Source organism: Zea mays, chromosome 4 (assembly GCF_902167145.1).
Source record: "Zea mays cultivar B73 chromosome 4, Zm-B73-REFERENCE-NAM-5.0, whole genome shotgun sequence".
NCBI lineage: Eukaryota > Viridiplantae > Streptophyta > Magnoliopsida > Poales > Poaceae > Zea > Zea mays.
Window position 1 is genome coordinate 161,125,305 of NC_050099.1, and position 69,859 is coordinate 161,195,163.

The 69,859-nt window shown below is 52.5% G+C and overlaps 3 protein-coding genes across 13 annotated transcripts; 1 reads left to right on the forward strand and 2 right to left on the reverse strand.

Annotated features, from left to right (window-relative positions):
• The first annotated feature begins 10,118 nt into the window (after positions 1 to 10,118).
• Positions 10,119 to 16,010, forward strand: LOC100192503 (uncharacterized). Its single transcript, NM_001137723.1, has 14 exons — positions 10,119 to 10,335; positions 11,220 to 11,367; positions 11,511 to 11,595; positions 11,672 to 11,767; positions 12,513 to 12,578; positions 12,758 to 12,856; positions 13,045 to 13,158; positions 13,483 to 13,593; positions 13,688 to 13,750; positions 13,855 to 13,947; positions 14,465 to 14,578; positions 15,174 to 15,245; positions 15,333 to 15,398; positions 15,693 to 16,010. The coding sequence occupies exons 1-14, from the start codon at positions 10,305 to 10,307 to the stop codon at positions 15,810 to 15,812; spliced, it is 1,278 nt and encodes a 425-aa protein (NP_001131195.1). The 5' UTR covers positions 10,119 to 10,304; the 3' UTR covers positions 15,813 to 16,010.
• Positions 16,011 to 16,938: 928 nt separating this feature from the next.
• LOC100284320 (2-C-methyl-D-erythritol 2,4-cyclodiphosphate synthase) lies at positions 16,939 to 19,001 on the reverse strand. Its single transcript, NM_001157215.2, has 3 exons — positions 18,513 to 19,001; positions 18,287 to 18,417; positions 16,939 to 17,330 (listed from the first exon to the last, which is right to left on the reverse strand). The coding sequence occupies exons 1-3, from the start codon at positions 18,826 to 18,828 to the stop codon at positions 17,097 to 17,099; spliced, it is 681 nt and encodes a 226-aa protein (NP_001150687.1). The 5' UTR covers positions 18,829 to 19,001; the 3' UTR covers positions 16,939 to 17,096.
• Positions 19,002 to 19,326: 325 nt separating this feature from the next.
• Positions 19,327 to 24,243, reverse strand: LOC100274468 (uncharacterized). 11 transcript variants are annotated; one of them, XR_004857547.1, is made up of 9 exons: positions 23,703 to 24,238; positions 22,683 to 22,740; positions 22,235 to 22,358; positions 21,978 to 22,100; positions 21,783 to 21,902; positions 21,295 to 21,404; positions 20,890 to 20,949; positions 20,085 to 20,155; positions 19,327 to 20,013 (listed from the first exon to the last, which is right to left on the reverse strand). XR_004857547.1 is itself a non-coding variant. In XM_008678662.3 (9 exons), exons 1-8 carry the CDS (start codon positions 23,864 to 23,866, stop codon positions 20,086 to 20,088), a joined length of 855 nt encoding a protein of 284 aa, XP_008676884.1. In that variant the 5' UTR covers positions 23,867 to 24,243; the 3' UTR covers positions 19,327 to 20,013; position 20,085. The 11 variants fall into 11 exon arrangements, 7 of the variants coding, with proteins under 7 accessions (XP_008676884.1, XP_008676883.1, XP_008676882.1 ...); XR_004857546.1 differs by having other exon boundaries at positions 20,090 to 20,155; positions 21,783 to 21,905; XR_004857545.1 differs by having other exon boundaries at positions 21,783 to 21,905.
• Positions 24,244 to 69,859: the final 45,616 nt, after the last annotated feature.

Sequence of the window (69,859 nt, forward strand, 5' to 3'; positions counted from 1 at the left end):
CAGGTGCCTTCTGCAAGGGACCGACGAGGTCTAGACCCCACACAGCAAACGACCAGGTGATGGGTATCGTCTGTAGGGCCTGAGCGGGCAGGCATGTTTGCCTCGCGTAGAATTGACACCCCCGGCAGGAGCGTACAATCCTAGTGGCGTCGGCCACCGCAGTTGGCCAGTAGAAACCTTGTCGGAAGGCATTCCCTACGAGGGCTCAAGGCGCTACATGGTGGCCGCAAGCCCCCGAGTGTATTTCTTGCAACAGCTCTCGTCCTTGGGCGATGGATATGCATCGTTGGAGGATGCCCGAGGGGCTGCGGTGATAGAGCTCCTTTTCATCACCCAGCAAGACGAACGACTTGGCGCGCCGAGCCAGTCGTCAAGCTTTGGTCTTGTCGAGGGAAAGCTCTCCTCGGAGGAGATATTCCAGGTACGGGGTCTACCAGTTCGGATCTGGCGCGACCCTATTCTGTTCCCCCTCGACGGGCAAGGCCTCCTCCTCGATGGCCGAGGGTACCTCGGGCTCGACCGAGGCCTCCTCAGGCTCGGGCGAGGGTACCTCGGGCTAGGCCGAGGCTTCCTCGGGCTCGGGCGTGTCGTCGATCTTGACGGATGGTTGATGTAGGTCTCTGGCGAAGACGTCTAGGGGAACCATCGTCTGCCCCGAGGCTATCTTCGCCAGCTCATCCGCAGTCTCGTTGTACCGTCGGGCGATGTGGTTGAGCTCCAGCCTGTAGAACTTGTCTTCCAGGCGCCGAACTTCGTCGCAGTAGGCTTCCATCCTTCGGCCGCGGCAGTGGGAGTTCTTCATGACTTGGTCGATGACAAGCCGCGAGTCACCACGAGCGTCGAGGTGCCGGACCCCTAGCTCGGCGGCGATGTGCAGCCTGTTAACCAGAGCCTCGTACTCGGCCATGTTGTTTGATGCCGGAAAATAGAGGCGTATGACGTAGCGAAGATGCTTTCTGAGGGGTGAAACGAAGAGCAAGCCAACACCTGCTCCTGTTTTCATGAGTGACCCATCGAAGTACATGGTCCAGAGCTCGGGTTGGATTGGAGTTGTTGGTAACTGGGTGTCAGTCCACTTAGCCACGAAGTCTGCCAAGACCTGGGATTTTATGGCCTTCCGAGGGGCGAATGATAACGTTTCACCCATGAGTTCCACCGCCCACTTTGCTATCCTACCCGAGGCCTCACGGCACTGGATGATCTCCCCCAGGGGGAAGGATGACACCACAGTCACCGGATGAGACTCGAAGTAGTGTCGCAACTTTCGTCGTGTCAGAACCACTGCGTAGAGCAGCTTTTGGATCTGCGGGTAGCAGACTTTGGTCTCGGAAAACACTTCACTGATGAAGTAGACTGGCCTTTGGACGAGCAGTGCATGCCCTTCTTCTCGTCTCTCGACTACGATCGCGGCGCTGACCACCTGAGTGGTTGCGGCTACGTAGATCAAGAAGGCTTCTCCTGCAGCGGGGAGCACCAGGATGGGTGTGTTTGTAAGGAGCGCCTTAAGGTTTCCGAGGGCTTCCTCGGCCTCGGGGGTCCAAGTGAAGCGCTTGGCCTTCCTTAAGAGGCGGTACAGAGGCAAGCCTTTCTCGCCAAGGCGTGAGATGAAGCGGCTCAGAGCAGCAAGGCATCCCATGACCCTCTGTACTCCTTTTAAATCTTTGATTGGTCCCATGTTGGTGAGGGCCGCGATTTTCTCCGGATTGGCCTCGATGCCCCGCTCGGAGACGATGAATCCAAGGAGCATGCCTCGGGGGACTCCGAAGACACACTTCTCGGGATTGAGTTTCACGCCTTTCGCTCTCAGACACTTGAATGTCGTTTCAAGGTCAGAGAGGAGGTTGGAGGCTTTCTTCGTCTTGACAACGATGTCATCGATGTAAGCCTCGACCGTTCTGCCGATGTGTTCTCCGAACACATGGTTCATGCACCTCTGGTAGGTGGCGCCTGCATTCCTCAAACCAAATGGCATTGTAATGTAACAGTACATGCCAAAAGGTGTGATGAAAGAAGTCGCGAGCTGGTCAGACTCTTTCATCTTAATTTGGTGATAGTCTGAGTAGGCATCGAGGAATGACAGGGTTTTGCACCCAGCAGTGGAGTCCACAATTTGATTGATGCGAGGTAGAGGGTAGGGAACTTTCGGACATGCCTTGTTTAGACCAGTGTAGTCTACACACATCCTCCATTTCCCATCCTTCTTCCTTACAAGAACAGGGTTAGCTAACCATTCGGGATGGAATACCTCTTTGATGAACTCTGTCGCGAGTAGCTTGTGGATCTCCTCGTCTATGGCCCTACGCTTTTCTTCGTCAAAACGACGCAGGGTTTGCTTCACGGGTCGGGCTCCAACTTTGATGTCCAGTGAGTGCTCGGCTACATCCCTCGGTATGCCTGGCATGTCCGAGGGACTCCACGCAAAGACTTCGGCGTTTGCGCGGAGAAAGTCGACGAGCACTGCTTCCTATTTGGGGTCGAGCTCGGAGCCGATCCGGACTTTCCTGCTGGCGTCATTGCTGGGGTCGAGAGAGACGGACTTGACCGCCTCGACTGGTTCGAAGTTGCCGGCGTGCCGCTTCGCGTCGGGCGCCTCCTTGGAGAGGCGTTCTAGGTCGGCGATGAGGGCCTCGGACTCGGCGAGGGCCTCAGCGTACTCCACGCACTCCACGTCGCATTCGTACACGTGGCGATACGTGGATCCGACGGTGATGATCCCGTTCGGGCCCGACATCTTGAGCTTGAGGTAGGTGTAGTTGGGGACGGCCATGAACTTGGCGTAGCACGGCCTTCCCAACACCGCATGGTAGGTTCCTCGGAACCCGACGACCTCGAAGGTGAGAGCTTCCTTTCGGAAGTTGGAGGAAGTCCCAAAGCAGACGGGTAAGTTGATCCGCCCGAGGGGGAGGATACGCTTTCCAGGTGCGATCCCGTGAAAGGGTGCCGCACCGGCCCGGACCTCGGACCGATCAACCCCCAAGAGTTCTAGGGTCTCAGCGTAGATGATGTTAAGGTTGCTGCCTCCGTCCATGAGGACTTTGGAGAGCCTAACGTTGTCGATGATCGGATCGACGACGAGCGGGTACCTTCCTGGGCTTGGCACGAAGTCGGGGTGGTCACCTTGGTCGAAGGTGATAGGCTTGTCGGACCAGTCTAGGTAGACTGGCGCTGCCACCTTCACCAAGCAGACCTCCCGGCGCTCCTACTTGCGGTGCCGAGCCGAGGTGTTCGCCGCCTGCCCGCCGTAGATCATGAAGCAGTTGTGGACCTACGAGAACTCCTCTTCCTTGCCGCCCTCCTTGTTGTTGTTGTCATGGCCCTTGCCATCTTCCGCCGGAGGCCCGGTCTTATGGAAGTAGCGCCGGAGCATGACACATTCTTCGAGGGTGTGCTTGACGGGCCCCTAGTGATAGAGGCACGGCTCCTTGAGCATCTTGTCGAATGCGCCGGCCCCTCTAGGAGGTTTCCGAGGGTTCCTGTGCTTGGCCTCAGCGACGAGATTCGCGTCGGCGGCGTCGCGTTTCGCTTGCGACTTGTTCTTGGCCTTCTTCTTCATGCCCCACTGGGCGGATGCCTCGGGGGCGTCTTTCTTCGGCTCTCCCTGAGGCTGCTTATCCTTTCGGAAGATGGCTTCGACCGCCTCCTGACCCGAGGCGAACTTGGTGGCGACGTCCATCAGTTCACTCGCACGGGTGGGAGTCTTGCGCCCCAGTTTGCTCACCAGGTCTCGGCAAGTGGTGCCGGCAAGGAAAGCCCTGATGACATCCGAGTCGGTAACGTTGGGCAGCTCGGTGCGCTGCTTTGAAAACCGTCGGATGTACTCTTGGAGGGACTCCCCTGGCTGCTGGCGGCAGCTTTGGAGATCCCACGAGTTCCTAGGGCGCACGTACGTGCCTTGGAAGTTCCCCGCGAAAGCCTTGACCAGATCGTCCCAGTCGGAGATCTGCGCGGGAGGCAGATGCTCCAGCCAGGCTCGGGCGGCGTCGGAGAGGAAAAGGGGTAGATTACGGATGATGAGGTTGTCATCATCCGCCCCTCCCAACTGGCATGCCAGTCAGTAGTCCGTGAGCCATAGCTCCGGCCTCGTCTCCCGTGAGTACTTGGTGATGGTAGTCGGGGCTCGGAAACGGGCAGGAACGACGCTCGTCGTATGGCCCGGCTGAAGACTCGTGGACCGGGTGGTTCGGGTGAGGGGCTGCGATCCTCCTCGTTGTCGCAGCGTCCCCCACGCCTGGGATGGTAGCCTCGGCGCACCTTCTCGTCGAGGCGGGTTTGACGGTCGAGATGGTGGTGCTCGTTGTCGAGGCGATCCCGGGTGGCAGGCGCCTCGTCCCGCGTGCGCTCGGGATGGACCGAGGCTTCCCGCATGCGTCGGGAGGACACTGCGTGATGCTCCGAGGGGTCGGCTCGCCTCCAGGAGGCAGAGCTCTCGGCTCGTCGAACTGCGGCGCCTTCCAGGAGATCCTTGAGTTCGCCCTGGATACACCGTCCCTCGGTGGTGGATGGCTCCAGCATGGCTCGAAGTAGCATCGCCGCTGCAGCTAGGTCCTGGCCGGACCCACTGACGGCGGGGGGCAGCGCTGTCCTAGCATTGTCGACGATGCGGCGCTGGACGTCTTGGGCCCGATGACAGGCTCCTCCGGCGAGTGTTCGGCCTGCCCACTCCTGCTCGATGTTCTGTCGAAGCTGCACAAGCCGGCCTGCTTCCCCGTCGACCTGGGCCTGCATCTCACGGATTTGCTCGAGCTGTATGTCCCGACCCCCCACAGGGACTGGGACCACAGCTAGCTCCCGCGGGATGTCAACGCGAGATGCGGGCCTAGGGGGATCGTCAACCTCCGGCATACCGAGGTGGTTGCCTTCGTTGTGATCTCCCTGATCGACGTGGAAACATTCGCGACTTGGGCCATAACCCTCGTCGTCAAGGTCATGGCCATCGTCGGAACAATCGGAGAGACAGTGGTCACATGCGGACATGAATCATTGAGGCTAGAGAATTCCCAATCGAAGTCGGGGTTGTCCTCTTCCTCGGAACCCGCCGGCCCGAAGATTGAGACGGCTGTCAGTTAGTCCTAGGTCGACCACATATGGTACCCCAGAAGGTTTGGATACGCCTTTACGAAGGCGCTCACCGTAGCGGGGTCGCTAGGTGGATCGAAGCTGAATCGAAAGGGTACGGGATGGAAAACGGACGGCACCTCTTGGTCGATGGACGGTGGTGAAGTCGCGTCGGGGCGGAGCACGCCGTCATCTCAGGTACGAGGGTAATGCCCAGCAGATCCTTTGCGAGGGTGCTGGCGTCATCAGTCCGCTTGGGGTTGACACGTTGCGGGGAAGTGACACCCGCCGTCGTCTCAGGTGCGAGGACAATGCCCGACATGTCCCCCGGGGGAGTGCCGGCGTCGTCGACTTGCTCTGGTGCGACAGCCGACAAGGTGCCGCCTCCTGCGTGGCCATGGTTGCCCCGTCTCCGCCTCCTTCGGCGAGGAGGGTGGCGAGGACGACCGGAGTGCTCCTCTTCCACCGCGGGGAGATGTTGTCGCCGAGTTCGCCGCCGCCGGGCGAGTCGGAGACCGTCGTTGTCGTCGCACCGCGAGGGGAGGAGTACCATGTCGTAGCTGCCGTCGAGGGACATGAACTCGAGACTCCCGAAGCGGAGCACCGTCCCGGGCTGAAGAGGTTGATGAAGACTCCCCATCTGGAACTCAACGGGAAGGTGTTCGTTAACACGCAGCAGGCCCCTACCTGGCACGCTAACTGTCGGCGTTTCGAACCCTGGGGATCCCTAGACCGACGAGTGAGATTGTCGCTGCGTGCCCCTGCCCAGATGGGTTGGCGCGGGATGGAACACAAGAGGCGGGACAAGCCTTGTATCATCCTGCACCAGAGGTGCCGCTCGTAGTAGGGGTTACAAGCACGTCACGAGAGGGAGAGAAAGAGAGAGAGGGAGCCTGTTCGTTCGCTCCTTCCCCCGCGCGAACCCCCCTCTAGGATGGCCCTGGACCTCCCTTTTATAGACGCAAGGAGAGGGTCCAGTCGTACAATGGGGGGTGTAGCTATGCGCTAACGTGTCCGGCAGAGAAATGCCTAAGCCCTGTGTACATGCCAACGTGGCTGTCGGGAGAGAGCCTGAGCCCTGTACACGTGATAGCGTGGCCGTCGGAGAAGCGCCTGAGCCCTGTAGGAGCACAGCTGGCAGTGCGGCAGGGATCCTGCTGACGTCTCCTTGCTGCCGTAAGGGGCTGAGAGCCACCGGCGTCATGGTTGCACGCGGGGCACCATCATTACCCGTCGCCGGGGTAAGCCAGATGGGACGCCGGTCTTGTTCCTTGTAGCCTGAGCTGGCTAGGGATAGGGTAATGATGTATCCCCTGTTGGCGCGGTCGGTCCGAGCCCAAGGTCGGGCGAGGCGGAGACTTCTCTTGAGGCCGAGGCCAAGGTCGGGCGAGGACGCGATTCCTCCCGAGACCGAGGTCGAGGCCGAGTCCGGGGGTCGGGCGAGGCGGAGACCTCCTCCCGAGGCCGGAGCCTGAGGTCGGGCGAGGCGGAGCTTCCTGTTGCGTCTGAGGCTGAACTCGGTGGTTGATCGTGACTTGTTGTCAGTCTTCGCCTGGGTGGTTGGCACGGCAGTCGGAGCGAGGCGGGCGGCGCTGTTTTCCCGTCATATCGGACAGTAAAAGAGAGGAGCGAAGTGACTGCGGTCACTTCGGCCTGGCCGACTGAGGCGCGTGTGTCAGGATACGGCGTCAGGCATCCCCTGCATTGAATGCGCCTGCGAAGCGGTCGGTTGGTGAGGCGGTCCGGCCAAGGTTGCTTCACAACGAAGCCTGCCCGAGCCGGGCTTCGGGAGAGCCGAGGAGGTGCCCGCTGCCTAAGGAGGCCCTCGGGCGAGGCGTGAACTCGTCTGGGACTACTGCTCCAGCCCGAGGCTGGGTTCGGGCGAGGTCGCGTCCCTTGGGTAGACGAAGCCTTGACTTGAACCGCGTCCGTCAGTTGGTCAGAGGGTGTTTACCAGCCGTGATTAAGAGCGTTGGGGGTACCCCTAATTATGGTACCCGACAATATATATATCATTTAGGTAACAATCGATAAAAATGTTATATGTATGTGTGGTGTTTTATGGCATATCACTTAAACTAATAATTGATGAACTGTGTTTATGTGTTAAATTGGTCTATGCGAATATAAGTACAAGTTAAACTGCTGAACATGTGTGTGAATAGTGAATTGATAAGTGATAAATTATGTTAATTTGATGTTATATTAATGTGGTATGTGAAACTATGAATATAATTACTATTTTTACTGTTAAATTAGTTTAAAATTAACTAGAATTTTATTATTATACACATATTTTTTCTGATCAAACTCACGAGCTAAATAAGCCAGCTCGTTTGTTATCTTAACGTGACAAGCTGAGCCAACTAACGAGTGACCTCTAACCAGCCGATCTAGCTAATTTCCAGGCCTACTTGCGACCACTTTTGATCTTTCCAATCGCGCTGCCCAGACTCCCAGAGCCAGAGCCCACTGCTCCAGCGCCCATTTGACCTGACCGTCAGACACCCCTGCTCCCAGAGCTCACTGCTCCAGCGCCCATTTGACCTGACCATCTGACACCCGACTATTAAGCCAGGGTCCAGGGCTGCCAGTCGCCACGGCTCGTCATGCTGCAAGGTACGTACAGCTGTGGTAGAGGTGCAAACTGACATCGACGCTCGATCAGAAGGCTCAAGATGCGTGATGCCACAGTCCTGTGTTTTGCCCATGATACATTCATGACGCGATCAATTGATTGTATACGTCTTCTTCCTACTACGGTACTATCTGGTTTACGCTTATAGACTACACTTTTCATAGAATGTGGATTAAATATAGAGATGAGAATGGGTAATAACCAGAGCTACTGTTTCAATTGGACCAAGGTGCCTTGACCTGACCTGCAAGCCAGTAACGCTGTAGTCTGCAGCCCTGTAAGCAATAATGCCGGCATCACGAGAAGATTACTGTCGACGTAACTGTAGCAACGTACTGCTCAGTGGTCGGCACAGAACGGCACTACATCACTACCTCGCCTGACGCCAAAGCATCGACTTCTTTTCGCTCAAATACATTCGAGTAGCTCAAGATCTTGCTCTCAAAAAAGTTCAGTCAACGAAGGAACACGCCCATTGAAAACACAGCGGTGAATAAGTTATCTTTAATTATTTCAATAAAAAAGGTTATATATGGACTTGAACTATGGGGGAAACATCAAAAGAAGTGCAGATACCATGAGTATATTGATGTTAGCCGGCAAACCGGCCCACCCTATCTATCTATCATCCGAATGCTTGGCAATCCATCTGCCACATGCCTATATATCCATCACCATAAATCTGCACAAAAACAAGTGTAAAAATCGAAACCATACAAACTACAGTAGCCCCTTCACCCACCGAACGCACTGCTGCATGCTTCACACATATCCAGTAAACAAAAGTTATTTTTATTAAAAGAAAATCAACACACCCACTGCCTAAAATAAACATATTTGACACTACCTCCATTCTTAAATATTAGACGTTGGATAGTTTATTTTTGAACTAAAAAATGTCAAGTAAAAAAAAACCCGGAGGGAATACCTATTTTCTGCAAGTATTAAACGATAGATATCATTCCTTGCAGTACAAGATGACTGAGAAAATTTACCATGTGCTTGATATCTTATGTAGCATTTAATTAGTTCGGGGGTTAGACATGGAAGAAGTAGTGTAACCCGCATGGAGTATGAAAAGCTCTTTCGCTTGGCTTACAAGCTAGTAGCATCATACCATTCTAGAGTACTAGTAGTAAGTCTAGATCACATCAGCAGAAGATATTACACTAAACGATCGGCACACAGCATTTTGAACAATTGCAAAGCTATCGAAAGAGCCTCCAAAGTAGCTTCAAACAGCCGGTTAAACTATATCATGCTACACAAGTTTCAGAATATACACTCACACTGATGCTTCAGCTCCAAATCAGATAGATCAGTAGTCACTGGACAGCAGGAGAACAGGAGTGCTAATTGGCTAGGTTCTCCTGCTGGCTGCTGCATCTTGATTTTGATCTTCTGTAGACTGTACCCAGGGCGAAAGATGGAGAGAATGCCGAATGTATATATATCATTCGGAAAAAAAAACTCAATGGCAATCACAATCTTATTTCTTGCCGCAAGCGTGTATAGTTTTCCTGCGTTCTCAAGAGCTCTCTTGAAAGGTCTTGATTTTCCAAAAACCTCTTGGAAAGTAGCCTCTATCCACCATATCCACCACCATCTTGCGGCCACCGTCATGTCATCTGCCCTCTTATGCACACACATTACACTTACTACAGTATTATATCTTGATTAGGCAAGCATTCCTCTCCTTTGCTCATTGTCTCGAACAAATCCAAGGCATTCTCGATCTATCCTTCCTCAAATGAATACCTTAAAGAACATTGTATGTCCGAACATTAGGCTCACAACCTTCCCTCTTCATCGTATCCTAGCATGGGGTGTAGGTAACCACATTTCGAATGTAACCCTTTCTGATCATATCATCAAACACCGCCACCGCTTCCTCCACATTGCCCTTCTTACAGGTTGCCTGAATTAACGTGTTACAAGTTGCAATCGATGGGGTTTATCCTTCTCTAGACATTTCATCAAACACTTTGCAGGCTTTATCCAGATGCCCGACAACACCCAACCCATGCAGTACGGTATCGAAGAAGAAGAAGTCCCATACACTGATGAACGCATCACGTCGTTATGCTCTTCAGTTCAGCTACTTTTGGAGCAAGGTGGTAATTTTGTGGTGTCTGCGCCCAACATGGCCCATTTATGCCACCGTTTCACTGTGGGCTGCTTCGTAGCCACGGCACAAATGGTCACGCAGGCCCAACCCGAATTCATCGATCTGGGCCACGGCCCAGCGCCATCAGGATTCGTGAATCACCGAATCAGGAGTTCAGGACAGGAATCGTGCTGCGGATGCTCCGTCCGTGCAGTGGAGGCCGCGGCATGTCAGTTTGGCTTCACTACCAAGCCTCTGGCCTCAAGCCTGCCTCGGCCTTCAGCCCAGCCGTGCCCAGCACCTTCGGACGCCAATTCACAACTTCGTTGTTCCTTCCGCAGCTCCGAGCTCCGGAATCGAGCAAAGCACCCGAGCCTGCGCCGCGTCAAGCCGTCAAAGCTCCCCCGCTTCATACCATTCCCTCCCCCGATCCCTCGCCTCAGCCCTCAGCTCCGCCCCTCGGTTTCCGAAGCGCCACCGCCGACGTGGCCTCCCTCGGCTCCAATGGCGTTGCCCTACCTGGAGGCCGTGCTTTGTGAGTCCCCCCCCCCCCCCCCCCCCCCCCCCCCCCCCTGCCGCTCTTTTGTGTAGTAGCAATCGCTAGCTGGTTGTCTTGGTTTGGGAGAAGATTCAGGATCGCGTTTAAACCCTAGGGTTTGGGAGGAGCCGGGTGGAGGATTTAGCGCAGGCGCAGTTGGATTTGACCATGCCGCAAAACCGATCGGGCGCCGCGGACGACGGCTTGTGCTTTGGTTGCCCTGTTGAAATCTAGCGAGCGTAATGTGCTGTGGGCCTGACGACTGCGATAAGCTTGGGAGACTGATGGTGCACCTAGCCAGTGGCGGTGTGTGACGTGAACTATGATCTGTAAAACGCTGAACTTGTCCAGTTGCAGTGCATAAAGGACTGGGTTGTTCGCACTGCAACTCTAAAAGAATTGATGCACACAGGATTATAATATTGAGTGATTCAATGTATCACGATGTTATCGAGTGATTCAGTGTTGCTAGAGTACACGATCTGAACTGAAGAGCCCCCATGATTTTTAATTAGTGGAGCGAGTGAAGGGACACCTGTGAGATGCTAACTTAGTCAGTTCACTCTGAGAACTTATGCTTGTGATGCAAAGCTCTGTTCTTCTATGCCAATATGCAAAGATCCTGCAGGTTTGCTGATGTCTAAATAGTAAAATGGTTCCTAGCAATATAATTATTATCAACTTCTTTTACCTTTCATACGGGGCTGTGTTAGTTTAGGGTCTGTCAGCAAGTATTACATTGCAATGAACTATGAAGTCAACAATTTAGATCTTATTATTCCTTGATTACATGATATGTCTAATTTCACCGTTATTTACTTGGTATGTTGTTGTTGTTTACTTGGTATGACTGATGCTTTTAACATGTATATGTGTTGCAGGCTTTATGATTTTCATGTACATATTTGAGACATATCTTGACATCCGTCAGCATAGAGCCCTCAAGCTGCCAACTTTGCCAAAACCCCTGCTGGGAGTAATTAGTGACGAAAAGTTTGAACGCTCTAGAGCTTATAGCCTCGACAAAAGGTTTGTGCAAGATACAACACTCATGTTCCTTGTTGCAACCTTCATTTTAAAATCATTTCTGATACGTGACGCCAAATCCATTAGTTGTCTTGCCTATCTAGATGATTGATATTGAAGCTTTTTTTTTTTGCTTCATCTTACAGCTATTTCCATTTTGTTCATGAGGCTGTGACTATTTTAATGGATACTACAATACTATACTATAGAGTTCTTCCCTGGTTTTGGAAGGTAAAACAAATCCCTTTCTTCTGTCAATCTCTTTATGCAAGTGTTTTGGTTGTGACTAGATCATATCATTCTGCAGAAATCTGGAGAGTTAGTTACCAGTGTTGGGCTGAGTGCTGAGAATGAGATAATACACACCCTTGCTTTCTTAGCTGGTTCCATGGTTTGGTCGCAGGTACTAATAATTCTCCTCATTACACCATAATATATGTTAAATTCTTTTATCCTTAGCCCATCTATAATATAACTGACTGGCTTCTGTAGCTTTTGACACTTAAACTGGAATATACACAACATTTACTTCGTTTTGTTGAACCGATTGCTCTATTGTGCTATAACATTAGTGCTGCATCATCTTTGAGTATGATGTAGTAGTTGTTGTGACTTATGAGTGAGGACCAGAGAGTGGAGTTGAGCATTGGGGCTTGTGATATCTATAAGCACCTTGATGCACACTATGCCCTGCTATGCTTTGGGTCCAAAAATGTTTGTGGCTCTACCACTAGTCGCTCTCTGTTTGGCCAATTTATTTTCATGATCTTTGGAATTTCTGTTTATAGCAAAAATGAAATGTGATTTATGTTCTACCGTATTATTACTACGCCATGTCTATTTAACATTTCATTACATGCTTAGATTTTGTTTAAAAAGCAGTTGCAAGGTGCATTTAATTTATTTCAAATTTGCATGGATGAATATTGAGTTCTTTTGGGTTGTAATCAGCCCTTTTTTCTTGTTTGCTTCAGTGACTAACCATGGCCTTCATTTTGAATCTGGATCTGTGCCCATTTCTGTGTCCACAATCAGCCCTACTAGAACTGTGCTGGAGAAACAACTTGTCATCTAGAGCACAAATGATTGTCATATACTCATATCTACTATTTGATGTGGAGCAGTAATGCATACTTCATGAAATGCAGATTACAGACTTGCCGTTCTCTCTCTATTCAACTTTTGTTATAGAGGCTCGACATGGTTTTAACAAGGTGTGTTCATATTTTTTTGTTTTTCCTTGTATTTGTTGCTAGCTAGGGGTAGGAATATACATTGAAATTTGGCAACTTGCAGTGTTTTATAACTACTGAAGTAACTGGGCTTATGAATTTCTTATCTTCATTTTCCTGATACTTTTATACTGAGATTTCTATTGCTTCATGCCTTGTAGCAAACTATATGGCTCTTCATTAGGGATATGATCAAAGGAATTTTACTATCCATGATATTGGGGCCACCAATCGTGGCTGCTATCATCTACATAGTACAGGTAAGTCCTCTTATTCTATTGTTTGAAAGTTACTTAATTAACAATTATGTTCACAACAAATTATTTTCCTTTGACCTGTTTTGTTAGTTCGGTTTCCAAGGTCCACAAATTCAAAATCACATGTAACTTATGGTAGCGTCACCTAAGTGCATCAACTGATTCTTTCAATTTTTTCTGTATTCTTTCAGATTGGAGGACCTTACCTGGCTATATATCTCTGGGGTTTTATGTTTGTATTAGCTCTACTGATGATGACAATATACCCCATTGTGATAGCTCCTCTGTTCAACAAGTTCACTCCTGTGAGTATCTTGTTCTAGTGAGTAGTGATAGCTCCAACTAGTGGTGGATCTAGAAATGATGCAGGAGGGGGCTACATAGTAGGAGGCTAGAAATCCTACAGTAGATCAGTGTCGGGTGGGGCTGATGTCTAGACTCTGAACTGTTTTGGGCTGGAGACTGAAGAGTCACTCTTGACTGTTTTGGGTCATGCCCCAGCCTGTAGTCCCCCAGCCTGGGGTGCAGATCTGCCCCTGGTCCCAACATGCTTCATCTGCTATTTCTTGTTTTTGCACTAAATTAGCATGAGTTAAGATTGAATTCTGTGATTGCACTGATGTCAACAGCTTCCTGAAGGAGTCCTCAGGGAAAAAATAGAGAAGCTGGCAGCTTCCCTCAAGTTTCCTTTGAAAAAGCTTTTCGTGGTAGATGGGTCTACCAGATCAAGCCACAGTAATGTATGTTAATTACTCTATGTTCTGAGTATAGTTTCATTACTGCCTAATAAACAACAATTTAATGCTGCTATTTGAACCGTTGATTCTCTTTCAGGCCTACATGTATGGTTTTTTCAAGAACAAGCGCATAGTACTCTATGACACATTGATTCAGCAGGTATCTTGAAACAATATTTTTTCTAACAACTTTTAAGTTATTTTGTTTCATAAAATATTGGCATGCATGCACAGAATTGACCTGTTTCATTTTGTTGATTTCAGTGTAGCAATGAGGATGAGATAGTTTCTGTTATAGCACATGAACTTGGACACTGGAAACTCAATCATACTGTCTATTCCTTTGTAGCTGTCCAGGTATTCTCTCGTTCGAATAACTAAGACTAACTATGACCTTTGCATGCCATTTATTTATCTAGTCGCATTTGAGTACTTGTTGGGTAAAGGGGTGTAGTTATCCAGTGATATTTTCTTTAAGATGCGAATTTGCTTCCAAAAGAAAACATGTGACATTGCTTTCCTTGAAAGGACTTGTTTAGGATCATATATCATCCAGCGCAGGGTATGCTGGAAAGTAAGGCTGGAACTAAGGTTGGGGGTAGTGATAATAATAGTGTAACCACAGATACAAGCTGTCACTGAGTTATATAGTTCTACTATTTATTAAATAAGTATCACCTATGGTTGTCCAATGAAAAGCAATAGTTCTAATGATGCTCCCACAAGATGCCATTTACAGCGGACTTGTTGTGATGGTGCCTGCTAGATTACTCCCTCCTTATAATTGATGGAAGAAAAAGGAGACTGTTACTTGGCCTTTTCTTGCTGTTGAATTTTTCCGTTTTCATTTCATTATTGTTTTTTTTCTGTGCAGCTGCTTATGTTTCTTCAATTTGGAGGATATACTCTAGTAAGGAGCTCCAAAGATCTATTTGGAAGTTTTGGCTTCAAGGACCAGCCAGTAATAATTGGATTGATCATTTTCCAGGTATGTTTGAAAATAGTCTGTAACGGGCATCATCATTCTGTTTTGTTCTTTCTCATGATTTCTGGTACTGACTACCAAGTTATTTCTAAGGCCCTGTTTGTTTCGTTGGAATTGAATTTCATTTTAATAATTATAATTTAGACAAAACTAATTAAGTTCATATATTTATATATGTAATATATTTGTATATTATCTTAAATCATATGAGAGAGAGAGTTATATACTACATTCATGTTATAACGAAGTAAGTAGAAGAGTGCTATAAGTTGTACATCGGAAAAATAACATGTAAATTTATAGAATCAATTTTCATCTCTCACCCCATGAATTTGAGATAGACTTATATGGTAACTTTGGAAAGTAGTGGAATGTCACATTCTAAAAAAAATAGCATATTCCAATAGTAAGATTCCAATTCCTCAAAATGAAAGGAAACAAACGGGGCCTAAGAGAAATCTGTTTGAGATGAATTCTAATTATAGGTGCTTATACTTTTTGGTTCAACATGCCTTGAAAATTTAGATGTGCTGTTCTATGAGTTTTTGGCATTATAGTCATTATTGCTCGATTGATGCATGTGTCACTTCGATTGCAGCACACCATAATACCCATCCAACACCTTCTGAGCTTTTGCCTGAACCTTGTCAGCAGAGCATTTGAATTTCAGGTCATTCTTCTATCTGGCTCCAAGTTTCCTGCTATTGACAGTTTTAAAGATTTCGTTTGCACTCACTTCAATTGATTCAATTTCTAGGCTGATGCCTTTGCCAAGAACCTTGGATATGCCCCTCAGCTCCGAGCAGCCCTTGTTAAACTACAGGTAACCATTTAAATGCCATTTTTAATTTAATCTGTTTTTCTTACAGTTAACAGTGGCATTACTGTTAATTTTTCTAAAGAATTTCTGAACTGCAAGGCGTGATGGTATATATACCAAGCTTTCACTCTTTCTGTAACCGAGCAACTCCATTTTCCACTGGCATCCCTTTTTGTACTTGTGCTCGTTTTCTTGTGCCTTCCTAACAAGATTGTTGTTTATCCCACATACCGTTATATACTTATATAGCCACAAGATTTGCATTCAGCACTCTAAAGCATGTACAAAAAATTTCAGGAGGAGAACTTGTCTGCGATGAACACCGATCCTTGGTATTCGGCATATCACTACTCCCACCCACCACTCGTCGAGAGGCTGCAAGCTCTTGAAGATTCAGACAGCAAAAAAGAAGATTAGTCGATCCTTGTATGAGGTTTACATATGGATTTTTCCCTGCCACATGCACACCGATTCAGTGCTTGGATGGTGAGGGTTTTGACATAGGAGTGTTGTCAAAGCTTTAGAGTGCATCTTTCGGTCAGGTGTAACAGCCTTTCGGTCATTGAGACATATAAGCGAATTAGCTATTAAAAAAAACAGAACTGTTGCATCTTTCTGAGTTGTGCAATTGTTCACGTGTCACGTCACGTTTCGAGCAGCAGAGAGACGCCTCTGAGCAGCACTCATCATTTCATGTGGAGCCTGTACGCAGCAGGCGCCTAATCCAGGCATGCGGGTTGTTGCTGCTCCAGCCTCCTCTGGCCTCTGCTCCATGTGCCCGTCAGGCCTCTGCTCCATGTGCCCGTCAGGCTGCGATGCTCTCACTCTTCACTCCCTCGTCGCCTCCCCTCCCACCCCCCTACCCGCGGCACCGTCACAGCCCTTCCCGGACTGGATTACTGGAACGAGCGGAGTTGGATTGAGAAAAGAGACTGGGTGGAGTTCTGGAGATGGAGTAGGGATGGCTGGGTAGTGCTTACATGTACCTGCGAGATAAAATTATATATAAAAAAACTCGTACCTCGTTCATAGGTATGAAATTGCTCGAGGCGGTCTTAGTGCAGTTTAGTTGATGCACGAGATGTTTAGATCTAGCTGCTGATGTGTTTTTGGTCAGGTCAGAGTTGATCCGTTGTTTTGAATGCTGAATATAGTTAACAACAAGTAAATAAACAGAATACAAATGGAACTTGAGAAAGTTGCAGCATCTTGCACTAGCGTTTGCTTCAGTCTTCTATCTGATGCTTCCTTTCATGTTCAAAGTTGAAGCTATGCTGTGTGCAATAGCAGATCGATTTTCGGCCTATATTTGGACCCTGCTATCACTGAGTGGTAATGGTCCTTTGTAATTGCACTGATGGTAAGGAGAACATTTTTATTGGTGCAAAATGAAGTTCATCGGATGTTCACACTAAGATGGCCAGACCTTTGTTTATGAATATGAAACTCATTCCTAAATGCCAATTGAAGACAACTCAACTTCGTGATACATTGTAGAAAAAGGGGAGGAGGGGGGGGGGGGGGGGGGGGGGGGGGATCCAAGTAAAATGCAGAAAATTTCTCATTGCAATCAGCTTTATTGTTTCTACCACATGAAGATTTTAGATTTCCATACTGGCTAGAGCATTTAACAAGGGCAAGTATAACTTAACGACCTTTTTCTTGTAGCACGATACAATTAGGTACTATTTGTTTTTTTTTCTACTTCCGCATCAGGAGAACTACGGTATGAGCAGCTATGCTCCTGTTTTCCCCTAGACTGTCAACTTTCTCGTGCGTTTTGGCCTTGAGATTGACCACAGATGGATCTGCCCCAAGTAGGTTGCACAGATTCAATCTGATTGTCTCCTTGAACGGGCTAATTTTTGGTTTTTGCAAGATCAGCGTAGCATCAAGGTTGCCCAGCTCGTAGCCTGCTTCATGCATCAATTTCACCTGAAATGACATGGCAATTGAAGGAGCTTAAAGTGTTGTATAATGGGACTACAAAGACTTCAATGGTAAAATGGAAGCAAGTGTTTTCAATAAGACGAGAAAAAGAGAACACCCGTGCTCAGATTAGATATAACACCCTGCATAAATAAGCGACATAAGACCAATTTCACTAGTCAACGGATTTATGCAGAAAGAGAGGCATGGGGAAGATTTCTGTCCAGCTCCTCCAGAAGTACCAATAGTAAATGTGCAGTCAGCATTCTATGCACGTGGACCATGCCTTGTACAAAATCTAAAACGTGGAATACTTTCTGCCCTTGAAGAGTCCAAAGGTCAAGAACACATTTTTCAGTCAGCAACTCGTGTGAGAACTGCCAAGACATCTTGTGACATAATGACGACTGAGCATCTAATGGTCCAGGAGCAATAGAATAGACCATTGAAACAGTACTAACGCGTTCTCAAGGATGTTCTCCACTCCACATACCACAAGGCACCTACATATTACATTTTGATATAAAGCTATGAGTCTATACTAACAAATATGAGCACGAAAAAACAAGTAAACAACATGGTATACTATAAGATGTATAGTTATTCATTTAAAAGAATGACTTGGAATTACGAATGGTTCACCAAATGTTAGGTAATCAATCTATAATATGCTCTGATAATTGATCCAGCAATAGAGAAACCGTCCAATTTACTTATGATATCAACATCCTGACATGGTACATATCAATCATTAATCTGTAGAGATTACCCAACCGTTTTCTGAGAACCCCAAAATTTCTCTACGAAACTCTACATTTTGTTGTGATAAATCATTCAAATAGGTCTTGAAACCACGTTACTTACACAAAACACTGCAGATACTAACATGGTTAGGGAAACAGGATGGAATTGATCGCATCAAATGAACTAGAGATAACGCACTGGAAAGAAGAGAAACTCACAGCTTCCCTCATGAACACCGAAGAATCGGCGCCCTTCCAACGGGGGTCGGAATCCGGGAAAATCTGCCCGATGTCCGGCAGCCCCAGCGCGCCGAGAATCGCGTCCACCACGCAGTGCAGCAGCACGTCTCCTGCACAGGGGGGGCCGAAACAAGCATTCCCAAATGCGAGGTCAGAAACAGAGTCACGCAGGAACCGTCAGAGTGAGCCTCGCAGGAGCGCGTACCGTCAGAGTGAGCCTCGCAGCCGCGGTCGTGGGGGATGTCGATGCCGCCGATGATGAGCGGGAGGTTGGGCTCCAGGCGGTGGAGGTCGAAGCCGTGGCCCACGCGGAACGGTAGCGCGGGCGGCTTCGGCGTCGCGGCCACCGCGGGCTGGTGCTCCGCCTGGACGGCGGCCGCGACGGCTGGTGACGGCCTAGGCCGGAGGCGCATGGAGAACGGCTGCGCGGAGGGAGGGAAGGACCCGGCGCTGGCTCGTGGCGCAGTTGAGATGGGGGAGGAAGCCAGGAAGAGGGAGGAGGCGTAGGGCGCGGTGGCCATGGCGCCGCTGCTGGTGGCTGGTGCTTGGTGGGCGAGATGGCGCAGTGGCCGAGCTTTTTTTCGGGATGCTCGGTGAAGTGGGGAGCGCGACTGCGCGAGGAGGAAGAGGAACCGAGAAATCCTTGCGTTTTTTTTTTGTGTGCCGGAATTATTTGCGCCAAGCCGAAGTGAGCATCTGCAACTGGAGATGCGATGGCTGCACTTGGAGGAGCAATTCTTAAGTACTTGAGCAAATTTGGATTACTGTGAAGCACCATTTCCAGAATCCAGTTGAATTTTGTCATGGTCGTTGTACATACCTTATTCTCTTAAAAAAGATTAGACCCCGTCTGGTAGGGTTCCTGGAAACTGCCTCTAATTCTCTCAAAAAAGTTTAATTGGAAATTGGTAACCCAGACTTTGCTGTTTCTCACTTCAAATTTATATGGGTAGCATTGCAAAAAAAAAAAACTAAATCATATTTTGAACTAATAAACCGAAAGCATTTGGAAAGGCCACTTCAAATAACATATCCACCCTTGCAATGAACTCGTCGCCAGGTTGCTTCGATACTGAATACAATTCAAATGGTAGTGTATCCTTTACATTGTGATTTTATTTCCCTTTTACACAATGGCAACGACGCCTGATGCAATATAGACGATTCACACAGGAACAAGGAATATTCGGAAGGTGCACTCGTTGCTCTACAAAACCACGATCGCCTCAAGCCCTCTCAACTCCTCAAGTGAAACTTGCCCACATAAACAGCGAGACGGCCACATGGCGCACAGGTCCCCGTATCAAGAGGGCAGCAAGAAACCAATCAGAGAACTGAACTCAACGAATGGGGAAGGGATCTTTCCTCTCGTCCCATTTCCAAGGACAGCCTTGATTATCTGAACTGAAGCAGCATCCAATGCCCTAGATGGCCGAGCTTTTGGGATAGGTGCAGGCGCCTCCTTCGTGGCAAAAATTTTATATACACATCAGGCCGCAGACCAATCTCACCTTTCATGACCGCAGACCAATCTCACCTTTCATGGCCGCACCCTTACACAATCAGCAGTCATGAAGCTAGCGAGAAGCGAAAAGGTGCAGGCGCCTCCTTCGTCACTCATCGGTGCTACGCCAGGGCACCATCCTGAGGTCTGTCCAACTGAAATTATATGCGGACAGACCTGGCCACACTATCCACCCTTAATCCTGGAATAGTTAGAAACTTGTCAGTAAATTGCGGAAACAAAAGAGGTGGCGGGACAACGAAGAGGGCGCACCTTACATGAAAGGTGCACTCGTTGCTAGAGCCGAACTCCTGGAGCTCCCTAGCTCAGGTCCATCAGAAGCGCTATATAAAGACAACAATTTCCTCTGCATCAAAATGCATAGAGTACAACTCAGCTCCTTTTTATGATTGGGAATAAGAGAAACTGCATCCTGATTAGATCATCGAACTATACTGCATGCCTAGTTTAATACACAAATGGTTTCCCAGTGCTGAGACGCTTGGCTAACCTGGCGTGCTTAGTATATACTAGTTTTTTTTTTACTGAAGACTAACTTTCTGAAGATTAATCCGCGCTAACCTGATATATGTAGCACTGATTAATCTTGTGTTTTCTCACTTAATGCAGTATGGGTGTCAGGAGATAAAAGTCTATGCTATAAGATAGTGGTTCAAACTTCAGGCCTGCTCTACCGAGTACTGGCAATCACCAATTGGTACGCCCTGCTTACAGGGACCAACTAAGATCATGAATGGTTCAAGAAGGCAAAACTACACAAATCATGTGTGCCTTCTTTACATGCTGACCGAATGGGATTTTACAAAGTGGCTATCTCCACTGTATACACACAGCAAAAATGGGATAACATAGTTATGGATAGTAATATTTTGAGGAAGGTAAAGGAAACCTCTATTAGAGGACAAACACCATAGAGAAATCGTGCAAACAGCAAAACACAGAAGCATGGACCAGACACCTATAGAAAACATTACTGGTGGGTCGAAATACACAACCGTCAATTAGTGGCAAACGATTTAGTAGAGGCATAATCTGAAGACATGTTTGAACTGCTTACTTGATCTTCAAAATCAGGACTGGTCAAATTGATGGAGAGATTCCTCATCAACAACAGCGCCTAATGGTAAACAGACACACATGTCAATAAGTAAACACAGGCAGAGACCCAAACCATAATTTTGAGGAAATGATGATTTCAGCGTGCCACCTATTGGTTTCAACAGAGAACAAAAAATGATGACTATTTAGTTTGCCACAATGCTTGAATGAGGAGAGCTTAACTACTACCAGGCATCGTACATAATAAAGACTAGCAGAAAAATTTATGTGGTGTTGTTGTAATTATGAATTTGACAAAAAAGCCATTATTTTGGAGGACAAATAGTGCAAATGTTACTGCAGACTACTTAGGACATGTTTATGATTATGAAAAGGAAATCAGGCATATCCATGACTGACATACCGTCTCAACATCAATTGGATTCATCTCCTTCAGTTTCTGCAGATGATCACTTGTGCTTGGATCGAAAACACTACCTAAGAAGCTGTACACTCCCGCAAAATCCGGCATAACTGTATCAAACATTGGAAAGACAGAATTGAAATGTCAACAATGTCAATATTAATAAGATAAGCTAGCAATTCATTCAAGACAAATATCCAATATTGGAAATAGTAAAATATTTGAAAATAAAACAGCACAAAGAAATGCATTGCACTTTTTGGTGTTACACCATTTCTCTGTATGTTAAGCATAAAAAAGAGATTATTGTAGGTTCGGTTCATTCTAAAGAAGGGACCAGCAGTTTTAAGATTGAAGCTTGCAATTTCACAAGAAAAGATGCACCACGAGGATGGTTAAAAAATAATTCTTAGAAACAGTAGAGGTGGACAGAATCTGAGATTATTTGCACTATAAGATTATTATCAGAAATATCATGAGGTACTGACGGCGGAGTGACGGAATTTGATTTATTGGACCATTTGTTTCACCAGGTTGCCAAGTTCTTGGAGGGCCTTCAGTACTGCTTGAGCAAAAATTGTTTGGACCTAGTGTTCCAGCACCTAAATCTTCTGGGTGAAATATAAGAATTATCAGAGGAATATTCCAACAAAACCTTTGACAGAAGAAGCACGAATACAAACCTTTCACCATCGATGAAGCAACAGCTTGCGGGATAGACCTATGAGGCCATGAAGAAACAGACACATTCATGCCAGAGTTCCTATGTATGGAAGATGAATCTGTCTTGAGACCATAGTTTGGTTCTGTAAGTCAGGGAGAGGACATTAGAGCAACTATTTGATATACAAACGGTGCTGGTGAATTAGGTGCCCCACAGCGCATGACATGGATAGATATGATTGTTATTTTTATGCCTTCTGAGGATATGAAGTCTCACCATTCTTGGAAGCTTTCTGAGGATATGGATGGGCAGCTTTTCGCTTTGGTCGTGGAGGTGGGACATGTTCACTGGTTCCATTTTTCTGAACCTTCAAAAAGTACTTTTGTGCGTGACTCCTAATCTACAACACCAAACCGAAGTAAGGAAATTGTTCGAAGATAGAATCAATTGATAATGAACAGATAAGAGCTTATGCAACGATGAAAAATGTAGGGCCAGGAGATGAGGATATCCAAATTGACTGTTATTTCTAATCTTGTAATGCAGAGAAAAGGAACATAACCATGGAAAATCCTTCAGTTCTTTGTTAATCAGCATTCACAAGTAACAAATCGAATATTTTATGCATTATTTCACTTGATTTGTTGGTGCATTTACTAAATAGTTTGATTGCCAGGGTTCTTATAAAGTTAAAAACCTATATTTCCATTTACAATAGGAATACCTGGATGACGGTCTTGGAGCCAACAAAAGCCTCTATCTTCTTCCAGTCACGGTCAAAGCTGAAAAGAAAAGAAAATAGTTTACACATGAATATTACATGCAAGATGTGGTCTTATATTTCAGTGACAATTTTTTGGGACAGTGTATGGATTCAAGAACAGCGAATGTCACAACCATATGCAAAAGGCTGGCATCGTACACACCGAAAAAGAAAGTTGTGCAGAGATAGTGCTAGTGTGGACACATGGGGCTATAGGAGTTTGGGACCAAGAGAATGGCATCATGCACAACAAATCATGATGGTCAAAGACATCAATGGATTCAGATGTACAATCAGGACCAAGTTAATGCTTACAATCAAAATACTACTAAGCAGAGAATCCTCTATAGTAAAAATTTAGCACATAAATATTATATAGATATATTTGCATAAAACCGAATTAGCATAATTGATATATGACTAAATTACTATTATTAGAATGGAATTCAATTCCAATGATCCAAACGGGGTGTTAAACTAATCAAGTCCTAGTTGAATCCCAACAAAAAAAGCCTAATGGTAGCACCAGTAAAGCAAAGAGCACAATTTCTTCATCATTTCAAATTCCAAATTCTGCAAATTGAATTCATCCTATTTTACCTGTACTCCATATTCAGCTTGTGAATCACAGTAGCTGAACTGCCTCAACACATAATTTGTTTCCCTATGTTGGACCTAAAAAGGACTAGGAAACCCTCGATTAATTGTAAAGTTCTAGATTGAAACCATAAACGAGAAGAAATCGAGTTACAACAAATGATAGCAAAATCCCAAATAAGTGAAGAAACAGCTGCACCGATTATTTATTACGACTGCTTCATACCTTTAGAAAAATTCTCAAGACATTAAAAAGTAAAAATCCACAACGACATAATTAACGCATCAAAAAGACAGAAAACACCACAAAGCCCGACGCTTTAGGCCTGTGAACCGCATCAATCAAAATAAATGGAACCCATGTCAGGGGTTGCTCCTGCTTACAGCTGCAGGGCCTCGAGGAACTTGTCGTGCTCCTGCTCCGTCCAGCTCTCCCGCGACTTGGTGATGGTGTACGGCTTCCGCACCTTCTTGCTGGCTTCCTCCCCCGACCCGGCCGCGTCGGACTGGGCCTGCGGCGGCGGCGGCGGCGCGCTGGCGGAGACCATCGAGAGGAGGAGCGGAGGGGATCTCAACGTGCGGCGATGGCCGCGTCGTGTCGTCCGCTCGCGTGGGGATGGAGGAGGCGTCTGTTGCCCTGTGTGTGTGAGCAGCTGCGGCGCGGCTGCGGTCCGCGTGGTGGCGTGGGCGGGCGGCGCTGGGTGGGTGGGGCTGGGCTACGACGGCAGGGCAGTGATGTGGGTGGTGGCGCCGCGCGTTCGTTCGTTCCGGCGCTTCCAGCGTCTGGCTGCGGGGGCGCCGGCGTTTTCTTCGCTTCGTTTCGCGTGGTGCGCGCGTCCGCAAGCGGGTGCTTGTGGCTGCGCAGGTGGCTGCCACTGCCGCCCACTTGCCCGCCGTCCCTCTCACGCTGTCGCGCTCTAGCCTCGCTCGCCAGCTACAGTATAAATTTTTAGTATGTGGCTGGTGTGCGTTCACAGTCGCCACTGTTGTACCGGACAAAATGGACAAGATTTGACTCTGTTGTATCACGACTTAGACATGTTTGTTTAACATCTAGATTATATAATTTAGCTTAAATAAATTAAGAGATAACAAACAACATATATTATTATTATTATGTAGATTATATAATCTAGATATTTATATTATGATAATTCATAAGTAAGTCAATAGAAAGTGACAAGCTCAGGATTTAAAATATGGGTATTCAAGATTGCTAAGGGTAACAAAATTGTTGGTACAATATAAGAAGTCTAACTATTTGGTATGTATAATACCGTAATATATTACATAGCAACTTTTTTATAGCATACATATGGTATATATCAAACAAAATCAAGTTTTATGACAAAAAAAATAAATTTATTTAACGCTAGTGATAAGAGTTTGCTTAAATTAATATAATCTCTCTGTAAAATATATAGAAAAGAAGTATCAAACTGAAAAATGCTTGTCATTTCCATTTTGCGCACTGACAATCCAAATTGAATGTGTGATTGTTTAAGGATGAATCAACAATTTTAATTACATATGATTAGGACGACAATGAGCTCTAAATTTTACACTATAAAATTTAAGTATCGGATCAGATTAGGATCAAACTCTATTTTTATTTATTTTTAACTAAATTATTTTAAGGTTATAAAAAATTGTGAAGAAATATTTGAATCGTGATCCATTATCATCTCTACATATGATACACCCATTTTAATAGTAAATATTGCATGTGATATGCTCTATATCGTAAATAAGTTGTGACTGAGTAGTGAATAGGGTACTTTTTATATTTTTTACGTATACATTTATTGCTGATTATATATTTATTTATTTATTTTACTAACGTTATTCTGTTCGCCAGGGCGCTAGCCTAGGCACGAGCACTGGACAGTCCAGTGCACTGCAGGCTCGTGCAAGTTTGGCTTACTTAGCCAAACTTTTTCAATCTGATTTCTCTCGATTTAAAAAGGTTCCTAACACTTAGTAGAATAATGTTAGTACCAAAAATAATTTACTAAAGCTGTAATCATACCCTGCTTTTCTATTTGCATCTCTTTGACACTTAGCTTATATCAAACAAAACAATATGTGTTGAGCATCTAATCACCAAAACATACCTTTCATAGAGAGAAACTTTCAGCTAGTATAATTTGAAATATTGGACACCTAAAAATATAGAACTATTGGAGAACACCAATTTTTTACTCCCTATTAATATTTAGCAACTTTCTACATCTGTTTTATAAGAGCAGCTTTTTAGAAAAAATGTTGAAGATGCTCTAATACATATATATTGTCGTTTAATTCCTATCTATGTCATTAGTTTTGTAAATATATTATATTTAATACTTTTAACTAATATAGTCGAAGAATTACGAATTGGAATTATGCAATTTTTTTGCGATGCTCCACGAAATCATTTTATGCAGTTACTCTCTGGGTTGATTCAAGCATCCCGTCACTTACACGACGAATTATGTATCGGCTGATCCTTCACTCTCTGTTTCTTCGTTCTACCGCACTGTCTTAATTCTTTGGATTTTTAAGATATATGTCATTATAAAAATTAATTATTTTATAGTTGTCATTGTAACTCGTGATATCCGATGGTTAACATTATTTGATTAAAAATTGGTTCGCGCCATTATCTACATTTGCGTGTACTAGACTCGTCTAAGAAGATGAAAATGTCCTTATTGACTTCCTTCTACCTTCCGTCCACATATGACTCATCTATTGGGTTGTGTGATATCCTGGCCCATGGGATAGTGATTTTCTGGCCCAAGATTTAATAGAATTAATAAAGTATCCATACCAATAAAGTGCATCTTTTTCGGAAGCCTATCTCGAAAGAACCTCCAAGTTAAGCGTGCTTGGCTTGGAGCAATTTGGAATGGGTGACCGACCAGGAAGTTTTCTTGGGTGCGCATGAGTGAGGACAAAGTGTGCATAAAAGACCTGTGTTGGTTTGTGGGGACAATATATGATCCTAGAGAGTTGCCAGGAGTAAGTACCGCCGGACAAGGGATTGGACGGGGTGTTACAAGTGGTATCAGAGCTGACCCTCGCGGTTTCACAGGTGTGTGTGGGTTAGGGGGTTCGGGTATATGGCGCATGGCACATGTGGGGCCCGGAGTGGTCACATGGCATGGCATATGACGACACTAGACACACAGACGTGGCTAAGAGGGGAGGTACCTGGATTAGGGTTGACCGACGAGGATGTCGGTCTTCTAAGGTGGTGGATTGTGATATCCTGCCCCTGTGATGATGATTTCCTGGCCTAATGTTTAATATAATTAATAGAGTATCCATACCAATAAGGTGCATCTTTTTTCCGGAAGCCTATCTCGAAAGAACCTCCAAGTTAAGCGTGCTTGGCTTGGAGCAATTTAGGATGTGTGACCGACAGGGAAGTTTTCTCGGGTGCGCACGAGTGAGGACAAAGTATGCACAAAAGACTCGTGTTGGTCTTGGGGACAATATATGATCCTAGAGAGCTGCCAGGAGTAAGTACCGTCGGTCTAAGGATTGGACGGGGTGTTACAGGTTGACATCGATGACGACCCCATTGCTGGAGGCCCGCCTCCCCGCGGCGCCAACACCTCGCGCACCGGCCTAGCCTCCAGCATGGCAAGGTCGACGTGGAACACACTCTACGCCCTCCCCTTCGTCGTCGTCCCGACCCCCACCCACACCACCGCTGCGGCCTCGGCCTTGAGCGCCAGCATAGAGTCCAGCGGCAGCGACGACACGATGGAGGGAGAACAGGGAGGGAGAAGAGCAGCGAGCAAAAAGAGTAAAAGGGACAATACTAATGTACAATTTATATACGAACATAGATAATGGTAAGGACCAAAATTTTTTAATCGAACGACGACAACACATGATATCACAAATTATTATCACATCTACTCAAATTTCATAATAACATATATCTAGAAAATCCTTCCTATAATTTTATGTAACATATATATAGTTTATGTATTAGGTGCCCTGCGCTTCCAATAATTAGAGAAAACCCTGATCTAATGGTACATCCTGGTCCAGTCGTACCTTAGTCCATTCCGACGAAAAACCATGTGAACTTTTATCTGATGGCCCATTTTACCCACACATTTCTTTACCATGTGTTGTTTGTTACCTCTTAATTTTACCCACGAATGGACTGAGGTACAACTGGACCAAGATGTACCATCATATCAGGATTTTCTCTAATTATTGGAAGCCCAGGGCTCCTAATACATAAACTATATATATGTGTTATGTAAAAATTGTCGGGTACCGTAATTAGGGGTACCCCCAACACTCCTAAACATGGCTGGTAACCACCATCAGTGCAAGCTGTAGAGACTGATGGGCACGATTTAGATCAAGGCTTCGTCTACTCAAGGGACACGATCTCGCCTCGCCCGAGCCCAGCCTCGGGCGGGAACAGTAGTCCCAGACGAATTCACGCCTCGCCCGAGGGCCTCCTCAAGCAACGGGCGCACCCTCGACTCGCCCGAAGCCCAGCTCGGGCAGGCTTCGTTGTGAAGCAACCTTGGCCAACTCGCCTCACCAACCGACCGTATCGCAGGCGCATTCAATGCGAGGATCGACTGACGCCTTATCTTGACACACGTGCCTCAGTCGGCAAGGTCGAAGTGACCGCAGTCACTTCGCCCTTCCACTGACCGACCTGACAAAAAAACAGCGCCGCTCGCCCCACTCCGACTGCTGTGCCACCCGCCAGAGTGAGGCTGGCAACAGCCAAGTCCAGCCTCAGGCGCAACTGGAAGCTCCGCCTCGCCCGACCCTAGGGCTCGGCCTCAACCTCGGCCTCGGAAGGAGGACTCCGCCTCGCCCGACCCCAAGGCTCGGCCTCAACCTCGGCCTTAGAAGGAGGACTCCGCCTCGCCCGACCCCAAGGCTCGGCCTCAGCCTCGGCCTCGGAGGGTGGTCTCCGCCTCGCCCGACCCCAGGGCTCGGCCTCAACCTCGACCTCGGGAGGAATCGCGTCCTCGCCCGACCCCGGCCTCGGCCTCAGGAGGAGTCTCCGCCTCGCCCGACCTTGGGCTCGGACCGACCACGCCACGGGGGATACATCATTACCCTACCCCTAGCTAGCTCAGGCTACGGGGGAACAAGACCGACGTCCCATCCAGGCTCGCCCCGGTAACAAGTAATGATGGCTCCCCGCGTGGGTCCATGACGACGGTGGTTCTCGGCCCCCTACGGAAGCAAGGAGACGTCACAAGGTCCCAGCAGCCCCGACAGCTGTGCTTCTACAGGGCTCAAGCGCTCCTCCGACGGCCACGATACCGCGTACACAGGGCTCTAGCACCTCTCCGACAGCCACGTTGGCATGTACACAGGGCTCAGGCACCTCTCTGCCGGACACGTTAGCGCATAGCTACACCCCCATTGTACACCTGGACCCTCTCCTTGCATCTATAAAAGGAAGGTCCAGGGCCCTCATGCGAGAGGATCGCGCGGGAGGACGGGCTGACGAACAGGCTCACTCTCTCTCTCCCTCGCGAACGCTTGTAACCCCTACTGCAAGCGCATCCCCCTGGCGCAGGATAACACGAGCCGCGTTTTCCCCCTTGTGTTCCATCTCGTGCCAACCCATCTGGGCTGGGACACGTAGCGACAATTTTACTCGTCGGTCCAGGGACCCCCCGGGGGTCGAAACGCCGACAGTTGGCGCGCCAGATAGGGGCCTGCTGCATGTTGACGAACAACTTCCCGTTGAGTTCCAGATGGGTAGTCTCCAGCAACCTCTTCAGCCCAGGACGCTGCTCCGTATCGGGAGTCTCGAGTTCATGTCCCTCGATGGCAGCTACGACATGGTACTCCTTCCCCCGCAGCGCGACAGCGACAACGACGGCCGTCAGCTCGCCCGGCGGCGGCGAACTCGACGACGTTTTCCCCCCGTGGCGGAAGAGCAGCATCCGGGTTTGTCCCGCCGCCTTCCTCGCCGCAGGAGGAGGAGGCGGGGCAACCGTGGCCAGGCAGGAGGCGGCACCTCGTTGGCTGTCGAGCGAGTCGACGACGCCGGCACCCCAGCGGGGGACATGTCGGGCGTTGTCCTCGCGCCTGAGACAACGACGGGTGTCATTTCCCCGCAACGTGCCAACCCCAAGCGGACAGATGACGCCAGCACTCTTGCGGAGGGCTTGCTGGGCGTTAGCCTCGTACCTGAGATAACGGTGCAGTCCATCCCCGACGCGACCTCGTCACCGTCCATCGATCGAGAGGTACTGTCTGTTTTCCACCCTGTGCCTTTTAGATTCAGCTTCGATCCACCAAGCGACCCCGCTTCGGTGAACGCTTTCATAAAGGCATATCCGAACCTTCCTGGGTACCATATGTGGTCAACCTGGGACCGACTAACGGCCGTCTCGACCTACGGGCCTTGGGTTCTGAGGAAGAAGATGAGCCCGACTCTGGTTGGGATTTCTCCAGGCTTGGTAATCCCAGTGCCATGCGAGACTTCATGACCGCATGTGACTACTGCCTCTCCGATTGCTCCGATGATGGCCACAACCTTGACGACGAGGGTTGTGGCCCAAGTCGCGAATGTTTCCACGTCGATCTAGGGGGTCACGACGAAGGCAACCACCTTGGTATGCCGGAGGACGATGATCCCCCTGGGCCTGGGCCTCGCGTTGACATCCTGCGGGAGCTAGCTGTGGTCCCAGTCCCTACGGGGGGTCAGGACACACAGCTCGAGCAAATCCGCGAGATGCAGGCCAAGCTCGACGAGGAAGCAGGGCAACTTGTGCAGCTCCGGCAAAACATCGAGCAGGAGTGGGTAGGCCGAGAACTCGCCGGAGAAACGCGTCATCTGGCCCGGGACATCCAGCGCTGAATCGCTGACGATGCCAGGGCAAGGCTGCCCCCAGCCTCCAGTGGGGTCGGCCAGAATCTGGCTGCGGCGGCAATACTGCTCCGAGCGATGCCGGAGCCATCCACCACCAAGGGGCGGCGTATCCAGGGAGAACTCAAGAATCTCCTGGAGGACGCCGTGGTCCGACAGGCCGAGAGCTCTGCCTCTCGAAGGCAAGGGTGCCCCCCGGAGCATCGCGCAGTGACTTCCCGATTTATGCGGGAAGCCTCGGTCCACACCGGGCGCACGCGGGACGCAACGCCTGTAGCCCCGGGTCGTCTCGGCAACGAGCACCACCGCCGTGATCGTCGAGCCCGCCTCGATGAGAAGGTGCACCGAGGCTACCACCCCAGGCGTGGGGGACGCTACGACAGTGAGGAGGATCGGAGCCCCTCGCCCGAACCACCAGGTCCGCAAGCCTTCAGCGGGGCCATACGACGGGCGCCGTTCCCGACCCGGTTCCGAGCCCCGACTACCATCACTAAGTACTCGGGGGAAACAAGGCCGGAATTGTGGCTTGCGGACTATCGGCTGGCCTGCCAGCTGGGTGGAATGGACGATGACAACCTCATCATCCGCAACCTCCCCCTGTTCCTCTCCGACGCCGTCTGGGCCTGGCTGGAGCATCTGCCTCCTGCGCAGATCTCCAACTGGGATGACCTGGTCAAAGCCTTCACTGGAAACTTCCAGGGCACGTACGTGCGCCCTGGGAACTCCTGGGATCTTCGAAGCTGCCGCCAGCAGCCGGGGATACCCTGCGAGATTACATCCGACGGTTTTTGAAGCAGCGCACCGAGCTGCCCAACATCACCAACTCGGATGTCATCGGGGCGTTCCTCGCCGGCACCACTTGTCGCGACCTGGTGAGCAAACTAGATCGCAAGACTCCCACCAAGGCGAGCGAGTTGATGGACATCGCCACCAAGTTCGCATCTGGTCAGGAGGCGGTCGAGGCCATCTTCCGGAAGGACAAGCAGCCTCAGGGACGCCAGCAGGAAGACGTCCCTGAGGCGTCCGCCCAGCGCGGCACGAAGAAGAAGGCCAAGAAGAAGGCGCAAGTGAAGCGCGACGCCGCTGATGCGGATCTCATCGCTGCTGTCGAGCACAGGAACCCTCGGAAGCCTCCCGGAGGGGCCAACCTGTTCGACAAGATGCTCAAGGAGTCGTGCCCCTATCACCAGGGTCCCATCAAGCACACCCTTGAGGAATGCATCATGCTTCGGTGCTACTTCCATAAGACCGGGCCCCCGGCGGAAGGTGGCAAAGGCCAAGACAACGACAAGAAGGAGGGTGACAAGGCAGAGGAGTTCCCCGAGGTACACGGCTGTTTCATGATCTACGGTGGGCGAGTGGCGAACACCTCGGCTCGGCACCGCAAGCAGGAGCGCTGGGAGGTCTGCTCGGTAAAGGTGGCAGCGCCAGTCTACCTAGACTGGTCCGACAAGCCCATCACCTTCGACCAAGGCGACCACCCTGACTGCGTGCCGAGCCCAGGAAAGTACCCGCTCGTCGTCGATCCCGTCATCGGCAACACCAGGCTCACCAAGGTCCTCGTGGACGGAGGCAGCAGCCTCAACATCATCTACGCCGAGACCCTCGGGCTCTTGGAGATCGATCTGTCCACGATCTGAGCCGGTGCGGCGCCCTTTCACGGGATCATCCCCGGGAAGCGTGTACTGCCCCTTGGACAACTCGATCTGCCCATCTACTTCGGAACTCCCTCCAACTTCTGAAAGGAAACCCTTACGTTTGAGGTGGTTTGGTTCCAATGAACCTACCACGCGGTGCTGGGGAGACCGTGCTACGCCAAGTTCATGGCCGTCCCCAACTACACCTACCTCAAGCTCAAGATGTCGGGCCCCAACGGGGTCATCACCGTCGAATCCACGTACCGACACGCGTACGAATGCGACGTGGAGTGCGTGGAGTACGCTGAGGCCCTCGTCGAGTCCGAGGCCCTCATCGCCGACCTGGAGTGCCTCTCCAAGGAGGTGCCTGATGCGAAGCGCCACGCCGGCAACTTCGAGCCAGCAGAGGCGGTTAAGTCCGTCCCTCTCGACCCTAGCAACAACGCCTGCAAGCAAGTCCGGATTGGCTTCGAGCTCGACCCCAAATAGGAAGCAGTGCTCGTCGACTTTCTCCGCGCAAACGTCGAAGTTTTTGCGTGGAGTCTCTCGGACATGCCAGGCATACCGAGGGATGTCGCCGAGCACTCACTGGATATCCGAGCCGGTGCCCGACCTGTGAAGCAGCCTCTGCGCTGTTTCGACGAAGAAAAGCGCAGAGCCATAGGCGAGGAGATCCACAAGCTGATGGCAGCAGGGTTCATCAAAGAGGTATTCCATCCTGAATGATTAGCCAACCCTGTGCTTGTGAAAAAGAAAGGTGGGAAATGGAGGATGTGTGTAGACTACACTGGTCTAAACAAAGCATGTCCGAAGGTTCCCTACCCTCTGCCTCGCATCGATCAAATTGTGGATTCCACTGCTAGGTGTGAAACCCTGTCATTCCTCGACGCCTACTCAGGGTATCACCAAATCAAGATGAAAGAGTCTGACCAGCTCGCGACTTCTTTCATCACACCTTTTGGCATGTACTGCTATACTACTATGCCATTTGGCTTGAGGAATGCAGGTGCGACATACCAAAGGTGCATGAACCACGTGTTCGGAGAGCACATCGGCCGAACGGTCGAGGCTTACGTCGATGACATCGTTGTCAAGATGAGGAAAGCCTCCGACCTTCTCTCTGACCTTGAAACGACATTCAAGTGTCTGAGAGCGAAGGGCGTGAAGCTCAACCCCGAGAAGTGTGTCTTCGGAGTCCCCCGATGCATGCTCCTGGGGTTCATCGTCTCCGAGCGAGGCATCGAGGCCAAACTAGAGAAAATCATAGCCATCACCAACATGGGGCCTATCAAAGACTTGAAAGGAGTACAAAGGGTCATGGGATGCCTTGCGGCTCTGAGCCGCTTCATTTTGCGCCTCGGCGAAAAAGGCCTACCCTTGTACCGCCTCTTAAGGAAGACCGAGCGCTTCACTTGGACCCCCAAGGCCGAGGAAGCCCTCGGAAACTTAAAGGCGCTCCTTACAAACGCGCCCATCTTGGTGCCCCCCGCTGCGGGAGAAGCCCTCTTGATCTACGTAGCCGCAACCACTCAGGTGGTCAGCACCGTGATCGTAGTCGAGAGACGAGAAGAAGGGCATGCACTGCTCGTCCAGAGGGCGGTCTACTTCATCAGTGAAGTGCTATCCGAGACCAAGGTCCGCTACCCGCAATTTCAGAAGCTACTGTACGTAGTAATTCTGACGCGGCAAAAGTTGCGACACTACTTCGAGTCTCATCCGGTGACTATGGTGTCATCCTTCCCCCTAGGGGAGATCATCCAGTGCCGAGAGGCCTCGGGTAGGATAGCAAAGTGGGCGGTGGAGCTCATGGGCGAAACAATCTCGTTCGCTCCTCGGAAGGCCATCAAGTCCCAAGTCTCGGCGGATTTTTTGGCGAAATGGGTCGACACCCAATTGCCAACAGCTCCGATCCAACCAGAACTCTGGACCATGTACTTCGATGGGTCACTGATGAAAACAGGAGCAGGTGCTTGCCTGCTCTTCATCTCACCCCTCGAGAAACATCTCCGCTACGTGTTGCGCCTCCATTTCCCGGCGTCAAACAATGTGGCCGAGTACGAGGCTCTGGTTAATGGGTTGCGCATCGCCATCGAGCTAGGGGTTCGGCGCCTCGACGCTCGTGGCGACTCGTAGCTTGTCATTAACCAAGTCATGAAGAACTCCCACTGCCGCGACCGGAAGATGGAGGCCTACTGCGACAAAGTTCGGCACCTAGAAGACAAGTTCTACGGGCTGGAACTCAACCACGTCGCCCGACGATACAAAGAGACTGCGGATGAGCTGGCTAAAATAGCCTCGGGGCGGACAACGGTTCCCCCGGACGTCTTCTCCAGAGACATACATCACCCCTCCGTCAAGACCGACGACACGCCCGAGCCCAAGGAGGCCTCGGCCCAGCCCGAGGTATCCTCGGCCGCCGAGGGTGAGGCACTGCGCGTCGAGGGAGAGCGGAATGGTCACACCCGGTTTCAGAAGGTAAACCGAATGCGAACCATGTACGTGCCAGGATCAGAAATTCACGTACACAGTGATTACATAAATGACTCATCATAGCACAATGCTTCGAATTACAATAAAGAGTAAGTAATAATATTACAGACTAGAGCCATTTACATAATATAAATCAAAGTACACAGAATCGAAACGTAGCCAACGTAAACAACCCACCACAGGCAGCTGACTGGGGGAGGTCGCTAGCCTAATCCTCGAACTCGTCGATGTCCTGGAACTCCTGGAGATCCGCCTCGACGCCTTCTTTACCTGAGCATAGATTGCACCAAAGGCAACCTGGTGTTTTGTGAAAGCAAGGGTGAGTACACATCAACGTACTCAGCAAATGTCCCGTTTGGCTGTAGTGGACTAGCTTTATGTGGGGTTAAGTCAAGCAGTTGCTTTTAGTTTGTCAGGTTATTATTACTAGTAGAAAGCCAGGTTTTAGCATTAACCCAAGTTATTAACCCAAAGTACCCTTTCCAAACGGAAAGAATACCACTTACCATCACCATAGTCAATACCAAAACCATCATTCTCATCACCACCTGTAATCCAAACATCTCTGATCAAGTATCTCTAATCAAAGAGGATCCCAAGGCTGCTCTTAACCGTGAGCACGGCTGATATATCAGTTTCATTACCCTCTGCAGAGGTCGCACACTTTACCCATGAGTCGTGATTCCCGTTTTGCCCGGGGATCATGACTCCCCATTGATCACTTCCTAGGTGGTCCGGCAGGGTATCACTACGTAGCTTTTACAAAGATTCCCTAGAGGTCATAGCCGCCCGTTAGGTTTCTCCAGTTTGATAAACACAGTACCTCTCCCCGCAGGAGAGTGACTAACAAAAGCAAAACAGAAGAACCTCGGCACTCAGCCTCGGCAGAGCAAGCACTGTGCCTGGACCCCATTGACGGCACGACGGCGAAGCAACTACACCTCTAGTTCCTCTAATTAATTAGCTAAGGGCATCCCATTTCACCCTCATGGTTGCACTATTATCCCGGGTGGTCTCTCAACGAACAGGTCCTTACGGAGAGGTACTCGGGAAACAACCCAAGTCCCCTAAATGCCACAAGTATATCATCATATCCAGAATAAAATCGTAGTATCATCATAGTATCTCATCATGTTCATTGATTAAAGTAAAGCGCTAGCATGTAGCTAACCATAGTAACCCAAAAGGTAAATCAAGGACAAGGTAAATAGAAAGCTAGTAAATTCTTAGGTTGTTCATAGTATGCGGGACAATGTATTATTAAGTAAATGGGACATAATGGGTCAGAGGACACTTGCCTTCACCAAATATATGCTCAGGGTCTTCAATCTTGTAGGACTTGAAGAGCTTGCTCACTTGGTCACCAATGTTTGACCGTCGATTCCTCGAAGCTCGGAAACGAATCGCGATCTATTCGCGACGCATAGCGAATACAAACAAGAACAAACAAACAAACATATATATACGCATAAGAACATTACACCATACAAGATAAAATGTTATAAAAACATGCAACATAAAATAGAGCTTGACACTACGGTCACGCGAGAAAAAGAAACATCGAACTCGAAGCTACGGTTGAGAGATTAGCGCGTTATCACTAAACAAGTATTAACTATAACTTTTAGTTCGACCTTATCAAATATAAATATTATATACCGTTTAGTTCGATTAATCTGCTACACTAACTAATGTCAGTTAATTAAGTAATTTTAATTAAAACGGGAGATTCTAAGCGAGTCGAATTTACGACGCGTGAAACAGTACGACCGCACACGATCTAGCGCGCACCACGCGCGGCACGCACAGACAACGTGACGTCGGCGAAACCAACACGGCAGCGTGCAAACGATGCGCGGACGCGCGCGACATAGCACACTGACAACACACGAAACATCGCGCGCGACCGGCGCAAATGACGCGCGAATCAGCATGCCACCACGAGCACATCACGCGCGAATAGCGCGCAGACAGTGCGACGACGCGCGATGATCGCTAACAAATAACGCGATTACACTAAACAAGTATTGTTAGAACATTAGTTCGGCATAATTATATTGATTGACATTTATCAAATGTAAATTAACAACTACAATTCAGTTTTCACTAAATTACTGTTTTAATGGTGGACGATTAAACTAATAATTAATTAACTGACCAGAGCGATTATAAGTGAACGATTATAACGAAACAATTAACTAATATGCGCGGACGGCGTGCGATACATGCGAACGACACACAGCATTGTGCGCGACACGCGAAAACAGCGTGCGCGACACACGCAAATGATGTGTGACAACGCGCGACAAATGCGACTTAGCGCCTAGACGACGCGTGTGAAAAAGCACACGCAACATCGCACGAACTACACGCAAAACAGTGTGACGCGCGGAAGGCACATGATTCAGCGCGCGGCAACACCCGAGAATCGCTATCAGATATCGGGCGTGTTCGGCTGGCTACAAGCCGACACTGTTGCAGCTGTTTGGACTGCTGCAGCTGCAATCCATAGAGAGAAAAATACTGTAGAAGCCGCAGCCGCAGCCGGATTGCAGCCGCAGCAAGCCGCAGCGAACAAGCTGATCGTGTTTTATACTAAATAAGCATTAATTCAAAAACATTTGTGTAGATATAATCCTATTAACAGATATAAATAAAGCGTGTCTAAAACTATAAACTAGTTTTAGTAAGCTACTACTTTAATAACTCGGATAAATAAATAATCAACTAATTAATTAGAACACGCCTCGCGACGAAATAATGTTACTAACAGGTTGGCGACGAGGTTTACAAAGTTAAAGCGACTGAAACGAACAGAAACGGGTTTATAGCGCATTATATATGAAATAGCTAACAATTCATATCTAATAAACAATTTTATTAAAGCGCGTGAATCGCGACTCGCGCGAACGACGGCTCGTGGACAGCACGCACGAACGTCGTGTGGACATACACGACACGCGAGCATTGCAGAAATCGCGTCTATACTAAGTAAGTACTTATTCAGAAACATTTGAATTGATATAATAATATTAACATGTATTTTAAAATCGCAAAGTAAGAGTATAGATTAATTTTAATTGCAACTCTACTTTAATAATCATCAAATAGACAAGAGATTAAATAACTAATTAGAATATGTGATATGACAAAATAATATTTTAATACGCAGACGACGTTGTTATGGAATTAGCGTAACTAGAATGGTCCAAAACGTATTTATAACGCATCATATACTGAATAAATAACATTTCGCGGATTATAGGTGACATGGCACGATCTGGTTGGTCGAACTGAAGCCACACGAAGGGCCACATGGGACACAACCATATAGGATGAAAGGGAGTGGGATCTAGTGTGGCTGCTCCCTTATCCTAGCTCCACGGATGGACAAACCGCACAACAGGTTTCTTCTCCACGGGTGATTCTTCTTCCTTGTTCCTTCAACCACCCACCAGGAAAACACATCGAGAGGAGGGGGAAATAGTGAGGTGGCCGCCGACTAATAGGGAAGGGGCACTCGTGGGTGGGTCTTCGGCTGGACGCCATGGCCATAGCCCGGTGGAGCGCGCGCAGCAAGCAGGGGAGGGGAGAGATGGGCTCGCTCTGTATGCAACAGCAGGGAGGCACGACTGCAGGGGCTCGTTCGGCAAGGGAAGGGCTGGGCAGGGAGCGCCATGGTTAGCCGGGAGTGGAGCTCGCCGGGGCGCTAGCCGCCGGGACTGGCTGGGTCGGCCAGGGGGTCGCTCGACCAACGGGGATGGAGAGAGGGACGGGAAAAAAAGGTAGACTGGAGTTCTCACCTCGGCACGGAACAACAGCAACCAACCAAGCTCCATCGCTCGTCATCCCTAGCCGACTGAGGTGTACCAGGGGCTCTTGCGTGAGGGGGGCCATGGCAGCAACAACAGATCGGCTGCGACCGCGCCTTGCCGCATCGACGAGAGGGAATGGGGAATCTAGCGTTGCACGCAGGGGAAGCACACGACATAGGAAGGCAGTGGGAATTTTGGGCGTCCATTCTCACATGTGGACGACCAACAGTACAACGGGCGCGCAGAGGCCTACGCTAGGAGGAGGTCGCGCCTGGAGAGGGGCGTTCACGTTTGGGCGACTCGACAGTAGGAAGAAAGGCAACTCAACAGTAGGAAGAAAGGAGAAGGGAGAGAACTCACATGTGTGTGAGGATCGGCGACAGTTCTTTGGGCACGACGGCGAGATCGACCTGCACTCCGGCGCATAGGCTGTGCACAGCGGTGGGGGTGGGGCAATGCAGGTGTATGGGAGGTGATGTGGTGTGAGGGAGCAGGGCATTTAAGAGAGTGGTTTGAAAGAGAACTAGCAAGCGGTTGTCGAGCTCCTTACGATGTGGCTGATCTAAGCGGGACTGGAGGTTACAAGGAGGAAGATGGTGGGTGGGCTTCGTCGGGCAGTCCTAAGCGTGGGACAAGAAGCTTGGGAGGTTTGGCTGATGGGTCGGGGCGCATGAAATGGTCTTGCGGGTGAATATAGGTGAGGTATTCGGGCACAGAGGAGGCAGGGTGGTTACGGCTGCATCCGAGTGAGACTAGCACGTGTAAAAAGGATAACAGTTTGAGGAGATGAAGTCGACACGCGAGCTCCGAATGACAACGAGAAGAACAAGTGAGGGGAAAACGGTTGCACGCACAGCACGTGAGGCACTACGCGACGAGACGAGGCAATGTGGTAGGCGGGGGTAGACGAGGTAGACCCCAGCAGCACGACGTTCGTGAGAAGATCGGTTTGAGGATCTCGCAAAAAAAGGGTGAGACCCAGAATATGATTGACGAGAGGAATACTTATATAATATTCGGTTCTCGAAATAATTTTGGTTTTTCGCAACTACTAATTTTTTAGGATTAAATTAATATATATGTTTATATATAAAAAAACTAAAGTTCACATTTAATATTCGAAAAACATTTCGAAGGTTCTAGACATAACTAGAAACACCCTCAAGATGATTTGACATGTTTCGAAAACTTTTTGCAGTCATAAACACTATGCAACAGCATGAATGTACCAATCAAAGCCTCTCTAGGGTTTTATTTTACTTAGCTTAACACTTGTATATAAAACAAAATGACTCTCTATTATTTAGAAAAAGAAAAGAAAAGCAAGGAAAAGAGAGGGTAACACCTGAATTTCGTGGATATTAGAAAATAAATTTTATACCCCCAAATTTAGGGTGTTACAGGGTCACACCTAATTGAAACTGGCAGACCCCGTACTTGCAATATCTCCACCGAGGAGAGCTACCCCTCGACAAAGTCGAAGCTCGGCGACTGGCGCGGCGCGCCAAGTCGTTCATCTTACTGGGTGATGAAAAGGAGCTCTACCACCGCAGCCCCTCAGGCATTCTCCAACGATGCGTATCCGTCGCCGAAGGACAGGAGCTGTTGCAAGAAATACACTCGGGGGCTTGCGGTCACCATGCAGCACCTCGAGCCCTCGTGGGGAACGCCTTCCGACAAGGCTTCTACTGGCCGACCGCGGTGGCCGACGCCACTAGGATTGTACGCTCCTGCCAAGGGTGTCAATTCTACGCGAGACAGACGCACCTGCCCGCTCAGGCCCTGCAGACAATACCCATCACCTGGTCGTTTGCTGTGTGGGGTCTGGACCTCATCGGTCCCTTGTAGAAGGCACCCGAGGGCTTCTCGTACCTGCTGGTCGCCATCGACAAATTCTCCAAGTGGATCGAGGTCCGACCCCTAACCAGCATCAGGTCCGAGTAGGCGGTGGCATTCTTCACCAACATCATCCATCGCTTTGGGGTCTTGAACACCATCATCACCGACAATGGCACCCAGTTCACTGGGAAGAAGTTCCTGGACTTCTGCGAGAACCATCGTGACGAATGGGCAGGTGGAGCGTGCCAACTGTATGCTTCTGCGGGGACTTAAACCGAGGATCTACAACGACCTCAACAAATTTGGCAAGAAGTGGATGAAGGAACTACCCTCGGTGGTCTGGAGTCTGAGGACGACGCCAAGCCGAGCCACGGGTTTCTCACCATTCTTTCTAGTCTATGGGGCCGAGGCTATCTTGCCCACAGACTTAGAGTATGGTTCCCCGAGGACAAAGGCGTACGACGACCGAAGAAACCAGACCAGCCGAGAAGACTCACTGGACCAGCTCGAAGAGGCTCGGGACGTGGCCTTGCTACACTCGGCGCGGTATCAGCAGTCTCTGCGACGCTACCACGCCCGAGGGGTTCAGCCCCGAGGTTTCCATGTGGGAGACTTGGTACTTCGGCTGCGGCAAGACGCCCAAGGGCGCCACAAGCTTACTCCTCCCTGGGAAGGGCCGTTCATCGTCGCTAAGATTTTGAAGCCCGGGACATACAAGCTGGCCAACGATCAAGGCGAGGTCTACAACAACGCTTGAAACATCCAACAACTACGTCGCTTTTACCCTTAAGATGTTTCAAGTCGTTCATATACCTCATTCTCTTTACATACACAAATAGAGTCTAACCGTCAAGGAAGGGTCAGCCTTGCCTCGGCGAAGCCCGACCCTCCTTCGGGGGCTAGAAGGGGGGAACCCCCTCTGCGTCAAAATTTTCCTCGGAAAAAGTCTTTCTGCCAGAACGTCTTTCGCGCTTTTTCGACTGCTTCGATAGTGGGATCCTAAAAACGACGAGAGTACGCGTAAGCAGCAAGGCCGACCGAGCCGAGGGACTCCTACGCCTTCGGGATACGGATACCTCACTCATCACCTTCCGCGATAAGTAACACATGCTCAGATAAGCGATTCTGCTATCGAACAAGTCCTAACGCTCGAAAACTTTTCTGCCAGAATGATTTTCGTGCCTTCTCGACTATATCGATAACAGAATCCTGCGGACGAGTAAGAGTACACGTAAGCGGCAAGGCCGACCGAGCCGAGGGACTCCTACGCCTCCGGGATACGGATACCTCACTCATCACCTTCCGCGAAAAGTAACTCTCGCTCGGATAAGCGATTCTGCTACCGACGAACAAGTCCTGATACTCGAAACAAGAGGAAAGGAAACACATCTTTATAACACGACAATAAGACGGCCGCAACAAGCATACGCATACTACAGACAAACTGTTCCTACAGGTTCAGACATCGACAGAGGGAGCAGCAGCACCCTCGTCGTTGATTCCGCCTTCGGCGGGATCTGGCCCGGCCTCGGACGGTGACACGGGCGGAAGGATCTCCACCTCGAAGGAGGACGTCAGCACCGTGCTTGGGCCATCGTAGCCAGGGTCTCCACGAGGGTTCCAGCCCGAGCGGACGTCTCGGCTAACCGCTCCGTAGCCTCAGTCAGCTGTCCTCCGAGGACATCAACCCGGCTCACGGCCTCGGCAGCGTGACTCCGAGGTCGGTCCCGCTCACGGACGACCTGGCCAAGCTCCAGCCACCGCTGCTGCACCTCCTCGGCCAGGGAAGCCACGTGCTCCTGGGCCGACGAAGCCTCTTCTCGAGCCGACTCCGCCTCTGTCCACGCTGACACCGCTGACTCTGGCTCCAGCTCATCGCAGAGCGGCCGAAGGTTCTCAAACTGAACAAGAGAAGCCTTGAGTGGCAAGGCCGACCGAGCCGAGGGACTCCTACGCCTCCGGGATACAGATACCTCACTCGTCACCTTCCGCGCAAGGAAACTCACACTCGGTTAAGCGGTTCAGCTAGCCGACAGGCGAGTCCTAGTGCTCGAAATGAGAAAGAAACACGGCTTCACGCCAAAATACCCAGATCTTCAGGCCCCAACAGCCACATTGAACATACACCCACACTCAGGGTGCCATTACAAACGGAACTCCGGTTCCACTCCCGCGGGTATGAACAACCTCCACGCCAGAGGGCCTGCGGGATAACCAACTCTAGGTGGCTCGTCGACGACCACTGCAGCAGCAGCGACAACGACCTCCGCCTTGGGCAGCCAAACAGCAACAGCGATGACCTCAGGGCAAATGCTGCTGTAGGAAGGCCCTCGCCCACGTCCCCACACGAGGGGCGAGAACAAGCCGTCAAAGCCAAAGAGTCGGAGGTCTGTCCGCGGGCAGCGCCGACAGTCTCGTCGGCGGAGAAACCTCCTCTGGCGGCCGCCCCAGCCTGCATCGACAGATCCCCACTCAAGTCCTCACGGACGGGCAGGCACAGACCTCCGCGCGGAGGCGTCGTGCCAGAGTGAGGACAAGACAATCCAAGAACACGAGTGCCGCCTTAGCGGCGTGCGACGTCTTGGACGGTCCCCCGGTGCACACGGCGCAACGATCGCCCGTGCGGTGGACGGACGGCCACGCCCGGATCAAGCGGCAGGAGGCAGCGTCAGAGGCCGCGACAGAGCCAACTGAGCTAGCGAGCCAGGCACGCTGGAGCTGACGACGCTTGCGGCCGACCGGCCCCGCGTTGTTGAAGTTCGCCCCTTCCGCAAGGCCGGTGAGCGCCCTCTCCCCTGAATGCTGAAGGAAGAGGCGGCCCGCCGGCCCATGCGGGAGGTAGAACCCCGGCTCGCCCCGCCCTCCTCCCTAGCAAGGATGATGAAGATCCTTGAAGCTGAGGGCGGGGCAGAGGCCGCAACCCGACTTGCTTCTCCCCACCATCGAACTGGTGGTCACCATTCTGGGTGACCATTGGTGAGGGAATACAGCCGGGCTGCCTGATGAAAATCCTTGAAGCCGAGCGATGGCTGAAGGGTGCCAACCCCCGCGAGGTCGTGCTCCTCCGACAGCAGCAAGATGAAGGCAACGCGAGTGCTCCCCATCCGGGGGCTCGGAAGGAGGAAGGGCGCGATGCATGAGGGGAGTGCGAAGGCATGGCCACCGCCCGGGGGATCAACCCCTTTTTAAAGGCGGGTCTCCCCACTCGCGTCCTCAGGCGTCACGAACAAAGTCTTCACCGACATGCTCCAGGGTCCTCCCCATATGACACGGGGGCTGGGTCCCACACGTCATGCAAGCTGACCCGAAACAGAACAAGCCAAACCGCCGCACGCGGAGCGTGTAACCGCCCCGCGGTTACAGGCACTCCACCATCCTCGCCGAAACCAGCGGTCGAAAGGGCGGACCGCCATGCAGGTGGCGTGCAACCGCACCACGGAGGCGCACCCCTTCAGCTTCGTCGCATCCAGCATGGAGGCCCAGGCCCACACGTCATGTAACCGGCGCGCTGGTTACTACGTGCGAGAAACTGCACCGCCACTTGCGCCAATGCCGCGCCTTCTCGACTGCGGAACCAGTGCTGCGACTCGAGGCAACCCTGTGCATGGCCCAACAGTGCCAATCGAGCACATCGATCACAGGTCAGTCAGCCGCGGGAGGAGGCGCGACGATTGATATGGCCAAAAGTGGACCGGCAGTAATGGCGGCAGCAGACGAGCGGAAGCGGCGGTCAAATCGTCTACAGGCTCACGTCCCCTCCTGGAGCAGTAGGGGAGCCCTCTCCCACGACGTGAAGATGACGCGCCCGTGTTCCGTTCCTCGAACGGCTCACGCACGCGGCCGCCCCGCGAACCGCCCGTCCCGTCGCATTAACTCCTCGGCAGGGCAAGCGACGCCTTTGGCAGGCGAAGCAGGCGTTGTTTCACCTCCGCCATGATGACCGCGTCAAAAAAAAGGTGCGCCCCACCATTTAAATTCATATCCTTTTCCTCTTCCCCTTTCTCTCTCTTGCTACAGGGACAGGGAAAGAGGATATTTCGAAAGGGATCCTTCTCCGCGAAGGAAGCGGGCCCCGAGCCCTCCTACTGATCAGGGGTTCGAAGGCTGGCCCCTCGGAAGGGTTTCGACATCCGCCCCAGAGCACTTGGGCTTCAAGCTCATTACTGATCAGGGGTTCGAAGGCTGCCCCACGAAAGGGTTCGACAGCCGCCCTAGAGCACTCAGGCTCCGTGCCCACTACTGATCAGGGGTTCGAAAGCTGGCCCCTCGGAAGGGTTCGACAGCCACCCCAGAGCACGCAGAGCAAGGGATGACTCTGGGTACGTCCGATACATGGCCGAGGCTCGGGCTATGCTCCCGAGGTACCCTAGGACATTTCCGAGACCAGCAGGAGCGATTTTGTAACGTAATCCCATCAAAGGGAGGCATCAAGCCCTCGGACCCTATCGAACGGGACCGGGTCCGGCAAATCACCTGCAAGTACTTTTGGAGCGCGCCTCTAGGCCACTAGCCGACCCTTATCGAACGGGGCACGGGCATCCACTCGGATCACCCGTTAGCAACTCACTGGAGACACCATGTTCGGCACCCTCCGAGGGCAACATGGCGCTTTCCCCCCTCCTCCTTGCGGAAAGGCGACGAAGGGGCGTATGATAAAAGTCGAGACAGTCCTTGGTCGTCCTCTCGCTCCGTGCAGAGGCTCGGGGGCTGCTCTCGCAAACCCGGCTACAGCCAAACCGTTGACAGCGTCAACAAACTAGCCTGAAAACTCGGAACCTGACCATGCACCCGGGCAACAATCAGGTCGCATGAGGGAACAACCAGGCCGGCCGAGGCATCACGAAAGGCATTAAGACCTCAGAGGAGTCAAACCACTCCTCCGAGGCCTCGAGGGCTACACCCGGCGGGTGCGCTCGCGCGCACCCACCGGAACAAAGTGTAACCGAGAAAGGCCGGTCCCCTTGCAAAAAAGTGTGACAAAGCCTCCAAGCGAGTACCAACACTCCCTTTGAGGCTCGGGGGCTACTGTCGGGTACCGTAATTAGGGGTACCCCCAACACTCCTAAACACGGCTGGTAACCACCATCAGCGCAAGCTGCAGAGACTGATGGGCACGATTCAGATCACGACTTCGTCTACTCAAGGGACGCAATCTCGCCTCGCCCGAGCCCAGCCTCGAGCGGGAACAGTAGTCCCAGACTAATTCACGTCTCGCCCGAGGGCCTCCTCAAGCAACGGGCGCACCCTCAACTCGCCCGAAGCCTAGCTCGGGCAGGCTTTGTTGTGAAGCAACCTTGGCCAACTCGCCTCACCAACCGACCGTATCGCAGGCGCATTCAATGCGAGGATCGTCTGACGCCTTATCCTGACACACGTGCCTCAGTCGGCAAGGTCGAAGTGATCGCAATCACTTCGCCCTTCCACTGACCGACCTGACAGGAAAACAGCGTCGCTCGCCCCACTCCGACTGTTGTGCCACCCGCCAGAGTGAGGCTGGCAACAGCCAAGTCCAGCCTCAGGCGCAACAGGAAGCTCCGCCTCGCCCGACCCCAGGGCTCGGCCTCAACCTCGACCTCGGAAGGAGGACTCCGCCTCGCCCGACCCCAAGGCTCGGACTCAACCTCGGCCACGGAAGGAGGACTCCGCCTCGCCCGACCCCAAGGCTCGGCCTCAGCCTCGGCCTCAGAGGGTGGTCTCCACCTCGCCCGACCCCAGGGCTCGGCCTCAACCTCGACCTCGGGAGGAATCGCGTCCTCGCCCGACCCCGGCCTCGACCTCAGGAGGAGTCTCCGTCTCGCCCGACCTTGGGCTCAGACCGACCACTCCATGGGGGATACATCATTACCCTACCCCTAGCTAGCTGAGGCTACGGGGGAACAAGACCGGCGTCCCATCCAGGCTCGCCCCGGTAACAAGTAATGATGGCTCCCCGCGTGGGTCCATGACGACGGTGGTTCTCAGGCCCCTACGGAAGCAAGGAGACGTCATCAAGGTCCCAGCAGCCCCGACAGCTGTGCTTCTACAGGGCTCAAGCGCTCCTCCGACGGCCACGATACCGCGTACACAGGGCTCTAGCACCTCTCTGACAGCCACATTGGCATGTACACAGGGCTCAGGCACCTCTCTGCCGGACACGTTATGTCGGCGTTTCGACCCCAGGGGGTCCCTGGACCGACGAGTAAATTGTCGCTGCGTGTCCCAGCCCAGATGGGTCGGCGTGAGACGGGACACAAAGGGGGGAGAACAGTAAGGGGTAACCACGGCCTTCGTGTTGTCCTGCGCCCAGGGCGGATGGATGCGCTTGCAGTAGGGGGTTACAAGCGTTCGCGTGGGAGAGAGAGAGCAAGAGCCTTATGCGTCGGCCCGTTCTCCCGCGCGGCCAACCTACTGTACGAGAGCCCTGGACCTTCCTTTTATAGACGTAAGGAGAGGGCCCAGGTGTACAATGGGGGGGGGTGTAGCAATGTGCTAATGTGTCTAGCAGAGAGGAGCTAGTGCCCTATGTACATGCCGTCGTGGCTGTCGGAGACCAGCTAGCCTCCTCACAAGATCCCCCAAAGCGGGGGGCCCAGGCGGCACAGGTTGCCGTGGGGCGAGCTCCCGAGGCCGACTCCTTCGTCGACGCGATCGTCGTGCCGAGGGAGACTGCTGGCGCGGCTGCGGCCTCGAGCCCACCAGACGCGTTGCCGGCGCTGGCACCGGCTTCTGCCGAGGCGGTTGCCGTTCTGGCCGTGGAGCCACCCGTCGCCGCTAACACTGAGATGGCCGAGGCGTCGCTACTTGATGCCTCGGAGGAGGGGGGCGCAGAACCACGACCCGTCATAGGGAGCGGCAACCTCGTCCCCGCGCGGCACAGTCCCGACGGGCGGCGTCAGTTGCTCCGGTTCTGGACCCGTGGTGCTTCGGATCCCCTCTTCGTTCTCGACGATGAGCGAGAGGAGCAATCTTGGGACGGGCTTCGTGAGTGTGCCGAGGCGACGGTGGGGTCACTTCGGTCGACCTTGGAGGTCCTTTGCAAGGATGTTCCCAAGATCCTCCAGGTAAGGATTTCAAGCATACCTTTCACGTGATCAAGGCATTCTTTGTGACGCCCCGCTTCCTTTCCTCAGGATATGACAGATCTGAGTGCCGCCAAGTCGTCGTTCATCCGCCGCGAGGCCGACGTCTGGGGTTCGCTCGGTCCTTGAGGACCACGCTTGCCGAGACTACCAAGCGCCTCTCCCGACGGAGCGCCGAGGTGGCGGACCTTCGGTTGCTCTGTGTCGATCTGGGGGCAGAAGCAGCGACGACACGCGCAAAGGCGCAACAGTGGCAGCTGGAGCTCGGCCAGGTCATTGGTGAGCGGGATCAATCCCGAGACTGGGCCGTTGAGGCTGAAAGTCGGGCTGAGGCCCTTGGAGGCCAGCTAGCCGAGGCGTCCGTTCGGGCCGGAGCCCTTGCGGCGGACCTGGCCGTGGCCGTGGGGTCTGCTCAATCCGCCCAAGTCGCAGCCTCAGAGCAGCGTGCCCGGGCTGAAGGTATGTCTTGGCTGTTGTGAGATTTTGATTCAGCTTCATTCTTCAACTTGTGTTTGAGGACTTCTGCTTTGGCGGTTTGCAGAGCTCGAGTCTGCTCTCAACGAGTCCACCAAGGCACTCGCCCGGGCGACCGAGCAGAGGGAGGCCGACCAAGTGGCTATGTCTGAGGCTATCTCGGCCTTCTGCCAGACTTTTGGCCTTGACGACATCCCCTCGGGAAGCTCTCCCCAGAGTCGCTTGCAGGCCTTGGGCGCCCATGCGCGCGGCAGACTCCACGAGGTGCTGCATCACGGCGTTAGGCGGGCCTTCGCCGTGCTCGCCTCCCACTATGATGTGGACTTGGAGTGGGTCAGCGAGGGGTACAGCCTCCCCGACGAGGACGAAGCTGCCCTGGCCGAAGTCCAGAGGCTTGACGCGGCCGCTGCGGGCCCAAGTGCGGTGCTGGCGTCCATCTTCGAGACGGAGATCCTTCCGCTTGCGCCACCGTTCGAGGGCGGGGCGGATCTTGCCGAGGGTGGCAATGAAACCGAGGATGCAACACCTCCCCCGGGCGATGCCTGATTCTGCCAGAGCGGTTTATTTTGGACATGTGTGTGTCTTTCGCGGCCGCTGAGGCCTGAACACTTTATCGTTGTGAAAACAAAGTTGCATATCCTTTCCTCCTTTTTCCCGTATCCGGGCTTGTTTGTCAGTAGCAGGATTGCTTACCCAGGTAAGAGTTATTTTTTGCGGTAGGCGACGAGCGAGGTATCCGTGTCCCGGAGGTGTAGGAATTCCTCGGCTCGGTCGGCCTTGCCACTTACATGCACTCTTATTCGTTTCTCGGGGTTTTGTTACTGACATGGCCGGGAAACGCGAAAGTCGTTTTGGTGGAAGACTCTTTTCGAGGAAAATTTTGATGCAGAGGGGGTTCCCCCCTTCTAGCCCCCGAGGGAGGGTCGGGCTTTGCTGAGGCAAGGCTGACCCTTCCTTGATGGTTAGACTTTGCTGGCGTATGTAAACGAGGTGTATGAACGACTTGAAAACATTTCAAGGGTAGAAACGACGTAGCTGTCGGATGTTCCAAGCGTTGCTGTAGACCTCGCCTTGACTGTTGGCCAGCTTGTACGTCCCGGGCTTCAAAACCTTGGCGATGACGAACGGTCCTTCCCAGGGAGGCGTGACCTTGTGCCGCCCTCGGGCGTCTTGTCGTAGTCGAAGCACCAAGTCGCCCACCTGGAGGTCTCGGGACCGAACCCCTCGGGCGTGGTAGCGTCGCAGGGACTGCTGATACCGCGCCGAGTGTAGTAAGGCCATGTCCCGAGCCTCTTCCAGCTGGTCAAGTGAGTCTTCTCGGTTGGTCTGGTTGCGTCGGTCGTCGTAGGCCCTCGTCCTTGGGGAACCATATTCTAAGTCTGTGGGCAAGATGGCCTCGGCTCCATAGACTAGAAAGAACGACGTGAAACCCGTGGCTCGGCTTGGCGTCGTCCTCAGACTCCAGACCACCAAGGGGAGTTCCTTCATCCATCACCTGCCGAACTTGTGGAGGTCGTTGTAGATCCTCGGCTTGAGTCCTTGCAGAATCATGCCGTTGGCATGTTCTACCTGCCCATTCGTCATGGGGTGTGCCACGGTGGCCCAGTCCACCCGGATGTGGTGGTCTTCGCAGAAGTCCAGGAACTTTCTACCATTGAACTGGGTGCCGTTGTCGGTGATGATGGAGTTCGGGACCCCAAAGCGATGGATGATGTTGGTGAAGAATGCCACCGCCTGTTCGGACCTGATGCTGTTTAGGGGGTCGGACTTCAATCCACTTGGAGAATTTGTCAACGGCGACCAGTAGGTGCGTGTAGCCCCCGGGTGCCTTCTGCAAGGGACCGACGAGGTCCAGACCCCACACAGCAAACGACCAGGTGATGGGTATTGTTTGTAGAGCCTGAGCGGGTAGGTGCGTCTGCCTTGCGTAGAATTGACACCCTTGGCAGGTGCGGACAATTCTAGTGGCGTCGGCCACCGCGGTCGGCCAGTAGAAACCTTGTCAGAAAGCGTTTCCAACAAGGGCTCGAGGCGCTGCGTGATGACCACAAGCCCCCGAGTGTATTTCTTGTAAGAGCTCCTGGCCTTCGGCGATGGATATGCATCGCTGGAGGATGCCAGAGGGGCTGCGGTGGTAGAGCTCCTTCCCGTCACCCAGCAAGACGAATGACTTGGCACGCCGCGCCAGTCACCGAGCTTCGGCTCTGTCGAGGGGTAGCTCTCCTCGGTGGAGATATTGCAGGTACGGGGTCTGCCAGTTTCGATTAGGCGTGACCCCATTTCGCTCTTCCTCGATGCGCAGAGCCTCACCCTTGGTAGCCGAGGGTGCCTCAAGCGGGGCCGAGGGTGCCTCGGGCCGGGCCGAGGCCTTCTCGGGCTCGGTCGTGTCGTTTGTCTTGACTGAGGGTTGATGTAGGTCCCAGGAGAAGACGATTGGGGGAACCGTTGTTCGTGCCGAAGCTATCTTCGCCAGATCGTCCGCAGTCTCGTTGTACCGCCGGGCGACGTGGTTGACCTCGAGCCCGTAGAACTTGTCCTCCAGGCGCCGAACCTCATCGCAGTAGGCTTCCATCTTCGGGTCGTGACAGTGGGAGTTCTTCATGACTTGGTCGATGACAAGCTGCGAGTCACCGCGAGCGTCGAGGCGTCGGACCCCTAGCTCGATGGCGATGCGCAACGCGTTGACCAGAGCCTCGTACTCAGCCACGTTGTTGGACGCCGGGAAATGGAGGCGCAGCAAGTAGCGGAGGTGCTTCCCGAGGGGCGAGATGAAGAGCAGGCCCGCGCCTGCCCCTGTTTTCTTCAGCGACCCATCGAAAAACATGGTCCAGAGTTCCGGTTGGATCGGAGCTGCCGGAAGCTGGGTGTCGACCCATTCAATCGTCTTCCGGGGCCGAGGCTGAGTCCGAGCCCTGGGGTTGGGCGAGGCAGAGTCCATCGTCTTCCGGAGCCGCGGTTGAGTCCGAGCCCTGGGGTCGGGCGAGGCGGAGTCCATCGTCTTCCTAGTCGTGGTTGAGTCCGAGCCCTAGGGTCGGGCGAGGCGAAGTCCATCTTCCGAGGCCGAGACGGGGGCCGAACCCTGGGGTCGGGTGAGGCAGAGCTTCCTATGTTGCCCGAGGCTGGACTTAGCCGCTGTCGACCTCACTCTGGCGAGTGGCACGGCAGGCGGCGCTGTATTCCTGTCAGGTCGGTCAGTGGAGCGGCGAAGTGACTGCGGTCACTTCGGCCCTATCGACTGAAGAGCGCGCGTCAGGATAAGATGTCAGGCGATCCTTGCATTAAATGCTCCTGCGATATGGTAGGTTGGTGTGGCGATTTGGCCAAGGTTGCTTCTCCGCGAAGCCTACCCGAGCTGAGCCTCGGGCGAGTCGATGGTGCGTCCGTTGCTTGAGGGGACCCTCGGGCGAGGCGTGAATCTTCCGGGGTCGGCTGTCTTTGCCCGAGGTCGGGCTCGGGCGAGGCGAGATCGTGTCCCTTGAGCGGAGCCTTGGCCTGAATCACGCCCATCAGGCCTTCGCAGCTTTGTGCTGATGGGGTTTACCAGCTGAGATTAGGAGTCTTGGGGGTACCCCTAATTATGGTCCCCGACAGTAGCCCCCGAGCCTCAAAGGGAGTGTTGGCACTCGCTTGGAGGCTTTTGTCGCACTTTTTTGCAAGGGGACCGGCCTTTCCCGGTTGCATTTCGTTCTGGTGGGTGCGCGCGAGCGCCCCCGCCGGGTGTAGCCCCCGAGGCCTCGGAGGAGTGTTTTGACTCCTTCGAGGTCCTTGTGCCTTTCATGATGGCTCGGCCGGTTTGCTTGTTCCCTCATGCGAACTGGTCGTTGCCCGGGTGCTTAGTCAGGTCCCAAGTTCTTGGGCTGGTATGTTGACGCTGTCAACGGTTTGGTCGGAGCCGGGTTTACGAGAGCAGCCCTCGAGCCTCCGCACAGAGCGAGAGGACGGTCAAGGACAGACTCAGCTTTTTTCATACGCCTCTGCGTTGCCTTTCCGCAAGGAGGAGGGGGGAAAGCGCCATGTTGCCCTCGGAGGGCGCCGAACATGGTGTCTCCAGTGAGTTGCTAACGGGTAATCCGAGTGGACGCCCGTGCCCCATTCGTTAGGGGTCGGCTAGTGGGCCGGAGGCGCGCTCCAAAAGTACCTGCGGGTGATTCGCCGGACCTGGTCCCCTTTTGACGGGGTCCGAGGGCTCAATGCCTCCCTCTGGTGGGATTCCATTACAAAATCGTTCCCGTCGGTCTCGGAAATGTCTAGGGTACCTCGGGAGCGTAGACCGAGCCTTGGTTATGTATCGAACGTACCCAGGGTCATCCCTCGCTCTGCGTGCTCTGAGGCGGCTGTCGAACCCTTCGGGGGCCAGCCTACGAACCCCTGATCAGTAGTGGGCGCGAAGCCCGAGTGGCCTGAGGCGTCCGTTGAACCCTTTCGAGGGGCCAGCCTTCGAACCTCTGACAAATAGTGGGCGCGGAGCCCGAGTGCTCTGAGGCGGCTGTTGAACCCTTCCGAGGGGCCAGCCTTCGAACCTCTGATCAGTAGGGGGGCTCGGGGCCCGCTTCCTTTGTGGAGAAGGATCCCTTTTGGAGTATCCCCTTTCCCGGTCCCTGTGGCAAGAGAGAGAAAGAGGAAGTGGAAAAGGATACGAATTCAAATGACGTGGCACACCTTTTTTTTACGCGGTCATTATGGCGGAGGTGAAGCGTCGCCTGCTTTGCCTGCCAAAGGTGCCGCCTATCCCGCCGCAGAGTTAATGCGATGGGTCGAGTGGTTCGCGGGGCAGCCGTTGTGCGTGCGCGAGCCGTTCGAGGAACGGAACACGGGCGCGTCGTCTTCACGCCGTGGGAGAGGGTTCTCTCGCCGTCCCAGGAGGGGGCGTGAGCTTGCTGACGACTTGACTGCTGCTTCCGCCCGCCTGCCACCGCCATTACTGCCGGCCCATTTCTGGCCGTATCGACCGTCGCGCCTTCTCCCGCGGCTGACTGACCCGTGATCGATGTGCTCGGTTGGCACTGTCGGGTCATGTGCAGGGTCGCCTCGAGTCGCGGCACCGGTGCCGCAGTTGAGGAGGCGCGGTACTGGCGCGAGTGGCGATGCAGTTTCTCGCACGTAGTAACCGGCGCGCCGGTTACATGACATGTGGGCCTGGGCCTCCATGCTGGACGCGTCGAAGTCGAAAGGGTGTGCCCCCTTGGTGCGGTTGCATGCCGCCTGCATGGCGGTCTGCCCTTTCACCCGCTGGTCCGGGCGATAGTGGAGGAATGCTTGTAACCGCTGGGCTGTTGTGCGCTCCGCGCGCGGCGGTTTGGCTTTTTCTGTCCTGGGCTAGCTTGCATGACGCGTGGGACCCAGCCCCCGTGTCGTAGGGGGAGGACCTTGGAGCGTGTTGGAGAAGACTCAGTCCGTGCCGGCTGAGGACACAAGTGGGGAGAGTCGCCTTTAAAAGGAGGGTGACCCCCTTGGATGGCAACCATGTCTTCGCACTCCATGTATCGCGTCCTTCCACCTTCCGAGCCCCCGGATGGGGAGCGCTCGCATCGCTTTCGTCTTGCTATCGTTGGAGGAACGCAACTTCGCGGAAGTTGGTACCTTTCAGCCATCGCTCGGCTTCAAGGATTTTCATCAGGCAGCCCGGCTGCATCCCCTCGCCGGTGGTCACCCAAGGCGGTGACCACCAGTTCGATGGTGGGGAGAAGCGAGCCGGGCTGCGGCCTCTGCCCCGGCCTCAGCTTAAAGGATCTTCATCATCCTTGCTGGGGCGCAGGGCGGGCTGAGCCGGAGCTCTACCTCCCGCACGGGTTCGTGGGTCACCCTCTCCTTCAGCGTTCAGGGGAGAGGGTGCTCACTGGCCTAGCGGAAGGGGCGGACTCCGACAATGCGAGGCTGGTCGGCCGCGAGCGTCGTCAGCTTCAGCGTGTTGGGCTCGCTGGCTCAACTGGCTTTGGCTCGGCTCCCGGTGCCCCCTCCCGCCGTACGAGAGGTCGCCGCGCCGCGCGCACCGGAGGGCCGCCCAAGACGTCACGCCTGCTAGGGCGGCGTTCGTGTTCTTGGGCTGTCTTGCCTTTGCTCCGGTACGACGCCTCTTGCGCGGAGGTCGGTGCTCGCCTGTCCAGGAGGATCTGAGTGGGGATCTGCCGATGGGCAGATGGCTGCCGTCGTCGACATTGAGGTGGTGGCGGCTGAAGAAGTCCTCGTTGCCAACGAGATCGCCGCCACCATCCGCGCTCCGGGCCTCCGGCTCTTTGGCTTTGATAGCTTGTCCTCGCCCCTCGAGTGGGGACGTGGGCGAGGAGCTCGTCACAGCAGCGTCCGCCCTGAGGTCATCACTGCTGCTGTTTGGCCACTCGGAGCGGAGGTCGTTGTCGCTGCTGCCGGAGCGGGCGTCGGCGAGCCACCAGGGGTTTTGTCGCCCCGCAGACCCTCCAATGTGGGGGGTTATTCGTACCTGTGGGAGTGGAACCAGAGTTCCGTTTGTAATGGCACCTTGAGTGCCGGTGTTTGTTCATTGTGGCTGTCAGGGCCTGAACATGTAGGTATTTTTGGGTGTAATACCGTGTTTCTTCCTCATTTTCGAGGACTGGAACTCGCCTGTCGGCTAGCCGAACCGCTTAACCAAATGTGAGTTGCTCTATGCGGAAGGTGACGAGTGAGGTATCTGTATCCCGGAGGCGTAGGAATCCCTCGGCTCGGTTGGCCTTGCCGCCCGAGGCTTCACTTGCTTAGTCAAAGAAACCCTCGGCCGCTCTGCGGTGAGCCGGGGCCGAGGGCAGCGGTGTCAGCGTGGACAGAGGCGGAGTTGGCTCGAAAAAGGAAGCTTCGTCGGCCGGGCCTGGTCGGGTCGTCCACTGGCGGGACCAACACCGGAGTCAAGTTGCCGAGGCCACGAGCCGGGCTGGTGTCCTCGGGGGACAGCTGGCTGAGGCTTCGGGGCGGCCGGCCGAGCCGTCTGCTCGGGCCGGGTTCCTGGAGGAGACCCTGGCAGCGATGGCCCGGGCGTGGTGCTGACGTCATCCTTCAGAGCGGAGATCCTCCGACCGTGTTGCCGTCCGAGGCTCGGTCGGACTTCGCCGAAGGTGGAGTTGACGCCGAGGGTGCTGCTGCTCCCCCCTTGACGTCTGAACCTGCAGGATCAGCTTTGTCTGTAGTGTGTGTATGTTTTTTGCGGCCGCCGAGGCCTAAACATATCGTCGTCGTGTTGTAAAGCTGCGTCTCTCTTCCTCTTGTTTCGAGTATCAGGGCTTGCTCGTCGGTAGCAGAATCGTTTATCCGAGCTAGAGTTACTTCTCACGGAAGGTGATGAGTGAGGTATCCGTATCCCGGAGGCGTAGGAATCCCTCGGCTCGGTCGTCCTTGCCGCTTACGTGTACTCTTGCTCGTCCGCGGGATTCTATTATCGACGTAGCCGAGAAAACCCGAAAAACCGTTTCGGCAGAAAGTCTTTTGAGCGTTAAGGCTTGTTCGGTCAGCAGGATCGCTCATCCGAACGCGAGTTACTTCTCGCATAAGGTGATGAGTGAGGTATCCGTATCCCGGAGGCGTAGGAGTCCCTCGGCTCGGTCGGCCTTGCCTGCTTACGTGTACTCCGTCATTTTCATGATCCCACTACCAAAGTAGTCGAAAAGCACGAAAGATATTCTGGTAGAAAGACTTTTTCCGAGGAAAATTTTGACGCGGAGGGGGTTCCCCCCTTCTAGCACCCGAGGGAGGGTTGCGCTTTGCCGAGGCAAGGCTGACCCTTCCTTGATGGTTAGAGTTCATATGTAAACAAGGTATATGAACGGCTTGAAAACATTTTAAGGGTAGAAGCGACGTAGCTGTCGGATGTTCCAAGCGTTGCTGTAGACCTCGCCTTGACTGTTGGCCAGCTTGTACGTCCCGGGCTTCAAAACCTTGGCGATGATGAACGGCCCTTCCCTGGGAGGCGTGACCTTGTGCCGCCCTCGGGCGTCTTGTCGTAGTCGAAGCACCAAGTCGCCCACCTGGAGGTCTCGGGACCGAACCCCTCGGGCGTGGTAGCGTCGCAGGGACTGCTGATACCGCGCCGAGTGTAGTAAGGCCACGTCCCGAGCCTCTTCCAGCTGGTCCAGTGAGTCTTCTCGGTTGGTCTGGTTGCGTCGGTCGTCATAGGCCCTCGTCCTTGGGGAACCGTATTCTAAGTCTGTGGGCAAGATGGCCTCGGCTCCATAGACTAGAAAGAACGATGTGAAACCCGTGGCTCGACTTGGCATCATCCTCAGGCTCCAGACCACCAAGGGGAGTTCCTTCATCCATCGCCTGCCGAACTTGTGGAGGTCGTTGTAGATCCTCGGCTTGAGTCCTTTCAGAATCATGCCGTTGGCACGTTCTACCTGCCCATTCATCATGGGGTGTGCCACGGCGGCCCAGTCCACCCGGATGTGGTGGTCTTCGCAGAAGTCCAGGAACTTTCTACCAGTGAACTGGGTGCCGTTGTCGGTGATGATGGAGTTCGGGACCCCGAAGCGATGGATGATGTTGGTGAAGAATGCCACCGCCTGTTCGGACTTGATGCTGTTTAGGGGTCGGACCTCGATCCACTTGGAGAATTTGTCGATGGCGACCAGTAGGTGCGTGTAGCCCCCGGGTGCCTTCTGCAAGGGACCGACGAGGTCCATACCCCACACAACAAACGGCCAGGTGATGGGTATTGTTTGTAGAGCCTGAGCGGGTAGGTGCGTCTGCCTTGCGTAGAATTGACACCCTTGGCAGGTGCGGACAATTCTAGTGGCGTCGGCCACCATGGTCGGCCAGTAGAAACCTTGTCGGAAAGCGTTTCCAACAAGGGCTCGAGGCACTGCGTGATGACCGCAAGCCCCCGAGTGTATTTCTTGTAAGAGCTCCTGGCCTTTGGCGATGGATATGCATCGCTGGAGGATGCCGAAGGGGCTGCGGTGGTAGAGCTTCTTCCCGTCACCCAGCAAGACGAATGACTTGGCGCGCCGCGCCAGTCGCCGAGCTTCGGCTCTATCGAGGGGTAGCTCTCCTCGGTGGAGATATTGCAGGTACGGGGTCTGCAAGTTTCGATTAGGCGTGACCCCATTCCGCTCTTCCTCGATGCGCAGAGCCTCACCCTCGGTAGCCGAGGGTGCCTCGGGCGGGGCCGAGGGTGCCTCGGGCCAGGCCGAGGCCTTCTCGGGCTCGGGCGTGTCGTTTGTCTTGACTGAGGGTTGATGTAGGTCCCGGGAGAAGACGTTCGGGGGAACCGTTGTTCGTGCCGAAGCTATCTTCGCCAGGTCGTCCGCAGTCTCGTTGTACCACCGGGCGACGTGGTTGACCTTGAGCCCGTAGAACTTGTCCTCCAGGCGTCGAACCTCGTCGCAGTAGGCTTACATCTTCGGGTTGCGGCAGTGGGAGTTCTTCATGACTTGGTCGATGACAAGTTGCGAGTCACCGCGAGCGTCGAGGCGTCCGACCCCTAGCTCGATGGCGATGCGCAACCCATTGACCAGAGCCTCATACTCAGCCACGTTGTTGGACGCCGGGAAATGGAGGTGCAGCACGTAGCGGAGGTGCTTCCTGAGGGGCGAGATGAAGAGCAGGCCCGCGCCTGCCCCTGTTTTCATCAGCGACCTGTCGAAAAACATGGTCCAGAGTTCCGGTTGGATCGGAGCTGCCGGAAGCTGGGTGTCGACCCATTCAGCCACAAAGTATGCCAAGACTTGGGACTTGATGGCCTTCCGAGGGGCGAACGAGATTGTCTCGCCCATAATTTCCACCGCCCACTTTGCAATCCTAGCCGAGGCCTCTCGGCACTGGATGATCTCCCCCAGGGGGAAGGATGACACCACAGTCACCGGATGAGACTCGAAGTAGTGTTGCAACTTCCGCCGCGTCAGAATCACCGCGTACAGCAGCTTCTGAATTTGTGGGTAGCGGATCTTGGTCTCGGACAGTACCTCACTGATGAAGTAGACCGGCCTCTGGACGGGCAATGCATGCCCTTCTTCTCGTCTTTCGACCACGATCGCGGCGCTGACCACCTGAGTGGTAGCGGCGACGTAGATCAAGAGGGTTCTCCGGCAGCGGGAGGCACCAGGATGGGTGCGTTCGTAAGGAGCGCCTTTAGGTTCCCGAGGGCTTCCTCGGCCTCGGGGGTCCAAGTGAAGCACTCGGTCTTTCTTAAGAGGCGGTACAGAGGTAGGCCTCTTTCGCCGAGGCGCGAGATGAAGCGGCTCAGAGCCGCAAGGCATCCCATGACCCTCTGTACGCCTTTCAAGTCCTTGATGGGCCCCATGTTGGTGATGGCCGCGATTTTCTCCGGGTTGGCCTCGATGCCCCGCTCGGAGACGACGAACCCCAAGAGCATGCCTCGGGGGACTCCGAAGACGCACTTCTTGGGATTGAGTTTTACGCCTTTCGCCTTGAGACACCGGAATGTCGTTTCAAGGTCGGAGAGGTGGTCGGAGGCTTTCCTCGTCTTGACTACGATGTCATCGACGTAAGCCTCGACGGTCCGACCAATGTGTTCGCCAAACACGTGGTTCATGCACCTTTGGTATGTCGCACCCGCATTCCTCAAACCAAATGGCATAGTAACGTAGCAGTACATGCCAAAAGGTGTGATGAAAGAAGTCACGAGCTGGTCGGACTCTTTCATCTTGATTTGGTGATACCCTGAGTAGGCGTCGAGGAATGACAGGGTTTCGCACCCAGCAGTGGAATCCACGATTTGATCGATGCGAGGCAGAGGGTAGGGAACCTTCGGACATGCTTTGTTTAGACCAGTATAGTCTACACACATCCGCCATTTACCTCCTTTCTTTCTTACAAGCACAGGGTTGGCAAGCCATTCAGGATGGAATACCTCTTTGATGAACCCTGCAGCCATCAGTTTGTGGATCTCCTCGCCTATGGCTCTGCGCTTTTCTTCGTCGAATCGGCGCAGAGGCTGCTTCACGGGTCGGGATCCAGTTCGGATATCCAGCGAGTGCTCGGCGACATCCCTCGGTATGCCGGGCATGTCCGAGGGACTCAACGCGAAAACTTCGGCGTTCGCGCGGAGAAAGTCGACGAGCACTGCTTCCTATTTGGGGTCGAGCTCCGAGCCGATCCGGATCTGCTTGGAGGCGTCGTTGCTGGGGTCGAGAGGGACAGACTTAACCGTCTTTGCAGGCTCGAAGTTGCCGGTGTGGCGCTTCACATCTGGCGCCTCCTTGGAGAGGCTCTTCAGGTCGGCGATGAGGGCCTCAGATTCGGCGAGGGCCTCGGCGTACTCCACGCACTCCACGTCGCATTCGTACGCGTGTCGGTACATGGGGCCGACGGTGATGACCCCGTTGGGGCCCGATATTTTGAGCTTGAGGTAGGTGTAGTTGGGGACGGCCATGAACTTGGCGTAGCATGGCCTCCCCAGTACTGCGTGGTAGGTTCCTCGGAACCCGACCACCTCGAACGTGAGGGTTTCCCTTCGGAAGTTAGAGGGAGTCCCGAAGTAGACGGGCAGATCGAGTTGTCCGAGGGGTAGGACGCATTTCCCGAGGACGATCCCGTGAAAAGGCGCCGCGCCTGTTCGAATCGAGGACAGATCGATCTGCAGGAGCCCGAGGGTCTCGGCGTAGATGATGTTGAGGCTGCTGCCTCCGTCCATGAGGACCTTGGTGAGCCTGACGTTGCCGATGACGGGGTCGACAACGAGCGGATATTTCCCCGGGCTCGGCACGCGGTCGGGGTGGTCGCCCTGGTCGAAGGTGATGGGCTTGTCGGACCAGTCTAGGTAGACTGGCGCCGCCACCTTTACCGAGCAGACCTCCCGACGCTCTTGCTTGCGGTGCCGAGCCGAGGCGTTCGCCACTTGCCCACCGTAGGTCATGAAGCAGTCGTGGACCTCGGGGAACTCCTCTGCCTTGTGATCCTCCTTCTTGTCGTTGTTGTGGGCCCTGCCACCTTCCGCCGGTGGCCCGGCCTTGTGAAAGTGGAGCCGAAGCATGACACACTCCTCAAGGGTGTGCTTGACGGGCCCCTGATGATAGGGGCACAGCTCCTTGAGCATCTTATCGAAGAGATTGGCACCTCAAGGAGGTTTCCAAGGGTTCTTGTACTCAGCGGCGGCGACAAGGTCCGCGTCGGTGGCGTCGCGTTTCGCTTGCGACTTCTTCTTGTTCTTCTTCTTGGTGCCGCGCTGAGCGGACGCCTCGGGGACGTCTTCCGGCTGGCGGCCCCGGGGCTGCTTGTCCTTTCGAAAGATGGCCTCAACCACCTCCTGGCCATAGGCGAACTTGGTGGCGATGTCCATCAGCTCGCTCGCCCTGGTGGGGGTCTTGCGACCCAGCTTGCTCACCAGGTCGCGGCAGGTGGTGCCGGCGAGGAACGCGCCGATGACGTCCGAGTCGGTGACGTTGGGCAGCTCGGTGCGCTGCTTCGAGAATCGCCGGATGTAGTCCCGGAGAGACTCTCCCGGCTGCCGGCGGCAACTTCGGAGATCCCAGGAGTTCCTAGGGCGCACGTACGTGCCCTGGAAGTTGCTGGCGAAGGCTTGGACCAGGTCATCCCAGTTGGAGATCTGCCCTGGAGGCAGATGCTCCAGCCTGGCTCGAGCGGTGTCGGAGAGGAACAGGGGGAGGTTGCGGATGATGAGGTTGTCATCGTCCGTTCCACTCAGCTGGCAGCCCAGTTGGTAGTCTGCGAGCCACAGTTCTGGCCTCGTCTCCCCCGAGTACTTTGTGATGGTAGTCGTGGTTCGAAACCGGGTCGGAAACAGCGCCCGTCGTATGGCCCGGCTGAAAGCCTGCGGACCGGGTGGTTCGGGCGAGGGGCTCCGATCCCCCCCGCTGTCGTAGCGTCCCCCACGCCTGGGGTGGTAGCCTCGGCGCACCCTCTCGTCGAGGTGGGCTCGACGGTTGCGGTGGTGGTGCTCGTTGCCGAGGCGACCCGGGGCCGCAGGCGCCGTGTTGCGCGTGCGCCCGGTGTGGACCGAGGCTTCCTGCACGAATCGGGAAGTCGCGGCGCGATGCTCCGAGGGGTACCCCTGTCTTCGAGAGGTAGAGCTTTCAGCCCGTCGGACCGCGGCATCCTCCAGGAGATTCTTGAGTTCTCCCTGGATACGCCGCCCTTCGGTGGTCGATGGTTCCAGCATCGCGCGGAGTAGTATTGCTGCTGCAGCCAGGTTCTGGCCGACCCCACTGGAAGCCGGTGGCGGCCTTGCCCTGACATCGTCGGTGATGCAGTGCTGGATGCCCTGGGGTAGATGATGCGCTTCTCCGGCCGGAGCTTGGTATGCCCATTCCTGCCCGATGTTCCGCCGGAACTGCTCAAGTGTTCCTGCTCCCTCGTCGAGCCTGGCCTGCATCTCGCGGATTTGCTCGAGTTGTGCGTCCTGACCCCCCGCAGGGACTGGGACCACAGCTAGCTCCCGAAGGATGTCAATGTGAGGCGCAGGCCTAGGGGGATCGCCGCTCTCTGGCATACCAAGATGGTTGCCTTCGCCGGGACCCCCTAGATCGACGTGGAAACATTCACGACTCGGGCCGCAGTCCGCGTCGCCGAAGCTGCGGCTACCATCGGAACAATCGGAGAGGCAGTATTCGCATGCGGTCATGAAGTCCCGCATGGCACTGGGGTTACCGAGCCCGGAGAAATCCCAACAAAAGTCGGGCTCGTCATCTTCCTCGTAACCCGAGGGTCCGTAGGTCGAGACGGCCGTCAGTCTGTCCCAGGGCGACCGCATATGGTACCCCGGAGGGTTGGTACATGCCTCTATGAAGGCTTCCACCGAAGCGAGGTCGCTTGGTGGGTCGAAGCTGAATCCAAAAGGCACGAGATGGGAATCGGTCGGTACCTCTTGGTCGACGGGCGGTGACGAAGTCGCGTCAGGGGCGGACTGCACCGTTGTCTCAGGTACGAGGGCGACGCCCAGCAAGTCCTTCACGAGTGTGCTGGCGTCGTTCGTCTGCTTGGGGTTGGCGTGTTGCGAGGAAACAGCGCTTGTCTTCGTCTTAGACGCAAGGTCGAAGCCCGACGTGTCCCCCGCTAGGGCGCCGGCGTCGTCGACTTGCTCGACAGCCGACGAGGTGCCGCCTCGTGCTTGGCCATGGTTGCCCCGCCTCCTCCTCCATCGGTGGGGGAGGTGACGGGACAAACCCGGATGTTGTTCTTCCGCCATGTGGGGAAGACGTCGTTGATTCCGCCGCCGGCGGGCGGGCTGTCGGCCGCCATTGTCGCTATCGCGCGGCGGAGGAAGGAGTATCATGTCGTAGCTACCGTCGAGGGACATGAACTCAAGACTCCCGAAACGGAGCATCGTCCCGGGTTGGAAAGGTTGCTGGAGACTACCCATCTGGAGCTTGACGGGAAGCTGTTCATCAACACGCAGCAGGCCCCTACCTGGCGCTCCAACTGTCGACGTTTCGACCCCGGGGGGTCCCTGGGCCGACGAGTAAATTGTCGCTGCATGTCCCAGCCCAGATGGGTCGGCGTGAGACGGGACACAAAGGGGGAGAACAGTAAGGGGAAACCGCGGCCTTCGTGTTGTCCTGCGCCCAGGGCGGATGGATGCGCTTGCAGTAGGGGGTTACAAGCGTTCGCGTGGGAGAGAGAGAGCGAGAGCCTTATGCGTCGGCCCATTCTCCCGCGCGGCCAACCTCCTGTACGAGAGCCCTGGACCTTCCTTTTATAGATGTAAGGAGAGGGCCCATGTGTACAATGGGGGGTGTAGCAATGTGCTAACGTGTCTAGCAGAGAGGAGCTAGTGCCCTATGTACATGCCGTCGTGGCTGTCGGAGAGGTGTTGCTGCCCTGTTCATGTGATGTCGTGGCCGTCGGAGGAGAGCTGGAGCCCTGCGAAAGTACAGCTGTCGGGGCTGTCGGATCCTTGCTGACGTCTCCTTGCTGACGTAAGGGGATGGGAGCTGCCGTCGTCATGGAGCGTGCGGGGTGTCATCATTACTTGTTTACTGGGGCGAGCCAGATGGGACGCCGGTCTTGTTCCCTGTAGCCTGAGCTAGCTAGGGGCAGGGTAATGATGGCCCCCCTGGCGACGTGGCCGGTCCGGACCCGAGTTTGGGCAAGGTGGCGATTCCTCCGAGGTCGAGGTTGAGTCCGAGCCCTGGGGTCGGGCGAGGCGGAGTCCATCGTCTTCCAGAGCCGAGGCTGAGTCCGAGCCCTGGGGTCGGGCGAGGCGGAGTTCGTCGTCTTCTAAGTCGTGGTTGAGTCCGAGCCCTGGGGTCGGGCGAGGCGGAGTCCATCGTCTTCCGGAGCCGAGGCTGAGTCCGAGCCCTGGGTCGGGTGAGGCGGAGTTCGTCGTCTTCTAAGTCGTGGTTGAGTCCGAGCCCTGGGGTCGGGCGAGGCGAAGTCCATCTTCCGAGGCCGAGACAGGGGCCGAACCCTGGGGTCGGGCGAGGTGGAGCTTCCTATGTTGCCCGAGGCTGGACTTAGCCGCTGTCGACCTCACTCTGGCGAGTGGCACGACAGTCGGAGCAGGGCAGGCGGCGCTGTATTCCTGTCAGGTCTGTCAGTGGAGCGGCGAAGTGACTGCACTCACTTCGGCCCTGTCGACCGAAGAGCGCGCGTCAGGATAAGATGTCAGACGATCCTTGCATTAAATGCTCCTGCGATATGGTCGGTTGGTGTGGCAATTTGGCCAAGGTTGCTTCTCCGCGAAGCCTACCCGAGCTGTGCCTCGGGCGAGTCGACGGTGCGTCCGTTGCTTGAGGGGATCCTCGGGCGAGGCATGAATTTTCTGGGGTCGGCTGTCTTTGCCCGAGGTCGGGCTCGGGCGAGGCAGGATCGTGTCCCTTGAGCGGAGCCTTGGCCTGAATCGCGCCCATCAGGCCTTCGCAGCTTTGTGCTGATGGGGTTTACCAGCTGAGATTAGGAGTCTTGGGGGTACCCCTAATTATGGTCCCCGACACGTTAGCGCATAGCTACACCCCCATTGTACACCTGGACCCTCTCCTTGCATCTATAAAAGGAAGGTCCAGGGCCCTCATGCGAGAGGGTCGCGCGGGAGGACGGGCTGACGAACAGGCTCACACTCTCTCTCCCTCGCGAACGCTTGTAACCCCTACTGCAAGCGTATCCCCCTGGCGCAGGATAACACGAGCCGCGTTTTCCCCCTTGTGTTCCATCTCGCGCCAACTCATCTGGGCTGGGACACGCAGCGACAATTTTACTCGTCGGTCCAGGGACCCTCTGGGGTCGAAACGCCGACAAAAATATAGGAAGGATTTTCTAGATATATGTCATTATGAAAATTGAGTAGATCTGATAATAATTTGTGATATCCTGTGTTGTCGTTGTTCGATTAAAAAATTTTGGTCCTTACTATTATCTATGTTCGTATATAAATTGTACATTAGTACTATCCCTTTTACTCTTTTTGCTCGCTGCTCTTCTCCCTCCCTGTTCTCCCTCCATCGTGCCGTCGCTGCCGCTGGACTCTATGATGGCGCTCAAGGCCGAGGCCGCAACGGTGGTGTGGGTGGGGGTCGGGACGACGACGAAGGGGAGGGCGTAGAGCGTGTTCCATGTTGACCTCGACATGTTGGAGGCCAGGCCGGTGTGTGAGGTGTTGGCGCCGCGAGGAGGCGGGCCTCCGTCAATGGGGTCGTCATCGATGTCAACCCAACAGATGAGTCGTATGTGGACAGAAGGTAGAAGGAAGTCAACAAGGACATTTTCATCTTCTCAGACGAGTCTAGTACGCGCCAATATAGATAATGGTGCGAACCAATTTTTTAATAAATAATGTTAACCACCAGATATCATGAGTTACAATGACAACTATAAAATACTTAATTTTTATAATAACATATATGTTAAAAATCCAAAGAATTAAGACAGTGCGATAGAACAAAGAAACAAGGAGTGAAGGATCAGCCGATACACAATTCGTCGTGTAAGTGATGGGATGCTCGAATCAACCGGGAGAGTAACTGCATAAAATGATTTTGCGGAGCATCGTCAAAAAATTGCATAATTTCCAATTCTTAATTTTTCGACTATACTAGTTAAAAGTATTAAATATAATATATTTACAAAACTAATTACATATATAGGAATTAAACGACAAGATAGATGTATTAGAGCATCTTCAACATTTTTCTAAAAAGCTGCTCTTATAAAACAGTTGTAGGAAGTTGCTAAATGATAATAGGGAGTAAAAAATTGGTGTTCTCCAATAGTTCTCTATTTTTAGCTGTCCAATATTTCAAATTATACTAGATGAAAATTTCTCTCTCTAAAAGATATGTTTTGGTGATTAGATGTTCATCACATATTGTTTTGTTTAATATAAGCTAAGTGTCAAATAGATGCAAATGGAAAAGCAGTGTATGATTCTAGCCTTAGTAAATTGATTTTGGTACTAACATTATTTTACTAAGTGTTAAAAACCTTGTCAAATCGAGAGAATCAGATTGGAAAAGTTTGGCTAAGTACAGCCAAACTTGCACCAACCTGTAGTGCACCGCACTGTGTCCGGTGCCCAGGCTGGCGCCCTGGTGAACAGACCGCTCTCGAGAAAATATCGAGTGCGCCGCGGCTATAATTCACCGGATCGTCCGATGTGCATCAGACTGTTTGGTGTACCAGCCACGCGCCAAGCCAACGTCAACCACGCGATCACCGGGTGACACGTGGCTCAGCCAACGCTTAGGAGGCGACACCGGACTGTCCGTTGTGCCATGTGGCTGGCAACGGTTGGCTTTGCCAGAAAAGGAAGGAAATCGCGCACTGTTCACTGTCCGGTGGCGCACCGGACTTGAAAGGGAAATGTGCCCTTGGGCCATTTCTATATTGTTTTGGTGATTAAGTGCCCAACACATTTAAATATGCTCTCATGTGCTAAATAAAGAGAGAAGTAATAATCAAGGCAAAGGTATGGTTCTAGACTTAGTACATTGGTTTTTGTGTGCACTAATATATTTGTCTAAGTGCTAGAATCAGAGAAAAGAGAAGAAGAAAAGGACTTGGCTGGAGCAGCCAAGACTCTGCTCGGTCTGGCACACCGGACTGTCCGATGGTGCACCGGACAGTGTCCAGTGCGCTAGGCTGGCTTCCGGCGAACTGGCCGCTCTCGGGAGAAATTGGCGGCGTACGTCTATAATTCACCGGACTGTCCGGTGAGCCAACGGCCGCGAGAGCAACGGTCGGCCGCGCAATTCGCGGGCGACGTGTGGCCCACGCCAACGGTCGGCTGGGGGCACCGGACTGTCCGGTGTGCACCGGACAGTGTCCGGTGCGCCAACCAGCCCAGAGTTGCAACGATCGGCTGCGCCAGGAATGGAAGCAAATCGCGCACCGGACATGAACAGTGGCTGTCCGATGGTGCACTGGACTGTCCAGTGTGCCACCTGACAGAAGGCAAGATTTGCCTTCCAAGAATGCATACAACGGCTCCTAGCTGCCTTGGGGCTATAAAAGGGACCCCTAAGCGCATGGAGGAGTCACCCAAGCATACTTTGAGCATTCTAAGTCTTTCACACTCCGTCTCCGCGCACTTGATCGACCGTGTTAGTGATTTGAGCTCCGTTCTTGTAGTGAACTCGTTGTGCTTCATTTTGAGCTCAAGTCTTGTCTTGTGTGCGTGTGTATTGCTGCGGATTTGTGTGTATTGCTTCACATCCTTACTCTTGTATTTTCACCGTGATCTTTATTATAAGGGCGAGAGAATCCAACTTGTGGAGATTCCTCGTGAACGGGAAAAGAGATAAGCAAAGAAAAGACGTGGTATTCAAGTTGGTCATTGGATCACTTGAAAGGGGTTGAGTGCAACCCTCGTCCATTGGGACGCCACAACGTGGAGGTAGGCAAGTGTTATACTTGCCGAACCACGGGATAAACTCGTGTGTCTTTTGTGATTGTTTTCTGTGATACTTGTGTTCACAAGAGCTCACTACTTAGCCATACTAACACTTAACCAAGTTTTGTGGCTATTAGTTGTTGAATTTTATAGGATCACCTATTCACCCCCCTCTAGGTGCTCTCAATTGGTATCAGAGTCGTTCTCTTCACGAAAGGGACTAATCGCCCGAAGAGATGGATCCTAAGGGAAAGGGGATGGTGGTCAATGATAAGGAGAAGGAGTCCATCTTCAACGAGCCGAGGGACGACAAGCCCACTGACTCTGGCTCGAGTCATAAGAAGAAGGACGGGAAGAAGAAGAGGCGCATCAAGAAGATCGTCTACTATGACAGCGACGAGTCTTCTTCTTCCCCAAGAGACGACGACTACGACGAGAAAAAGAAACTGGTTAACTGAAATTTTTCATTTGATTATTCTCGTATTCCTTATAATTCCAATGCCCATTTTCTTTCTATTCATCTTGGTAAACCTCCACACTTTGATGGAGAGGACTACGCTTTTTGGAGTCACAAAAATGCGTAGTCACCTTTTCTCTCTCCATCCTAGTATTTGGGAGATAGTTGAGAATGGAATGCAATTTGATAGTACCGATAACCCTGTGTTTATCAATGAACAAATTCATAAGAATGCACAAGCTACCACTGTTTTGTTAGCATCATTGTGCAGGCACGAATACAACAAGGTGAGCGGCTTGGACAACTCCAAGCAAATATGGGACACCCTCAAGATATCACATGAGGGGAACGACACCACCATGATCACCAAAATGGAGTTGGTGGAAGGCGAGCTAGGAAGGTTTGCCATGATCAGGGGAGAGGAGCCGACGCAAACGTACAACAGGCTCAAGACCCTGGTCAACAAGATCAGGAGCTATGGAAGCACGAGATGGATGGACCACGACGTCGTCCGACTTATGCTCAAGTCTTTCACTGTTATTGACCCTCATCTTGGGAACCTCATCCGTGAAAATCCTAGGTACACAAAGATGACGCCCGAGGAGATACTCGGAAAGTTTGTGAGCAAGCGTATGATGGTCAAGGAAGCAAGATACGTTGATGATGCATTGAATGGCCCAATGCCCATCTATGAGCCCTAGCCCGTTGCACTGAAAGCAACAAGCAGCAGTAGGGAGGCGCTACCTAGCAAGGTGGCACAAGTTGAGGCTGCCGGGCTAAATGAAGATGAAATGGCCCTCATCATCAAGCGCTTCAAGACGGCGCTAAAAGGACGCAAGGAGCATCCCAACAAGAGCAAAGCAAAGGGAAAGCACTCCTGTTTTAAATGTGGTAAGACTGGTCATTTTATAGCAAATTGTCCCGATAATGCTGATGACCAGGAACAAGAAAAGAGCGGGAAGAGGGAGAAGAAGAAGGCCTACAAGAAGGCGAAAGGCGAGGCGCATCTTGGCAAAGAATGGGATTCGGATTGCTCTTCTTCCGACTCCGACGACGAAGGACTCGCCGCCTCGGCCTTCAACAAGTCATCTCTCTTCCCTAACGAACGTCATACTTGCCTCATGGCAAAAGAGAAAAAGGTAAGCGCTCGAGATACCCCTAAGTATACTACTTCAAGTGATGATGACTCTAGTGATGATGAAGTAGATTACACAAGCCTATTCAAAGGTTTAGATAGAACTAAAGTAGATAAAATCAATGAATTGATTGATGCTTTAAATGAAAAGAATAGACTTTTAGAAAAGCAAGAGGATATTTTATATGAAGAGCATGATAAGTTTGTAAGTGTACAAAAGTCTCTTGCTTTAGAGGTTAAAAAGGAATGAAATGCTTTCTTCGGAATTATCTGCTTGTCATGAAACTATGTCTAGCTTAAAGAGTATTAATGATGATTTAAATGCCAAGCTAGAAGTAGTTAATAAATCTAGTTCTTGTGTAGAGCATGTTGTCATTTGTAATAGGTGTAAGGATTTTGATGTTGATGCATGTGTAGAGCACCTTACTTCTATTACAAAATTAAATGGTGAAGTGGCAAGTCTTAATGCCCAACTTAAGACTTGCAAAAATGACTTTGATAAGTTAAAATTTGCTAGGGATGCCTACACCGTTGGTAGACATCCCTCAATTAAGGATGGACTTGGATTTCGAGAGGAAGCCAAGAACTTAACAAGCCAAAGGGCTCCCATTCCCAATAAGGAGAAAGGGAAGGCCCCTATGGCTAGTAGTAATCAAAAGAATCATGCTTTCATGTATAATGATAGAAAATTTTCTAGAAGTTCTCATTATAATAAGAGTTATAATGCTTTTGAGTCACATGCTATGATTGCTTCAAGTTCCAATTTTAATGGTAGGCCTAGGAGAAATTTTGTGTCTCATGCTCCTAGGAAAATGTGTAATAAACCTACATCTGTCTTTCATGCTTGCAACACTACATATGTACTTTCATGTAAAAATGAAAAAGTGGTTGCTAGAAAGATGGGGTCCAAATGCAAAGGAGACAAGACTTGCATTTGGGTCCCAAAGACTATTGTAACTAACCTTGTAGGACCCAACAAGAGTTGGGTACCTAAAACCCAAGCCTAATTTGCCTTGCAGGTTTATGCATCCAGGGGCTCAAGCTGGATTATCGACACCGGATGCACAAACCACATGACGGGGGAGAAGAAGATGTTCACTTCCTACGTCAAGAACAAAGACTCCCAAGATTCGATCATCTTTGGAGATGGGAATCAAGGCAAGGTTAAAGGACTAGGAAAGATAGCCATTTCATCCGAGCATTCCATATCAAATGTGTTTTTAGTTGAATCGTTCGTGTACAATTTATTATCTGTCAGTCAACTATGTAATATGGGATATAATTGTCTATTTACCAATGTAGATGTGTCTGTCTTTAAAAGGAGTGATGGTTCATTAGTTTTTAAGGGTGTACTAGACGTCAAACTCTACTTAGTTGATTTTTCGAAAGAGGAGGCCGATCTAGATGCATGCTTAATTGCTAAGACTAGCATGAGTTGGCTATGGCAACGTCGTCTAGCACATGTTGGGATGAAGAACCTTCATAAACTTCTAAAGGGAGAACATGTGTTAGGTCTAACCAATGTATGTTTCGAAAAAGATAGACCTTGTGCAGCTTGTCAGGCAGGTAAACAGGTGGGAAGCACTCATCACAGCAAGAATGTGATGACCACATCAAGACCTCTGGAGCTACTTCATATGGACCTCTTCGGACCCGTCGCCTACCTCAGCATTGGGGGAAGTAAGTTTGGTTTAGTAATTGTTGATGATTTTTCCCACTTCACTTGGGTATTCTTTTTGCAGGATAAAACAGAAACCCAAGGGACCCTTAAGCGCTTCCTAAGGCGGGCTCAAAATGATTTTGAGCTCAAGGTGAAAAAGATAAGAAGCGACAACGGGTCTGAGTTCAAGAATCTGCAAGTGGAGGAGTACCTTGAGGAGGAAGGCATCAAGCACAAGTTCTCCGCTCCCTACACACCACAGCAAAATGGTGTGGTAGAGAGGAAGAACATGACACTTATCGACATGACAAGAACGATGCTTGGAGAGTTCAAGACGCCTGAGCGGTTTTGGTCGGAAGTTGTGAACAC

What these genes read in the sequence shown, in the direction of transcription:
- LOC100284320 (NM_001157215.2), bottom strand. Translation starts at nt 18,828, where the DNA reads ATGGCCACCGCGCCCTACGCCTCCTCCCTCTTCCTGGCTTCCTCCCCC. An exon ending in CTGCGAGGCTCACTCTGACG is followed by an intron (nt 18,418 to 18,512) that starts GTACGCGCTCCT and finishes CCCCCTGTGCAG; the next exon opens with GAGACGTGCTGCTGCACTGC. An exon ending in CGGTGTTCATGAGGGAAGCT is followed by an intron (nt 17,331 to 18,286) that starts GTGAGTTTCTCT and finishes ATGTCATTTCAG; the next exon opens with GTGAAATTGATGCATGAAGC.
- LOC100274468 (XM_008678660.3), bottom strand. Translation starts at nt 23,866, where the DNA reads ATGGTCTCCGCCAGCGCGCCGCCGCCGCCGCCGCAGGCCCAGTCCGAC. An exon ending in TTCCTCGAGGCCCTGCAGCT is followed by an intron (nt 22,741 to 23,702) that starts GTAAGCAGGAGC and finishes TTTTCTTTTCAG; the next exon opens with CTTTGACCGTGACTGGAAGA. An exon ending in TGCTTCATCGATGGTGAAAG is followed by an intron (nt 21,906 to 21,977) that starts GTTTGTATTCGT and finishes TATTTCACCCAG; the next exon opens with AAGATTTAGGTGCTGGAACA.
- LOC100192503 (NM_001137723.1), top strand. Translation starts at nt 10,305, where the DNA reads ATGGCGTTGCCCTACCTGGAGGCCGTGCTTT. An exon ending in GCTTATAGCCTCGACAAAAG is followed by an intron (nt 11,368 to 11,510) that starts GTTTGTGCAAGA and finishes TTCATCTTACAG; the next exon opens with CTATTTCCATTTTGTTCATG. An exon ending in ATTCCTTTGTAGCTGTCCAG is followed by an intron (nt 13,948 to 14,464) that starts GTATTCTCTCGT and finishes TTTTCTGTGCAG; the next exon opens with CTGCTTATGTTTCTTCAATT.